We start from the raw sequence: 71,062 nt of genomic DNA on the forward strand, positions 1-71,062 counted from the left end.
AATGAATTCCTGCACTCCAGTTCCAGTCCAATTGGCTAACTCCATCTGGAAGCAAACAACAGAAAGGTAGTTGTATAATGCAATCAGGAATAATCTTTCAGTGAGTGTTTTATTAAGAGTTTTATAAATGAAAAAAAGACTGACTAGAAAAATACAATATCCTAAAAACTAGCCAAGTAGAATTGGTTAGCAGTCAAACAACAGTAACAAACTGAACTAACAAAATAGAAAATATACATTAAAAGGTGTGGGGGGGACCCATATATAAACTAAAAGGAGGCTTCTGATTTTCTCCACAACAAATATTAGTATTTTCATAATTCCTCTTAATCTATGTTAAAAATAAAAGCTCTTTTTCTTCTCAGGTCCTGATTCTGTAATTCAAAAATCCACACGTCATCAACTCATTATTATCTATTTCACATACAAAGTCAATAAGAGGTTTCCATTCGGCAACAAACAAACTTATTGTCTTCTCTCTCATCACCAATGTATGTTTTGCCATCTTTGCTCGTTCCAACACCTTTATCAACCATTTCTCCATTATTGGCAATGTTGGACACTTGCAATATTGTGCATATAGTAGTTTTGCTGCCGTGATCATATATGAAAACAAAGTTCTGTGGCTTCTTTCCAACTAACTATTCCCAACAGAAAGCTCTCTGGTTTCAAATGTATTTTTAATCTTTAAAACCTTCTGAATGAATAATTGTAGTTGTGTCCAAAAGGTCTTTGTTTTCTTTCAAGTCGACCACATATAATAAAATGATCCTTTATGTAGAGCACATTTCCAGCATAGATTTGAAGAGCCCAAATTCTCAGGAGTCATATACTAACAGTGCATCATATAAAAATTATCCTTAAGACTGGAGTTTAATGTATATTTTAACCCTTTTAACCATGTTTTCCCATTGTTCCATTCATGTATCCGTTTTTTTGCCCATTTAGTCATACATCCTATCACTTGTTCTTCCTCTGTCTCAGATTTCAACAAGACTTTCTACATTTTGTCAATAGAAAGGTAGTCATATAATGCAATCATTAATCATTTGAGCGTCTATGTATCCCCTTCCATTGAAAGACAAAGGTTGCAAAGACATACCGTTTATGGTTGGCAGAAAGACAGGCAGCCTTCTTCCACTCTGTGGCTCAGGTCATCTGGGATTATTCTTTGTAAATCATTGTTCTTGTTTTTTTTAGCATTTAATATTTCATTTTTAAATAATGAGTGAAACATTTTTTTAAAATGTTTAAAACATTAAACATTAAACATAAAATGTTTAAAACATTAGATACAAGCCAAAAAATATCAGAATAATGAAATTACATGTGTTCCTCTCTACCCCTGTACATACTTAAGATATTTTACGTTTTATATTTTATGTTCGACATTATATTCAATCTAATTATGTTTAGTATGTTAGCATGCAACTTAATTATTTAACTTAGTGAATGACCTATTTTATTATTATTTATATTTAATTCTCCTTAGTTTACAGTCACATATTAAAAAAAACCTTTCCATTTCCCCTGAAATTCTTGGTTATGCATATAAGAAGTTAATTTTGCCATTGACGGATATTCATGTCATTGGTCTTCTGTTATAAATGGCTAAGTATGCAAAACATCTAGAACATATTCTCTGTGAGGAAATTTACTCTTGAACGTATGAAAGACTAGATCACTTATGCTGGCTTCCCATAATTTGAGAATGTGTTATTAAGGTTGCCATGTAGAACAGCAAATGTTGCTCATGCATTTTGGGCTCAATACAAATTTACCCCCCATTCTTCTTTGCCTTGGAAATGGTTCTTATTTCTTTACCGTAGTAGTATTCTAAATGTTGCCCCATCTAGCAAAAGGTTCACCATGCATGCCGTGTCAGGATTTTGTGTACATGAAACCTGTGTCTAATAGTAGTATCCAGCATTGTCATTAGAGGACTATGGGAAGGAAAGACTGGATATGTGTGCCAGTCTCAGCTTGAATGTAACTGTTTATATTTAGTGGCCCTTGAGATTGTGTCCCAAAAGAACAACATAATTACCAAAGAAAACAGCATCTCTCTGGAGATACATTGACTCCCTCAGCCCCAATTACACATAAACAATGTCCATAGGTAATATTTATTTCCGTGAATTCTGTGTATTGTTACACATGGACCATTTAGAGCAATGCAATGTATGTGTTGCCAGGATTGGTTATGGATGATAATCTTCTTTGGATGGGAACTAGGGGCCAAGCTACAAGTGACGAATGACACTTGAATGGCAAGTGAACAGACTTACGTGTATTCCTCCCTGTTCACTTGCGCTCCACTTGCCCTCCATTTGATCACTACGTGCTCTCCACTTGCACTCCACTTGATCATGCAAGTGAACAGGGAAGAATACACGTGAGTCTGTTCACTTCCTGTTCCAGTGTCATTCATCACTTGTAGCTTGGCTCATAAAGGCAACTCCATTCACAAGATGAGGTTGAGTCTGTCCTATATAAGCTCCTCCCAAGGGAAGGAGCACTGTTACAGTATCATAGGGAGAACTTCTCCCTGCATATAGTAGAGTGGATCCCTGTCCTAGCACTCCACTGAGTTGGTTTCTTTATTTATTAAAATGTTTTTAATCTTGCCTTTCTTTTTGGCTCAAGTTTGCAGCCTTCTTCCAGTCTAAGGAGTTTTCCTCCAACTTAAGTGGCTCTTCCATTGGAGTCACTTAAGCTGGAGCTGCTCAGGCTGGAGGGAGGCTACTAGGAGGATGGTTGGATCCACCCCAGAATGAAAGCTTTCTCTCTTTCATGCTTTGTAGTAGAAGGACTCGTGCAAGATGCCTTTGTTCTCCACTGTGCCTGGGGAAGACTCTGAACCCCAAACAGATAGAGAAGCAAGCCCCACTTTCCATGTTAGGTGCTCTTTGAAGCTGCTGAAGTGTCTTGAAACTCAAACCAAAAGAGGCTATCAAAGATGCTCACTCACCCAAACTTGCCAAAAAACACAAATGAGCACTGATGCAGTGAACTAAATTCTTCACACAATGTTCACAAAAATAATTTCCTTTCTTCCTTCCCCCATTCCCCCCTTCCCCCCTTCCCCTCTCCCCCCTTCCCCTTTTCCCCCTCCTCTCCCTCTTTCCCTCCTCCTCCTCCTCCCTCTCCCCGCTTTCCCTTTTTTTCTCTCTCTCTCATAGTGAGCTGTGGTATGAGTTTCATGTGCATATTGCTTTAAGTGTACCAGTCATTTCAGAATATAATTGGGGTTGGTGTAGCAAGATTGAGGCGGTCCCTGGAAGTGCGCAGAGTTTCAGCACGTGAAAGAGTTTGTGGAGAGTCGGGTGAGTGTTTGGGAATTGGAGAGGTGGTTTGGTAAGGATTATGATGGCAGATGCTGCAATTTGCCTTTGTTTATTGTATAGAGAAATACCATCGTGGTAGGAGAAACCACGCCCCGTGAAGAAGTGCTCATGAAACAAGCTTGAGATACCCGGAGGCTTGTCGGGCGGGGAGGTCCCCCTCGGGGGCTCCCGGTTGCTGTTCTCCACCTGCACATTCCATTCTCCTCCCAGTCTTCCAGCTCCTTTCCACTTTGTCCGGAGGGACTTTTCATCTGCCCCCGCGGTTTCAGCGGGAATCCTCAGTGTACTGACTGAAGACAGCTCATAAGAGAACTCTTGGGATTCTTCCCTTTTCTGAGGATACACATGCTACTCGGTGTTGTAACACCTTGCTGTGTGTAATTGATTGTGATGATATTATAGTGATTATGATGTTTTAGAATTTCACATGTTGTATTCACTCTTGTATATTACTCTCAAATTCACTAAATTATTTTTGTGAACATTGTGTGAAGAATTTAATTCACTGCATCAGTGCTCATTTGTGTTTTTGGGAAGTGTCTTGAAAGGCAAGTCTTCACAAAGTGCAATCTAGATGTGGTAAGAACAGAGTACCGAGATATGATCTAAATATACAAAGTCTTTATCCAATGTAACAGAAGACACACAACATGGAAATTAGGTGACAATGACACAACACAGTCTACAGTCCTCCAATCAATTCAAGTTCATAAGGAAAATGTTGCTTTATCAAGAGTGTTGATAACCGGCAATAAAGTCAGAATTAGTTCACAAGACAAAAAGCTCTCATCCAAATTTCTCCTCTCTGCTCCAGTGTGGGTAACCCAGAGTATGAGAGCTTTTTGTCTTGTGAACTAATTCTGACTTTATTGCCGGTTATCAACACTCTTGATAAAGCAACATCGAAACAGGAGTCCAGCTTGCGACCTGTTGAGTTGTTGTTGTTTTTTTTTAATAAAATTTTTTATTGGATTAGATTATAATATCATTCAACACATACATTACCCCCTTGTAAGTCTATTTCTAACCCCCTCCCTTTCCTCCCCCCTTTTTAGTTGACTTCCAACAGTTTTCCAACCCTAACAGCGCAATCCTATGGCCGGCCCCAACGCCGACGCGGCTGCACTGGTGGTGTGGCGGCGCCGCCGGGCCGGATCCTGTGCCAGCAAAGTGTGGCCGCAGCGGCGCCTGCAGCGGCGCAGAGATGCAATTTTGGAGAACCAGAAAGTGTTGTGGGCGGGTCTGATCTACGGCCGCCGCCAGGCGCAGCCAAAGGGCGCTGTTCCTGACAAGCGTCAGGGGGAGGGGCCAGGAAAGGCGCAGCCTATGGGCAGCACGCGATCCCGGCCAGGCCCCAGAGCAGCAGGCAAACCGCGCCCATGCTGGCAGACTGCCTCGGCTCGTGTGTCGGGCGGGGCTCGCAGTCGGGAAGGAGAGGGGTGGGCGTAGTCTGAGAAGCCTTTCCCCCGTTTGCCCAATGTAGCACCAAGTCCCTGGCGGCCGCGTCCAGAGAGGTTGGCATGGGACTGGCAGGCGCCCTGCCATGAGGAATCCAGGGCAGCAGCCAGTCTCTGGCAGCAGGGGACAGCCCCCCAGTGGCGCCGAAGGGGAGGGCTGGCCTGAGGCCGCCACCAAGAGGCAGACACAGCGGGCCTGCCCCCTCGTCCCCATCCCAAGGCAAAGAACACAGACACCCATTGCACAGAAATCAGCCTTTATTATTATATCATCCCACCTCCCCCAGCAGACGTGAGGAAGGGGAGGCGTGTAGGAGAGCCGTCTGTGCAGCAAAACACCCCACCCCACCCCCAAGGCGGCAGCGGCGGTCACCGGCGAGGCCGGCGGCCGGACCCCCTTGGCCGTCCACGGGCCCGGCCTCTCGCACGCAACTGGGCCCGAGGGAGGGGTGCCTCTGGGGCGGGTGGAGCTGCTGCAGCGGGTGGGGCCGGAGGGTCGAGGATGGCGACGAGCCGCCCGAGCAGGGCTTCGGCACGGACTTGAGAGGCACGGACCCCTTCCCCCACTTCCAGTACCGCAGCCATGAACTCCCGGCCGCGGTTGTTCGCCTCCTCCCATGCAGCGTGCACCTCTAGCCGCTCCCTCTCGATCGCCGCCCACATTGCGGCTAGTGTCGGGGGAAGCCGCTGGGCAGGGCGGGGGCCGCGAGCCCGTGCGCCTGGAAGGATCCCCTCCATGGGCCCCTCCCCCTCAGAGGCGGAGCCAGGTCCTTCCCGCACACGGCCCATGGCACCCGGGGGCGGGGGGGCTGGAGGGGATGGTGCTGCAGGCTGGGACAGCTCCTCGAGCGGCTCTGTCGATGAGGTGTCCTGAACCGGCGGAGTCCCAGGGCCACCTTCACCCTCCACCGACACAGGGAAGCCGAGCGACTGCAGGAGAGCCGCTCCGGCAGCAGAGGTCCTCCGGGAGGGTGGCAGCTCACGCAGCTGGGCAATCACCTCCCCGCCTATCTCCAGGCGCATGGTCCCTGCTGGAGCGAGACATGGGTGGGAAGAGGCCCCAGGGAGGGAAGAGCAGCGGCCCAACATGGGCTGCCACAGGCCACCGAGCCAGGCCAAGCACACCCATTCCAACTGCGGCCGCAACCCCTCGTCTTGAGACCGGTCGGCGCCATGAGTGGCCTTGGATGTGTGGCCGAGGCCGGCGGCCGAGCCGGTCCCTGGCCCCACCAGCAGCAGGGCCACAGATACATACCGTGCTCCGGATCCATGCCCCCCGACGGGCCCGGTTGAGGCTCCTCGTCGCTGGCAGCAGGGGCTTGCTGTGGCGGTGGAAGGGCTGTCTGTTCCTGGGCCCCGCTCTCTGCCAGGGGGGGCACAGACTCCGCTGCCTCTGCCTCCGCCTGGCTTGGGTCTGGACCCTCAGGGGCCGTGCCTACTCACGGGAGAGGCCCTGTCACACATGTGCCACGATCCATACGTCCCCCCCCTCGCCTCCCTGAATCCACAAATACTAACCGGGCAGGACCTCAACGCCCAGGCCGCCCACCACCGCCTCCGGGATGACCGCTCGCATGACCGCCTCTGGGCCTGGGAGCCCCTCGTCAAGGGCCCGCTCATAAGGAACCCCCTGAGACATGAGGAGGCGCACTCGTTTGCGCGCGGGCCCGAAAGAATCATTCCAGCGCTTCATTGCCGAGTGAGCAGTGCGGGGCGCGTTGCCCACAGCCGAGACCCTGTCAGCTGCCATCTGCCAGAATGCCCGTCGTCGAGACCGGGACGAGGCGCCCCTGTGCGTGCTCAGGGCGACCTCCGCATTCTCCACCACGAGCCCAAAAAGCAGCACTCTCTCGGCCTCTGTCCAGTTTGCCTGGCGCTGGCTTCCGCCGCCACTAGTGCTCTCAGCAGACATGGGGGTAGTGCCCGCTGGAATGTCCGGTCCCCGAGATAAGTGGTGGGAACCAGCCACCTAGTCATGTGCTCACCCATCCCCTCGGCAAGATGGAGGAGGGCACAGGGGGTGCAGGACCGGGAAGGGTGGCTGGGACGGCCCATGCAGCGGACAGAGGACCTGCTCCTGAGCACCACTTGCAACGGGCCGCTGAGACCGGTAGGCCTGCTGCTGTGCGTGGGGGGGGGGGGGTTCAGGGTGCTGAAACTCAACCTGCGTTCCTTCCAGGCAGGACCTTGATCATCCCCGCCTGGTGCCCGCCACTGCCGCCGCGGCTCCCAGCCATCCGGACCAGCCACCTCCTGCCAGCCGTGTTTGTCCGAGCGGCCCTCAGGCGGCGCCGCCTCAGACGCCGCCGCCGGTTCCAGGCCAGGGTGCCATCCCTGCTCCTGGGCGACATGACTTGCCTGGACCGCTTCCGCCTGGACAGGGCAGCCATACAGGCTCTGTGCGAGGAGCTCGCGCCCGCCCTTCAGGGGCAAGCTGCGGCTCCCCGGGGCATCCCCGTCCTCCAGAGGGTCCTGCTGTCCCTCCGCTACCTTGCGACCGGCTCCTTCCAGGGAGTCATGGCTGAGGCCTTGGAGGTCTCCCAGTCATCCGCCAGCCGCTGCCTGCATGCCTTCCTGGACGCCCTAGTTGGTCGGATCCGCGAGCACATCCACTTTCCCACCTCGGAGGCAGAGTTGGCACCCATCCGGGCTGGCTTCTCCTCCTTTGCAGGCTTCCCCAATGTGATTGGAGCAGTCGACTGCACGCATGTGGCCATATGCGCTCCCAGAGAGGAGCCGCAGGTCTACAGGAATCGGCACCGGTTCTACAGTATCAATGTCCAGGCAGCCTGTGACCACCAGGGGATCTTCACGGACCTCGTTGCCAAGTTCCCGGGAAGCGTCCACGACGCACAGATCTTCACCACCTCCGGCCTGAACAGGCTCCTGTCATCATGGCCTGAGGGGAGAGGCTGGCTCCTAGGTCAGGAGTTGGTGGGGGAGCTGTGAGGGGACGGGGATGGGAAGGGAGATCCTAACTCCGCCTCCCCTTGCAGGTGACCGTGGCTATCCATTGCTGCCTTACCTCCTGACGCCATACCCTGCGGATGAGCCCGCCGACAGAGCCAACTACAACCAGGCCCACCGGCGCACGAGGATGGTGATCGAACGTGCTTTCGGTCAGCTGAAAATGCGCTTCAGATGCCTCCATCACACGGGCGGCCGCCTGGCCATGCAGCCGTTCACCGTCGCCAAGCTCGTGGCTGCCTGTGTCATGCTGCACAATATTGCCGTGCGCCAGCAGCTCCCCTTGCCAGCCACAGAGGGCCCAGGCGAGGACCCCTGGCTGCCGCCCGCCGGTCGCCTTTCTCCTGACGCCCCGGCAGAGCCCCAGGAGCATGACCGAGCTGTGCGAGACAGGGTCGCGGAGCACCTGTGGCATGCTGCGCGCTGAGGGCCATGCCTGGCCATGGGGGGCTCGGCCGGCCAAACACTCGCCCTTTACGCCCCTATGGTGTCCCAGGCGGCCCCTCCGAGTCCCCGCTCCCTCAACCCCTGCATGTAGAGAGCATGGGAAAGCCGCCCCGGCCAGCAGCCACCGCCCCCCATGGACGGGCTGCACGGGAAAAGCGGTTAATGAACTTGGCTTTATTCCCAATCGATTCCAGGGCCGCATCAGGCGCCCAGAGAGCAGCTTGCCAACCCAGAACCCCGGCCTCAGCAGCCAGGAGGGTGAGGGCTAGGTAGCGCGTCGGAGCAGGGGGAGGCCAGCGACCCCGCCACGGCATCCCCGTTACAGAGCAGGGGCCCGGCTGGGGTCCAAGATGCCTGTGCCTGGGATGGCATATCGGCAGCTGCCCGGCCGTCTGCGGGGACGGGCTCCAGCTTCGGCCGCTTCCTGCCAGGCCCCTCCACTGGGTCACCCTCTGGGTCTTCAGCGGGTGGCGGGTAGCGGGGTGGAGACCAGGCGGTGAAGCCCCTCCCAAGTTCCTCCTCATCTGGCGAGGGGCTCCGGGCGGGCGCCGCTGTGGGGGCAAGAGGTGGGGGATGGGAGCGTCAGGGCCCCTGTGGGCTCTGGGGTTGTTGTCGCGGCCGCAGGCCGCCCCACCCCACATGCCCGTGCCCCTCCTGTTGGCGAGACTCACATGGTGCCGCTGCCCGCGCCTGCTGGAATGCCCCGTGAACCCGGTCCATGGCAGCCATCCACCTGTCATTGATGGTCCCTGCAGAGGGGGGAGAGAGGGAGGGGGGGCACCCGTTGGTGGCAGCCCGGCATCTGCTGCAAGCACCTGCAACCTGCGCCTCGACGGAAGTGGCTGGGACGCCTCCGGGCCCTTATGGCCTGCCCTCTGTGGCAGCGGAGGAGGCTCCCTGGATGGCGCCGAGGACCCTGACTTACTGCGCGCGGGGCCCGCAGCCACCTCCTCTTCCAGGAGGTCATGCTCCACCTCGCACAGCGCCGTGTCTAGCCACGCTCGTATGAGGTGGGCCTCCTCCGCACGGCCAGGGAAGAGCTCCTCCAGGTAAACTGGCCGTGCAGTCATTGCACCCTCATCTGCCAGGAGGTCATTCCCGGCAGCCTTGGCAATGAGCTGGGCCCCGAGCCTGGCCGCCCACTGCTCCCGCCACCCGTCGCCCTCCATGCAGCCGGGACCGCTGTGGGTATAGTGTTTCTGTGCTGCCCACCGAACTACACCGCCCGCCGGCATGACCTTGGAGGGTCTGAGATGTAACAATTCCCTATCTTCTGTCTGGCAGCTGCATAGTTCATGGATAGGTTCAGCACAGGCCCCCCCCCCCCGTCTCAGACCTGTGGGTTGGAGGGGAGGGGGCCGTGGTGGTTGGCTTCCTATGGCCCCAGGGCCCTCTTCCCTTGCGGGGATGCTGTGCTGCTCAAGTGCATCCTTGCGGGACGTGAACCCTTGGGCCTGGCTGTACGTTGCGCCGTGGGACTGGGAATAAAGCTCATCTACACATGGACCCGTGTCTGCCTGCGATAGTTTGGTGAACTGCCAGCCATATCCTGCCCTGGCACCATGAGTGCATGACCAGGCCCGCGGTGACAGCGCATCCCTTCCAAGGGGGGGGGGCTTAGGATGCACAAGGACTGGCCAGGGGCCGCTCTGGCATGTCTTCCATATTGCCCTAACGCACCTGCCCTGCCTGGCATGCCGCCCTGAGCTGGGGCAGTCACGCAACCTGCCATCAGGGGGCCCTCCCGGGCCTGGGGTGGCCACCCAGCCTGCATGGCCCGGCCGGGGAAGGGGCACGCTGTGGCAGCCAGCCGGGAGGCCTCGGGCTCCCGCATTTTAGCCACTTTGCGCAGCTGATGCGCTCTTCCACTGCCCCTGTGGGCGGGGCCAGCGGCCTTCCCTGCAGGATTGGCGGGGCTGGCAGCCTCGGAGTGGTTCCCCCCCCCGGCAGGGCAACGCGAGTGGCCACAATTGCTGAACGCAGGAGACGGCGCCGAGCCAGGGCGGAGCCACGCGCAGCCTCGGACACACCCCACCCCTCCCAACAACCATGGCCTGTTGGCGTGGGAGGCTGGCAACTGCTCCACGGGATTGGATGCGAGGCAGGACGCCCTGGGGTGGAATGACCAATGGGGCTGCTGCAGACGCCCGAGGGGCTGGACCCACTCTGGGAGGCGGCCGCTCATGGGACTGTGTTGCTGGGGCTGCGGCTGCGATGGGGGCGACCCTCCCCAGGCGCGCGAGACCTCCTGCCCGGGATATGGCATCCGCCTGCCACCACCCTGGATTCTCCATTGGTGGGGGCTAGGATTCCCGCGAGTGGACCGTTTCCCCTGCCATCTCCCGCTCCCTTGCAGCGGCAGCTCGCACCACCCTCTCCCTTGCTTATCGGGTGCCAGCTATTCTCCCCACCGGGGATTGATCCCCCTCCCCGCTCACATGCCCCGCCCCAACCCTCTACCTGGCCATAGATGCAGGGGAGTTAGCCGTGTTAGCCTGTGGTAGCGAATTCAAAAAGGGTCCCATAGCACCTTTAAAACTATCCAATTTTATTGTGGCATAGGCTTCTGAGAATCAAGTTCTCTTCAGCAGATGGGTGGTACAGACACTGGTCAAATACAGAGGAGGAGGGGGGGAGGAGGAGGGAGGGGGCGGGGAGGCAAGACGGGGTGTGTCGGATACATTTGTGGCAATGTGCAGGTGGGGAGATGTGACGGGAGTGTTGGGGGAGGGGCGGAGGACGAAGTCAGACTCGCAGACACAGAAAACAGTTGTTGTACATCTCGTTTTATTGCACTGGAAAGAGCGGGCTTGCGTTTAGGCTGGCGAGGGAGCCGGAGCATTCCACACAGCCCTCCTTCCCGCTCGGAGGGGCGGGGCTGGGATGCAGGCCGCGGCGCGACGGTGCTTCCTGGGCTGCAGCCAACCGTCCGTCAGAGATGTTTGGGGAGGGCGGGGCGCGGGGGAGCAGCCATGCCCTGGACGTGCCTGTGGGGGAAAAAGACACGTGTGGGCTTTGCCTCGTTCCACTGGCAAGGCAAGCCCCACACTCCGCCATCCGGGGGGGGGTTGCACATGGTCGAGGGCAGCAGCTGATGCATGACGGTCTGGTGAGGATGCACTCGGCCTTGGCAAGCCTTTACCTTTAAGGGAGAGAATGAGCTGGTCACAACAAACACCTGGCCACATGTGGTTTTCGAGGCGCCTGCCTCTGAGGCAGCCAGGGGCGGGCATGGTTGCCCCCCACCCCTGCTGGGCCTCACCCAAAGCGGCAAGTGAGCGGGTGGGTTCAGGTGAATGGGCGGTTTGCACTAATCTGCGGAATGCCCCCCCACCTCCTCCTTACCTGTCAGCGCTCTGTCGGTCATCACCAGGTGGGAGCGCAAGAGTCAGGGCACCTGCAAGGAAACGGGAGAGCATGCGGTTAATTTGCAAAGTGTCATTCCCTTCTGCCACGGAAGGGTTAGTTTGTTTGTGCTTAGTTAGAAGCAACTAGCATGCATCAGTTAGCTGTGGAGTCATTCTTTCTATCACGGTAGAAAGAGAGTTAGGCAGTTAGGCACCTCTTCCCCTTTATGCGAAGTTCCCCCAGTTTTTCGCAAAGTCCCCTGAGTGCATTCTGCGCCTGCCAATGTGAATGCCCTCAGCCCGTTTCGGTTTTCAAAGGGGCAATGCCACTCAGCAGACGGGCAGAGCCTCCGGCCGAGTGCTCACTTACCTGGGGGTTTGGGCGGTGCTGGCCGGATGTTTTGTAGGACGCGGTCGCAGGTGATTGGGTGCAGAGAGGGGGGCTCGTCCATGCCGGGCGCGCACGCTGATTGGTCCCCGGGATAGTTCTCATCCTATGCTCCTTCGGGCCATAGGGGCGGGGCGAGGCGCTCAGAGAGGGGGCTGATTTTTCGCCGTTCCATGGACGCCTATGGGCTACGCCTTCTTTTTCCGTGGCGTAGCTTTTTTGCGCCGCTGTGGGCGTTCCCGCTTCTGGAGGAGCTTAGGGAGCGGACTAACTCCGACCCCGCCTTGCTCCCCGCCCCCCCCTGCGTCGGCGTAGGGCTCTACGCCACTTCTGCGCCGCCGCCCGGGCGCCTGTGGCTTGCACCGGTGCTGGCCCGCCGGCGGGCCAGCGCCGCGTCCCAGCGCGGGCGGAAGGCCACTTACGCGGGCGTACGGGCTAGATGCGCCCTCGCAAGCCTTAGTTCGGTTCCTGTTCACTTTCCGTGCCCTTCTTAGGATTGGGCTGCCCGTCTATCTTATTACTTAATTACTTAGTATCTCATATATTCTATTAAACACACTTAATACTCTTTTCTCTAAGCTTGTTAAATCTCTACTCTCTATAATAGAAGTTTCCCTTTAAATACCTCCTTTAAACCATAAATTCTACATAAGATAATGCTAGCATAATAATATATATTAGCAATCAAGATATTAAAAATATAACATTATATCCGTTTACTTTCCGTTTACTTTAACTCTTTACTTTCCACAATCATCCTGATTCTGATATTAGCTTAGACTCTAATATTCTATTACACACCCATCTTTTACTATTTCTTATTCTAAGCATACTTTAAGTCTATAAGGTAACTGTTATACTCAAATATCCATTATATACTCTTTATTTAAGCTATATATTGTAAATAATATCTAACTAGCTTAATCTTATATATCCCCAGTAAAACATCTATTATTTCATACTCTATAATTTTTAATTTTATCATAACCCCAATGGTAGCTTAGATTTTAATAATTAAATTCCCCCTTTCCCGGTAAAGTCACTTCTCTCTTCTTCTCTTACATTTCAGTAATTCTCGAACTGCCACAGTTCCCCTTTCACGTCCCATTTTTTTTCTAGATATTGTTTCAGTTTCTCCCAATCTGCATTAAATTGTCCTGGATCAAGATCTTTAAGCAACCTGTTGAGTTGTTGATAGCAGGGACCGCCTCACAGCACGGCTGGTGCCTCCACCACTGGATACATCGTCAGGGAGCCGACTCTTTGCTTGCCTGCACATGGGAATCCAGCTGGAGATTTATGGAAGATTTTCCTTATGAACTTGAATTGATTGGAGGACTGTAGACTGTGTTGTGTCATTGTCACCTAATTTCCATGTTGTGTGTCTTCTGTTATATTGTATAAAGATTTTTTGTATTTAGATCATATCTCGGTACTGTGTCTTTAAATTTACCACTGTAGGTTGCTGTTCTTCAGTTTTGATTAACTACGTGGTGCCCTTTCTTTGTGCTTACGTGGTAAGAAAATGGACAACAGTGGGGCATATCAGCCCTTTTAAGGAGGGGTGCAGCTGGTGCACCAATCAAAGCTGGCTAAAGGTTTTAGGCAGAGGCATCCTCGGGTGTGTGTGTGTGTGACCTGGGACAAATCAATTTGTGTACTTCCTCACACTTATAGAAGCACCTTATTAGAGACTAAAAGAAGAGTGAGATGAAGGAGGAGAAGAAGGCAGGTAGATGGCTGAACTACAGCCTCCTCAGCCACCATACAAAGTCCCCTCCCACATCTTGTGATGGTTGGAGGGGGTGGCAAAGTCATGCTTGTGGTGGCTTTGCTGACTGGGAATACAATGACTTCCCCTTCCACCCGTCCCTCTAGAAGAGCCCTCCAAGATGTGAAGTCTGTGGCAGTCACTCCGATTTACCCTTTCCGAGGGACATCAGAAGTGGTGCATGCCTCAGGAGAGATCTCGACCACTCTTTGTAGACATTGTTGCCAAAGACTGATGGGCTTCCATTTTGTTGGCATCACTCTCTGCCATTTTGACCAGTTAACTAGCCCTACTGCCTTTGCTGCATGCAGAACAATCACCAGATTTTCCAGAAATCTCTAGGCAAAAATGGAGGTGGGCTGGTGAAAGCTGCTCTACATGCCTGAATCCAAGTTCCTCAAGACAATGGCTGGCCCATCAAGGAAGGAGCTTTAGAAGAGTTCTGGAAAAGCAGCCTGAGCCAAATGCGACCAGGCCCCATGGCTATTATATTGTATATTTTGACCCAATCAAGTACTCAGAAGTCTAGTCTAGGCAAAGCCTGCCTCCATCCTCTTCATTCAGAAGAATATTTCACAGCCACTTTTCATTGAAATGGACCAGTCAATCCTCCCTCTTTTTCTCTAATTGGAAGAGTGGCGGGTCTTTAATCTGCCTTGATCTCACTCTTGGGAAAATCCAAAGAGCTCTTTCTGACTTCTCCAGATTGCTTTTTGACTCCTGTCAAGCCTGCAAAAACTAGCTTTTGTTTCCTGTTGTGCTCTGTTCCCACGCCCCGTACCAAATTGGATGTGTCACTACAGGCACATGCTGCTCCAAACATGCTCACTCAGCTGCTCTCTGTGCGTTCTGGGTTCTGACATGCTGATGGGACCCAGCCTCTCCCCACCTCCCTCAAATATTGCTCCTTGGATGTATTGCTTAGAATTGCTGCTGGATCCCTTGCTTGGTCCATCTGCCATACATCCTTGCTCAGACTCCTGAGCCGTAGTTTGTATGCAAGTCTGAGGCTGAAACTAAAGTGTCCCGGACAATCCCCCAACTCAGAAAAGGTTAAATATTTCCACTCTTCTTCCGCTGTCCCTCCCTTTCATCATTTGCTTATTTCTTGCTCCTCTGAGGTATGTGGTGCTCTGAGGGGATAACTACTGAAAGAGTGCAGTATTGATGGACAGTGTGGTGTTTTTGTGTGGAAATGTACTGAATTATTGCTCTGGCTCAATAGATGTGACTACTTAAATTGATTTCAGCCTCTGTTTTCCCTTTCAGACCTGTGCTGGAGCTCTGACACTGCATGAACACAGAATTGATGGACATAGATTTTTGTGCTCGGGAGCTCTGTTATTTTCATTTGACCTTAAACCTCTAGTTGTACAGCACTCATTCCCTGCCATTTGTGCTGGAACTTGAATTGTGCTGGAATTTGAAAGATAAAACAGTTTGCAGACCCTAGTTCTGGACTCTTAGAGGAGCTGAGCCATCTCTTATGATGCATAAGTGCTAGACCTTATATAAAAAGAAACATGTGTGTGTGTGTATATTTTGCATCTAATTCATTTATTGGATTTCAGTGGCCCTGCAAAATATTACACATTTGAGGCTGCCCACAAAAAGAGCAGATAACCTCCATTACTGTATTTATTATATAATATATGTTTCATTATATAATAATGCCCTGACCCGGATAGCCCAGGTGAGCCAGAACTCATCAGATTGCAGAAGCTAAGCAGGGTCAGCCTTGATTAGTAATTGAATGGGAGACCTCCAATGAAGACCAGGGTTGCAGAGGCAGGCAATGGCAAACCACCTATGTTAGGGCCAAGCTACAAGTGACGAATGACACTTGAATGGCAAGTGGATTGAGTGGAGAGCAAGTGGAGGGCAAGCGAACAGGGAGGAATACACTTGCCATTCAAGTGTCATTCATCACTTGTAGTTTGGCCCTTAGTCTCTTGCTATGAAAACCCCACCAGGCACTCTCCACCACCACCACCACCACCATATAATATACCCCCCCAACTCTTTTGGGCTGGAGGGTCAAATTAGATATGAGAACAGTACATCTGTGAAGGGATCTCAAACTGCCTAAGGGCCAAACTACAAGTGATGAATGACACTTGAACAGCAAGTGTATTCCTCCCTATTCACTTGCCCTCCACTTGTTCTCCACTCGATACACTTGCCGTTCAAGTGTTATTCGTCACTTGTAGCTTGGCCCTGAGTAGATCCAGGGCTCTGTGCATGTGTGGTTAACCCTTTCCCCTTTTCACAGTCTTATCACTGCCTTGGGACAGCTATTTGCCCTGAGGGAAAAATATAAAAGCACTGTTTGGGCACCTGCATCTTCTACCCATAAGGCAAGCAGCCTAGGTCAGGGAATTAAGATTTGGGAAACTGCACAGCACAAAGGGCAAACCAGTGTCTCCCCCCGCCCCCCACTGCTGCTATTTGCAGTTTGAAAAACAGATTTCAACACAGACCCCCAAACAATAAATCTAGCAAAGTTCAACTCCAACTCCCAGTCATGCCCGCACAGCACTCTAGTCCTTCAGAACAGGACACAATTTGCAACTTGATCTCTTAAAAACTTGGCTTTACGGCTTTGCTGAAATATCAGTATCCCTTTATTCGAGGAGACTGTTTTGTACCATTATTGCCACCACCAAAAAAGCTCACATTAGAGCTATGGCTGATCACATCATGGTAAAGGGAGGGTCTGAGAGCTGAAGCCAGCCAGAAGACCAAAGCTGACACATAGATTCATACAAGGAAAGGGGTTTCTTCTACTAGCTGGATTTTTCAGTTGTCCTTCCTTCCTTCCTTCCTTCCTTCCTTCCTTCCTTCCTTCCTTCCTTCCTTCCTTCCTTCCTTCCTTCCTTCCTTCCTTCCTTCCTTCCTTCCTTCCTTCCTTTACATTGACACTGTGCTCCTCAGCAGCCTCTCCTTTTTCTTCAGCAACTTGCCCAGTGCCTCCTTCACCTGATCATTCCTCAGACAATAAATCAGGGGGTTGAGAAAGGGTGTCACAGCAGTGTAGAAGAGGGTTACTGCTTTGGTGACCTCTGATTGACTTTCTCCACCTGGAGTTAAGTACATCTCAGCCACAGACCCATAGAAAAGTGTCACCACCACTATATGTAAAGATATGGTGGAGAAGGCCTTCTTATGATTGCCTTGGTTTGAGGTTTTCATCAGGGTGAAAGTCACCACGCTATAAGACAGCACAACAAAAGAGACATTTCCTATAACAACAGCATTCATAAAAATCTTGTACACGTTGGAGGCAATTCCTAGAGGAGGACAGGCCAGAGATAAGATTGGCACTGGATCACACAAAAAGTGGTTGATGATGTTGGGGCCACAGAAGGACAATCTGGAGATCAAAACCACCGGGAGAATGTGCCACAGGGAACCAACAACCCAACAAGTTGCCACCAGGACGTAGCAGAAGTCTTGGGACATGATTTGTGTGTAGCGCAGAGGGTGGCAGATGGCCAAGTAGCGATCCAAGGCCATGGCTGAGAGGAATAAGCATTCAGTGTTGCCAAGAGAAAAGAAGAGATAGAACTGGAAAAAGCAGGAATTGAAGGAGATGATCCCATATGGGGATGCCAGGTCGAAGAGCATCCGGGGCACAGTGGTTGTCACATAACACATCTCCAGCCAGGAGAAGTTGCTCAGCAAGATGTACATGGGAAGCCGGGACAAGTGGGTGTCTAGAACCACCAGTGTGATGATGGTGAGATTCTCAGCCAATGTTAAAACATAGAGAATACTGAAAAAAGTGAGGAGAAGGAACCGTTCCCGTTGCCCAACTCCAAATCCCAGCAAAATGAACTCCTGTACTCCAGTCCCATTGGCTAACTCCATCTGGAATAAGAAACATCATCACTCACACCAGAAGCAAGAATCATGCAAGCATGCTATATTTTTTCCATTTTTTAATTGTAAACTATAATGGATTTCTGAGAAAATCCAGCCATTCAAAAATATGCACCTGGGACTTCTTAGTTCAAGGTTTGGTATCCCATGACAAAAGGCAAGGAAGCCAGGATTCTGCTCTCACATGGAACCTTCTTTTGCTTCACGTCATGCAGGCTATACCAGAAGGACGAGCAGGGATGTAAAGCAGAAAACAAAAACCAAACAGAAGAGGTTCCCCATACCTTATTGGCCCTTATCAGACTTTCTTTCTTTATTCCAAAGGAAGAGGGTGGGAGGGATTGCCTGGATTATGGACTTCTTCCTTTTTCTACTCCTCATATCTGACGGAGCGCTGACTTTTGAAAGCTCATATCCTGGAAATCTAGTTGGTCTTTACAATATTATTGGACCTGAATCTTGCTCTTCAACTACATACCCGCATGGCTACCCACCTGAAATTAATTTGCAGGATCATAGAATCATAGAATTATAGGGTTGGAAGGGGCATCTAGGGTCATCTAGTCCAACCCCATGCACAATGCAGGAAATTCACAACTACCCACCCCCTGACTGCCCCAGTGGCCCCTGCTCCATGCCCAGAAGATGACAAAGCACCTCCAGGATCCCTAGCCAAAGGTGGTGATCGGCATTATCCTGGGGATGTAAGATGGCCCACGAGAACTAAGCAGTGATGTAACCCTTCCTGCCCTCCCCGTCATGATCTGCCCAGGTTCACAGAATCAGCATTGCTGTCAGATGGCCATCTAGCCTTTGCTTAAAAACCTCCAAAGAAGGAGAGCCCCCACCTCCTGAGGAGGCCTGTTCCACTGAGGGCCTGCTCTAACTGTCAGGAAGTCCTTCCTAATGTTAGTCAAAAACTCCTTTGATTTAATTTCAAGCCATTGGTTCTGGTTTGACCTTCTGGGGTAGCGGAAAACAACTTGGTGCCATCTTCTATATGACAGCCCTTTAAGTACTTGAAGATGATTATCATATCACCTCTCAGTCATCTCCTCTCTAGGCTAAGTATACAAGCTCCTTCAACCTTTCCTCATAGAATTTGGTCTCCAGACCCCTCACCATCTTCGTTGTCCTCCTCTGGACATGTTCCAACTTATCTATATCCTTCTGAAATTGTGGTGCCCCACACTGAACACAATACTCTAGGTGATGTCTAACCAGAGCAGAGTAGAGCGAGACCATCACTTCTTGTGAGTGGAGGAAAAGATGTGAGTGGAGGAAAAAGAAACTCATCAAAATCTTTGCTTTCAGGTTTTACAATGTTAACACCAAGAATATAGCTGAGAATTGAATCTTCTGATGCTATCTTCCTACTCATCTTTCTTTCTCTGGCCATAATTTGACAACAATTTGTCAACATTCCCTTGAAGAAGCCTCTGTTTTGTGATACAAAATTGTTCCCTGAGACTGGAATGTCTTAAAAGTTCCACCTCAGTCTCCTTTGCTTTGAAAATGACTCCCCTTTCAGTACCTCAGTGGCTTTCAAAATGCTGCTCCATCCACCAGAAGGCTCCCCTCCCCACAGGGCGGATGTCAGGATTTGGTGTGTGTGTGATGCAGTTTCTCATGTCTCTCAGTGGTGCCCGATTGTGGCATAGATGCTGTCTATGTTGTCTGCTGGATGGAAAGGAAGAGTGAGTATTTATACCAAACTGAATGTAGTTGTTAAATACATGGTGGCTGCTATGTCCCTGAAGAGTAAATATAATTACCCACTAAGGCCATGTTGAAACATGGTTTATTTCCACAGGTAAATACTGTTTTCCCAAGTTATGCATTTGCTAAACAGGGAACATTATGAGATGAGCTGTGGTAGTATGCCAGTCCAGAAGACAAGCACCTCAGGTCAGGGGAGGGGACCCTGGGAGGGAATTGCCCCAAAGGAGGCAGCAAGTTGGCTCTTTAGAGGAGGGGAAGGCAAGGTTGGGCCACAAGGGTAGCTAAGAGGCAGACAGGTATTAGCCTCCTCATGAGTAATGCCTTTCTCTTGAGCTGCCTTCAAATTATAGCCCTACTCACAAGTAGGCCAAGTGAGCCAGGAAGTGTGTGTCACAGAAAGGAGGTGGTTAAAAAGTAGGGTGTCCCTCAGTATAATTTCCACTTAAAACAGTATCTCTCTAGAGACCAGTTGGCTCCCTCTGTGATAATGGCTGAAACACAGGTAATTGTTTTCCTGAGCTGTATGTTTGCCACACACAGAACCCATTATGAGAAATCAAATGTACTAGTAACAAATTAGTTATAGACGTGGGGGGAATATTAAGGCAAAGAGTCACCTTAACCTGCTGATACTACTTTCAAGGGAAGAGGAATGGCCACAGGATCTCAACAACAACACACACACACTAAATTAATATGTTAGGTAGAAAGCTTGGCTAGATCCTTCTTTTTGCAATGACCTGCTTTGTAATGAAAGGACTCGTGCAGGGAATCTTTGCCCTTCAAGGAAACTTGTGAGCACCAAGTTGAAAGATAATTCCTGAGGGGGTAGGTGTGTTAGTCCATTGTGGACTTCCAAGTAAAGAGAGATGCCCACCACCATGTAGAGCACATTCCAAGAATCTAACTTGAAGATGGTTGTGCCTGGGATCACTATCCAAAGTTTGTTGATACATGCCATGGCTGAGACTGTAGCCTCCATTTTGAGACATTGATCTAATGGAGCATTGCAAGCTGAGAACCTGCCCTTTTAGGAGAAGCACACCACTTCCAAAAGAGCTGCCTGTCTGATCTTCTGCTGCTCATAATGCTCAGCAGCATTTTGACACCAACATCGCTTCCCCTTAAAAGATCTTCTCTGGTTCAGATTGAATTGGTGTACTTCTGTGTTGCCTTGAATATCACAATGTAGTATACCTGTCACCAGGGATCTGGGGCATGTAGTTTCTCCAGGACACCTGGGCCCTTAATATTGATTGCAAGGAAGAAAAAAAGGGGCGGGGTGGGGTGGAAAACCCCACAAACTCAACCCAAACAAGCAGGGGAACAAAAGGGGTTAAGTAACAACCTAAAAGTATATATATATATATATTAAATATTAAAAAGTATTTATTATAGATGTGCACCAATGTGAATAAAAACTAGTTTAAAACATATGGCCTGAATGGCAGGCTACATATACATACTAAAACTTGCTAAAACATCTCAAGATACAGATGATGGTACAGTGCAATGACCAACACAAATAGACTAAGGTACAGTACAAAACCGACCAGATGCGTTTCGGCCCTTAGGTCTTCCTCAGTGGTTAATTGTAAACAATTCATGATCAAACACACCCACACACATGGAAACCAATCATGCAACGCTCCCGGTGTTTTATCTAGAGCTGTAACAAAAGAAGAAGGGGGGAGGAAAATATTTTAATATAATATAGTCCATTCTAAAGTGGTAAAATACTGGATCAAAATTTACCTCTAGTCTTGTGTGATAAACTGTAAATATTGCAGTAATTAATGGGCAAAAGAAAAAACAACAACATGGAACAGAGACAGGTGCCCAACTTGTCCAACAGTAAATACACTAGTTTTTTTCTCTGCTGTTTAGGGATTGGTTGCTTGGATTTTTTCCCCTTTGCTTTCTTCTACACCATTGACATTATCACTTCTCAAGAATAACTTTTTCCTTCTCAACCTGCCCAATGCCTCCTTCACTTGATCGTTCCTCAGGCAGTAAATCATGGGGTTGAGAAAGGGTGTAACAGAAGTATAGAATAGTGTTACAGCCTTGGTGACTTCTGATTGGTTTTCAGGACCTGGAGCTAAGTATATGGCTGCCACAGAGCCGTAGAAAAGGGTCACCACTGCTAGGTGGAAGGATATGGTGGAGAAGGCCTTCCTACGATTGCCCTGGTTTGTTTTCATCAGGGTGAAAATCACATCACCATAGGATAGCACAATGAATACGATGTTGCCAAAAAACAAAGCATTCATGAAAATCTGGCAGACAAAGGGAGCAATTCCTAGTGGAGGACAGGCCAGGGACAAAATTGGCCCTGGATCACACAAAAAGTGTTCAATGATGTTAGGGCCACAGAAGGACATCTTGGAGATCAAAATCACTGGGAAAATGTACCACAGGAAGCCAACGACCCAACAAGCAGTCACGAGAGCATAGCAGAAGTCTTTGGACATGATTTGTGGATAACGTAGTGGGTGGCAGATGGCCAAGTACCGATCCAAGGCCATGACTGAGAGAAAGAAGCATTCAGTATTTCCGAGTGAAAAGAAGATGTAGAACTGAAGAAAGCAGGAATGGAAGGAGATGATTCCTTGAGCGGATGCCAAGTCAAACAGCATCCGGGGCGCAGTGGTGGTTACATAGCACATCTCCAACCAAGAAAAGTGGCTCAGCAAGATGTACATAGGAAGCTGAGCTAGGTGGGTGTCTAGAAACACCAGTGTGATGATGGTGAGATTCTCAGCCAAAGTGAACACGTAGAGAATGGTGAAAAAGATAAGGAGAAGTAATCGTTCCCGTTGCCCAACGCCAAATCCCGCCAAAATGAACTCCTGTACTTCAGTTCCATTGGCCAACTCCATCTGCAATCACACAGAAGAAGCATGTCAAACTTGTGTTTTTGCATAATTGTTTCCATTGGAAGAGAAAAGCTGAAGAGGTATATCACTGACAGAGGTTACAGAGGCAGTTGCCCCACATTTCAGTTTATTCCTTGGAAGCAATTCTTCTTCGGTTCTACTTCTGTGAGATTATTTTTCAGTATTTGTTTTGATTTATTTGAGGGGGGGGGGAGTAGATTGGCCGGTGCTTAGGAAAGAGAGAAGGAAGCTAGGGAAAGGGCCATGGGTGCTTTCAGGGGAAGGAAAGAGGAAGCAGTCAGGGAGGGAGAAAAGAGATGCCCTCTGCAATTCCTTGTTGGTCCCCCAATTTTTGCTATTATAATTTATGTGCAGGTTTTCCGCAATATTCAAACATTCTTTGCATAACACTGTCTGAACAATCCTTACAATGACCCTTTAACATAGGTTTGTTTTTGCCAACTTCCCTCCCGTAGCTTTGGGGGAGGGAGGGACTGCGTGAGAGAGAACAGCTTGCCCAAATGATCGCTAAGAACCAAGCTACAAGTGACGCCTGACACAGGTTGGACACTTGTCAGCTTCCCTCAAGTTTTGATGGGAAATGTAGGCATCCTGGTCTTGCAGCTTGGCTCTCCATTTAATTGAAGTTTACAGAGCGGCAGTCTATGGGAGGGAGAACATGCGGTTGGGAGGGGAGAGCAGGCGTTGGGCTCTTGCCCTTCCCATCCGCTGGGTGTGTGTGTGTGGGGGGGGGGGGGTTCTGTAAACTTCAATTAAATGGAGAGCCAAGCTGTAAGACCAGGATGCCTACATTTCCCATCGAAACTTAAGGTAAGCTGACAAGTGTCCAACCTGTGTCAGGCGTCACTTGTAGCTTGGCTCTAAGCTGCAATTTGGACAGGGCACCTCCACGGCACAGCTCAAGCTGTCCTGCCCCAGGATGAAATGTAAGGAGACTCGTATCTGGCTATCAGGTGGAATATTCCTAATCTTATCATTAGCATAGGCTTCAGAAGACGGTGGAAGGGAGGCATAAGCAGCAAAACAGAAGAGATTCAGTAGTGAACCCAACATGCCGATCTCTCTAGGTCGTTTGAAATGTACGGTGACTATTGAGGCAATGTTATGCCTTTTGGCATTACGAGAGGAGAACCTTTTCAATCTCTGCCTGAGCTAGACGTTTTCATCAAGGTGGAAAATATCATGGTAGTAGCCCTTATAGTCCAGTCCTGTATTGACAGATCTTGGAAGCTAAGTAGGTTGACTGATGGGAGGCTGCTGAGGGCCAAGCTACAAGTGACGAAAGACACTTGAACGGCAAGTGTATTCCTCCCTGTTCACTTGCCCTCCACTCAATCCACTTGCCATTCAAGTGTTATTCATCACTTGTAGCTTGGCCCTGAGGAAGACTGGGGCTGCTCTGTTGAGGAAGGCAATGGCATACCACCTCTACTAATCTCTTGCCTTGAGTACCCCATGGGGTGAAACTTTATAGGGTTGTTATGAGTCAGTTGCAACTCAGCAGAACAGTTTACCTTAGAAAATACCATGAGGGCTGTGTCTACAAACTCTTAAATCTCTTAAATAACGCTCTTATTTTCTTTTCCTCCATGCCCTCCATGCAGCTTCATTCATGAACTTTCTACGTAGCACCCTTTCCCCATTTGATCTGGACTCTCATGATTACGTCTCTTTTTTATATTTACATCCAAGCCTTGCTTTGGGAAAAGCTCAGGGTGTCTAACACGATTCTCAAGAACCATCTAAGCTCCAAGCAGAAAGCCCAGTTTATCTTTCACAATGTAATAATATCAGGTTGAATCCAACCAGGTTGTTTGTTAGGAGAAAGAGAAGAGGCTGTCATCCACTTTGAAAACCTAAAAGGTTATGCTGGAAGTTTATGGGTCCATCATGGACAAAGGCCATGTGGGAGGGGGATTGTAATAAGGAGGGGAATTGGATGAAATGTAACAGAAAAACTGGTAGGAGCCATCCCACTTATTGTTGGTCTGCTCTGTGTCTTCGGCCATATGCTACTCAGTGATTGGAGGTTGCTGAATTTCCAACACACCAGATCTGTACATTGTCAGATGCGCCTATTCTTTACTTTGTTTTCTTCTGCAGCCAAGTGTGTAATCTGGATGGCTTGGGAAAAGATAGAATTGAGCTTTCTCTTTTCAGAACCACTAAAGGAGACACAGAAAATCTCAAGAGTCCTGGAATGAAGTACCACTAAACACCTATGAATGAAATTCCTGTTAAGAAAGAACTTGCAAAGAGCTTATTGCTTTATATGTAAGATGTGGAATATCATTGACAGAATGTGGCAGGTCAAAATCCTTGGCTTGTTTTAACATCAAGAACACTGGTTAGCACTACCTTCCTCTTCCTCTTATTCTGACTCTGACCATAATTTGCTAACCATCTATCTACATTTTCTTGAAGAAAGTTACATTTTTTTAAGGGGACCAGTCATGCAGTCTGCCAACCCCACTCTCCTTTGCTTTCATGGTAATTCAAATTTCAGTACCTCAGTTCAAAGTGCTGCTCCAGCCATTAGAAAACTCACCACAGGATATGTCCCAGGATGTGGGAGGTATCTGAAACTGATCCCTGTGTCTCAGACTGGCATGTGGCTGTGGCATTTGTGGGCTGTGCCCTGGGCTAGATAAGAATGAAGAATGGGCATTTTTGCTAACCAGAGTTTGAAGTTAAGTCTTTTGTGGCTCTCCTGCTTCCCTTACGAATGATATTATTAATAATCAAAACAACATCTCTCTGGGGACGGGTTGACTCCTTCCACCTGGATAAAACACAAGTAATTTCCACAGGCAATTGTTTTTCCCAAGTTGATACACATGGACCATTATCAACATTCAAAAACCAAGTAGCCCTGACTGGTTGTGGAGGATGTTTTGTGGCGGGTGGGAGATATGAAAGAAGAGTCCTCTGAAAAAACATGGTCATCTTGTCCTGCAGATAATACTGTTTTCACAGATCCGTGAAACAACCCTTCTATGCAAATAGAAAACTGAGATGCCAAGTATAACCTTGAGTTAATCATTTTCTTCCTGATATGTTTCCTGACAGAGGGACTCATGCAAAGAATCTTCCCAGTTCAGGTCTGAAGAAGGCTTTGAACCCAAAATAGATATATACCCTAGGATGACCTCTATTCTTTCCTTTCCCAAGCCCACCTGTGCTCTCCCAGCTGTGCAGCAGTGCCATCCCATGGGAACAGCTTGCTCTGTCCTGCAGTATTTCAGTCAGTTGAGTTGTCCTGAAAGGCAGCATTGTGTAGAACAGATTGCAATAATTTAATGTGATGAAAGCGTGAACTGTGTCTACATCATACCTATCCTGCAAGGTCCACAGCTGCTATGCTGACCATTATAGAAACAGAAAATTATGTTAACACAATTAATAACAATTTTGAATAAAGTAATCTAACAAACATAATGCCAAGGCTGCTTGTCTTCAATGCATTTTGACTGAGCGATATTGAATGTTATTGAATGGTATTGGAGATGTAAATTTACTAAAGAGTTTTGTGGATATGGCAAATACACCTGGGGAAGACCTGGCGGAAACAGTTTTCCCACCTGGTCACCTGTCGTGTTACAGCCATCAGGAGTGGAAATGCCACTACCCATAGACTAAATTTACAGGCCAGACATCGTCTGCACAAGACAGCCATTATTGTGCATTGCTTTATTCATGCAGCCTTAAATGTTTGTTTTGCTACTGTACCTTTTGAGAATCTCACACTTTCCATGAATGTTTGATAAAATACATGTAAATATAGTTCATGTATATTTTTCAAGTATTTATATAAAGAATACACAGACATAGTTAAATGTGTTAGATTACTTTATTCATAATTGGTGTGTGTTAGGTTATCACAGGGTTCTCTGTTTCTATAATAGCTCTTGCTCTTTTTTCTTTGGCATGGCAACCATAGCTGTCTGAAGGTGAAAGAGGAGACCTTGCACTTCCCTCTGTAAGCACAGGTCTCACAGCAGGGTACAAAGCTCTCCTTTTAGGTGGAATGCAGTTCAGCCTGATATTTACCCCCCAAACGTTTATCTGGATCAGATTGTAGTCTTGGGGCCAAGCTACAAGTGATGAAGGACACTTGAACGGCAAGTGTATTTCTCCCTGTTCACTTGCTCTCCACTCAATCCACTTGCCGTTCAAGTGTCATTCGTCACTTGTAGCTTGGCCCTCAGAGCCAAGTTACAAGTGACGAATGACACTTGCCTGGCAAGTGAAGAGACTCACGCGTATTCCTCCCTGTTCACTTGCACTCCACTTGCACCCCACTTGATCACATAGTGCCCTAAGAGCCAAGCTACAAATGACGAATTACACTTGAATGGCAAGTGAACAGACTCAGGGCCAAGCTACAAGTGACGAAGGACACTTGAACGGCAAGTGGATTGAGTGGAACAGGGAGTGGAACAGGGAGAAATACACTTGCCATTCAAGTGTTGTTCGTCACTTGTAGCTTGGCCCTCATATGTATTCCTCCCTGTTCACTTGCCATTCACTTACACTCCACTTGACTGCTATGTGGTCAAGTGGAGGGCAAGTGAACAGGGAGGAATACATGTGAGGGCCAAGCTACAAGTGACGAATGACACTTGAAGGGCAAGTGGATCAAGTGGAGTGCAAGTGAAGGGCAAGTGAACAGGGAGAAATACACTTGCTGTTCAAGTGTCATTCGTCACTTGTAGCTTGGCCCTGAGTCTGTTCACTTGCCATTCAAGTGTCATTCATCACTTGCAGCTTGACTCTAAGTTGGTGCATCCTCCTTCTTCCCTGATGTCTTCAACCTGCAACGGCACTATGTGAGATACCAGAGATCTCAGGTACGGCAGTTTTTTCCAGATTGCATAAGTCCTTAGTATGAATGTCAGGCTCCTCACGTCCCAGTGATCTGTGTGCCTGCAGGAGAGGCCTGGCAGAATCACATGCAGTGAGATCTCTCTATTGCTGCCCTTAATTACGCAGGAAAGGAAGGAAGGGAGAGGGCAGAGATCAAGGATTTGTAGTAAGGGGCCTGGGGATCTGCGGGTATTACAGTTGATCTTCAGACCATAAAGATCAGTTCCCCTAGAGAAAACGGCTGCTCTGGAGAGTGGACTCTATGGAATTTTACTCCACTAAGATTCCTCTCCTCCCCAAATCCTTCCCCCATGCCCCACTCCCAAACATCCAGGAATTTCTCAACCTGGAATTGGCAACCCTAGTGTGTGTGGAGGCAATCAGACCAGATCAGGTTCCAACGAGGTCATTGGCAACCCGGCAGGATCCAAATGTTAGAAATGTGCTGAGAAAGTGAATCATTTTCTGATTTTTTGGTAAGACAAAAGAGTTTCATCCAGCCCCAATATGCTCACTTGAGCAGATAAGGTATAAAAAACAAACCGCGTTGGGGTTTGCCTGGATTTGTTTTTGTTGAATGCCAAGGAACATGTAAAAAGATTCCACAGTTGAAGCTGCCATATAAAAACAAGACAATAAACATTATTTATTTATTACATAAAATAAAACGGAGAATGACAAAGAATCACAGTGGGGGAATGGGTCAGTCCCACCCCACCCACAAGAAACTTCTCTTCAGGATTCCCCAGCTCTCTATAAGTTCTCAGGGGCTTGAGCTGACTGAGGGCCAAGCTACACGTGACGAATGACACTTGAATGGCAAGTGGATTGAGTGGAGGGCAAGTGAACAGGGAGAAATACACTTGCTGTTCAAGTGTCATTCGTCATGTGTAGCTTGGACCTCATTCCCCCCTTTACTCCTTTAACCAGCTCTCAATATTCTGTTCCTCCAGGATCATGCTCAGTCCATATCAGGTTAGATTGGGGGAAAGAATGATTTTTCTATGTCTTCTGCCTCTCCCGCCTCTCCTTTCCCCCCACACCTGGGGGTTCTTCTGCATATGCGGACACATTTACTTGTGGGTTGCCTGGTATGATGGCATCTCATCTAGTCCACTCGGCTCCCTCTCGCCACTGACAGCTCCCCTTGCTCCCCTAAAAACACTCTGCAGCCAGAGGGAACCGAGTGCGCTGGCAGTGGTGAGAGGGACAAAGAACTGATCGCCAATGCCAGCTCCCTCTGACCGCTGCCGGCACAATCAGAGGAAGCTGGCAGCAGTCAGCTGTTTTGGCTCTGAGAAAGTAGTGTGCCTGAGGGCCAAGCTACAAGTGACGAATGACACTTGAACAGCAAGTGTATTTCTCCCTGTTCACTTGCCCTCCACTCAATCCACTTGCCGTTCAAGTGTCATTCGTCACTTGTAGCTTGGCCCTCAGTACATAGATCTTTTTGTTCCACTCTGAGAAGGAGATAGATTTTTGGCTTTTTTTAGCCTAGCCCAGAAACTTGTTAGAGGAGAAGCAGGAGTCCTCTCTCGTACATGTATGAAATGGTACTAGAGACTGAATAACTCTCAAAAGAAACAGAAACTTTTTTGAACCAGCAGGGATGTAGTATAGGCAGTTAGAGAATGAAAAGGCTGAGGTAAAACTTGCTGGTAGAACAGTCAAAGGCAAATCAGTTGGTTTGCAGCTCAGTTTCAATGTTCTTAGTTCTTGTTAGTGAGAGGTGTTTTGGGTTACAGTAAGTTTCTCCCCAGAGTTCTCCTTTTAAACTTAGATTTCCAGATGTTAGTTCAATACAGTTTTCCCTTTACACCAGTTCTGGGGACCTCCACAGAGTCAAACGCCCTTTTCTAGACACTGAGCAGGAGTTATTCTTCCTTTCCTAAGAAGAATTAACCCTTTCCTTTGGCTGAAACGGGAGTCTCCACTTACTACCCAATCCCTCTGTGCCAAAAACACACACCCAGTTCTATTGTGGCTGTGTAAATAGGTTTCAGCGTGTGCTGGCTTTTATACTGGGAATTCTTCTTCCTCAAAACAGTATTACAGTTAGGACCAATAATACCCTTTCTCTCACTTCAGAGGGGTACCTGTCTGACCTTCTCATCAGACACTTATATCCACTCTCCTCAAATCCTAACTCCTAACTAATTAAAAAATCCTGTCAGCACCAACTGACATTCTGAAGCTGATTCTGACGAACACAGTAGAGGGAAGGGGAAAGCTGGCCAATCAAGTTCTTATTCCAGACCACTGTCAACTCTTCCCACTCCAGCCCTCTGAATGCCGCATTGTGCAATCCTCTCTTTAAATTGTATTCCATCACAACTGTCTTGGGTTTTTGGGTGATCAGTGCGAGATACCCACTTTGCTAGGCAATATGGTAACATACCCATGTGATTTGAGACCATTCCTGCTTAACTCTTCAGTGATTGAGAATCAAAGCAGACATGACAATGGAAGATCTGTGAATGGATCTTTGACTGGTTTTTAAACCATAATTAGCAGCAGCCAAAGTGGCGGTTTAAATCAAGGCACCAGTGTGGATCAAGGCATGTGTGTGTGCCCATCCTTCCCCTCCATGCTCTTTTTACAATCTATATTGGCTTTACCAGGCCTACAAGAAGGCATCAGCACGGGAAGCAACATGGCAAGCAAAGGTGAACCCCGCTGCTCCAGGGCCACCACCCTTTTTGGAACTGTATCTTCTCTAGGGCTGCCAACTTCAAGTTGGGAAATTCCTGGAGATTTTGCAAGTGGATCCTGGGGAGGATGGGTTTGAGGAGGGAGCACAGCATGGCATACTGCCATAGATTCTACCCTCCAAAGCAACCATTTCCTCCAGGGGAACTGACCACTATTGTCTGAAGATCAGTTGAAATTCCGGGTTGTGTCCAGGGCCCACTTGCAGCTTGGCAGCCCCAAATCTTCTCCCCTATGGCTGTTATTTGCAGTCTAAATAAGGTAGGAGAGCAGGTTAGAAAGTTCCAGCCGTTGTATCCCGATTCTCAAACTGAGATGGCAGCCATTCAGTTCCTCACTACAAGGCATCTTAAGGAACACTGAATTAGGAGAGATGCCCTCTTGTCCTAAGAGAGGCATTTTTTTTAAGAATACCTTATTCTTATTGTTTCCACAGTGATTTTTAGTATGCTGTTTGTTCTTCTTCTCCCACCCTTTTACACTCACACTGTTCTCCTCAGCAGACCCACCTTTCTCCTCTGCAACCTACCAAATGCCTCCTTCACTTGATCATTTCTCAGAGTGTAGATCAGGGGGTTGAGAAAGGGTATAATTGAGGTATAGAAAATGGTTACTGCCTTAGTGACTTCTGACTGATTTTCTCCATCTGGAGATAAGTACATGGCTGTAACAGATCCGTAGAACAAAGTCACTACTGCAAGGTGGAAGGATATGGTGGAGAAGGCCTTCCTACGGCTGCCTTGGTTTGACATTTTCATGAGGGTAAAAATCACAATGCTATATGATAGCACAACAAAGGAGACATTGCCTAAAACCACAGCATTCATAAAGATCTGACAGATAAGTGGAGCAACTCCGAACGGAGGGCAAGCCAGAGATAGGACTGGGCCAGCATCACACAAGAAGTGGTCAATGATGTTGGGCCCACAGAATGACATTCTGGAGATCAAAACGACTGGGAAAATATACCACAGGAATCCAACAGTCCAACAGGTCGCTACCAGGGCATAAGAGGCATTTTTAGACATAATCTGTGGGTAGCGCAGCGGGTGGCAGATGGCCAAATACCTATCCAAAGCCATGGCTGAGAGGAACAAACATTCGGTGTTGCCTAGAGAGAATAAAATGTAGAACTGAAGGAAGCAGTCACGGAAGGAAATGATCCCGTAAGGGGATGCCAGGTCGAAGAGCATACGGGGCACAGTTGTGGTCACGTAACAGATTTCCAGGCAGGAGAAGCTGCTCAGGAGGATATACATGGGCAGTTGAGCCAAGTGGGTATCCAAACGCACCAGTGCGATGATGGAGATGTTCTCGGCTAAAGTGAACACGTACAGAATGGCGAAGAAGAGGAGCAGGAGGAACCGCTTCTGCTGCCCACCTCCAAATCCCACCAAAATGAATTCCTGCACTCCTGTGCTGTTGAGCAACTCCATCTGGAATTATACAACAGAAAGTCACACATAGCATGAGCAAGTATCCTCTATCTCTCCATTGTTTCCACTGGAAGGGAAATCTTAGCAGCTATGCAGTATGTGGAAGTTGGTAAGAGAGACAGGGACCCCAACACATTCTTTGTATAGTTTCTGTGAGATTATTTCTCAGAAGCAATTATTCTTCTGATAAACATTGAGGCAAACAAACAAAAAAACACCGTGAGAAATACACTTTGAGGACCTCTAATATTGAATTTATCCAATTAAAAGGGCCTTTGAACTAGCTGCGAATGTTGTCCTACTGTGTGCTGCTTGCTTCCAAATCTCAAACTGTTGTCTCCACTTGAAGCTCCTTTCTTTGAGCACAGCCTCTTTTCACCCAGTGATGGAATGTCCTGGAAGATTAACATGTTTTCCCACTAGTTTTTTGAGTGTTGTGATTTCTAATGTCAGATTTATGTCCATTTATTCTTTTATGTACGGACTGACTTGTTTGTCCAATGTAGAGACAGCATTGCTGACACTTGATGTAGAAACTTAAGAAGCACTTTGTACTGGAAACCTAACAATTGACAAACACGTCTCCATGCCTCCAGTCACCCTCCTAAACATACCAAACCATCCATGGTCTACACCCCATCTCTATGTTACAGCTGCATCTGTTCCAGCCCCTCTGACTGAGATTCTCACCTGCAAGAGCTATAACAGACATATTTGGAATTACAATACCCACCTGATGTAGTAGAGAAACAGGTCAACAAAGCCAGAATTATACCAAGGGATAACCTGCTACAAGACAGGCCCAAGTGAAACAACAGTAGAACACCACTGTTAGTCCCATTCATCTCTCAGCTCTGACCAGTTCAACACATTAGCTATGACTTGCAACCTATGCTGGACAATGATACTCTCGTCTCACAAGCATTGGGAGGCAAACCTTTTCTCGTCCATATACAGCCCCTTAACCTTAAACAACTTCTCATTCATAATAATGTACTTCCCAAGACTGACATGGACTTTGGGACCAGAGCTTGCAATAAACCAAGATGCCAACTCTGTCCCCATATTTACTCTGACAGCTCTATCACTGGACCTAACAATACCAGGTTTACCATCTCAGATCCATTCACTTGTTCATCTTCCAATGTTATATATGCTATCAAGGGTCAGCAATGTTCTTCTGTTCGCTACACTAGACCAACAGGTCACTCCCTAAGCAAAAGAATAAATGGACATAAATCTGATGTTATAAATCACAATACTAAAAAAAACAGGAGAGAACATTTTAATCTTCCAGGACATTCCATCACTGATCTGTTCTCAAATAGAGAAAAATCAAGGGGAGACTACAATATGAGATTGCCGAAATGGAGTTCATTCACATATTTGGAACAATGGAACCACCAGGGCTGAACAGAGATTTAGGATTCTAGTCTCACTACTGATGCTAATTTCTGCTTTAATCCAGTTGCATTGTACCTTTACATCCCTATGGCTTCCTTTGCTACACCCCTTTCATGGGTCAAGCTGCACCTTTACCTTTACATTCTGTTTCCTGCCTTTTAACACCTCACCTACCTTTGGCTGGGATAGAAAGGATCAGGGATCTCCATTCCTACTCGTGTCTGAAGAAGGGAGCCGTGATTCTCCAAAGCTGAAACTCTGAAAATCTTGTTGGTTTCTAAGGTGCCACCGGACTCAAATCCTGCATACCTTGAAAATGTTCCCCATTTCGTACCTCATTTAAAGTGTGGCTCCATCCATCAGAAGGTGTGCCGCTATTGACGTGTGGCTTCCTGTGTCTTACAGAGGTGTTGTGCTGGGCTGCATGGTAGGAAGAGTGGGCCTCTGCGCTTGAATATTGCAGATATGCTTTTGGTGGCCTTTGGGAAAGGGTCCCTCAAGAATATTCTCATGAACCACTGCCACATCACCTCACTGGAGGCAGATTACTTCCCTCTGCTGTTGTGCAATCGTTCCACGGGAAAATGATTTTCCTGAGTACTGAGGTTGCTGCTCTTGGACTGTTCTGAGTGGCCCAAAGGATACAGGCTGCCATGGATGGGATTCTGTACTAGTTTGGAGATGTGACAGAGGAACCTTCTGTTCAAAACTCTATGATTCCCTTGCATGGTGATCTTTCTAAGGAAGTAAGATGAGAGCACAGGATCATTTCAAACGACTTCCTGCATGTCGACACTTGGGCTGCTTCCACACACGTTGGATAATCCACTTTCAATACTCTTTAGTGAACATTTGAAACTGATTTTCCATGTGTGGAACAAAAAATCCACTTCCAAAGGATTGCGAAAGTGCATTGAAAGTGCATTATTCAACGTGTGTGGAAATGGCCTAGGTGTATAAGGCACCTGTTAGGTGCTGCCTTCTGTTCCCAGGGGCAATGCCTTGCCCCTGATTCTTACAGTTCTGCTAACTCTCATCTTGTAACGGGAATGCCATTTGCAGTGGGTGCATGTGAGAGTGGGTTGAGAGAGGCCTGCAGTGGGGTTAGGGTTGCCATCCAAGTGCTGGTAATCAGCCAGAGTATTTTGGGGTTGGGACTTGGGAAGCAATGTTGCATGACGTCGCTATATCATTTCTGGTTAAGAACTCAGAAGTGATTTCACAATGTTGTAGGAATTCCTTGATCCTAGAGTGTTGTGACATCATTTCCAGGTACAACTGGAAGTAATGTTGCTCAAATGACACACACCATTGCTTCCTGTCCCCCAATATTTGCTCCTATTAGAGCAAAGCCTCAGTAGGGGTTGGAGCCTGGGTTTGGAAGATTGCTTGCTTTCCCGAGGCAAATGGCATCCCTTAGAGGGATCCCTTAGAGGGCTATAGTGGATATAGCCATAGACTAGGATATGAGAAACCTGGGTTCAAGCTCTGATTCTTCCCCAAAGCTATTCACAGTTCTTTAGAGCTCTCTCAGCCCCACCCACCTCACAGGGTGTTTTGTTGTGGGGATAATAATGACATATGTTGTAAACTGCTCTGAGTGGGCATTAAGTTGTACTGAAGGGCAGTATATAAATCCAATGTTGTCGTTGTTGTTTTTGCTTAGCGATCTCAGGCCCGTAACACATGTGCAACCAAACCTATCTCAGGAAAGCTGTGAAGATAATGTGGAGAATCATATCTGCAGTCTTGAGCTCCAAAAAGGCAGGGGGAGATAAAAATGTACTAGAGAGATGCAGTCTGAGGAAAGTTCTTTGCTTCCCAACCAACAGGAGATGAGTGTTTAGTGGTGGAGGCAGGCAGAGCACTTTCTTCAAAGAAAAAAAAAGATAAATAAGAATTGGTTTTGAAATGGTGAGCCCTGGTGTGGAAACAAAGCAAGCCTGGTGTTAACCTTATTCTTTATTAAAGAGTTGCTCAAAGTAGACAAACAAAAAAAGCATTTATCCTGTCAATAAAATACACAAAGATACACATTTTTATATACATGCATACAGTACCATTGCTTACAATGAGAGAAGATATTGCAAAAGCAAACATTTCTGTCTTAATGATTTTTATTCCATGGTATGGAAACCAAAATAGCTAGTGAATGGATGCTACCATATTAAAAATGAAGTCCTGCCCTCAAGTCATAGCTGACTTATGGTGACCCCTGGTGGGGTTTTCTTGGCAAGAGGCTAAAAGAGGTGATTTTCCATTGTCTGCCTCTGCAACCCTGGTCTTTGTTGGAGGTCTCCCATCCACTTACTAACCAAGGCTGACCCTGCTTAGCTTCTGAGGAATGATAGGATGAGATGCTCCTGAGCTATCCAGGTCAGGGCACCATATTAAAGATCCCCTGAAAAATATCTAGTACATAATATCTAAGGTGACCTCTCCTGGATATCTCAGGCACGTCCAGTCTGGTCAGATCTCAGAAGCTAAGCAGGATTAGCCTTGGTTAGTAATTGGATGGAAGACCTCCAAAGAAGACCAGGGTTCCTAAGCAGAGAGAGGCAATGACAAACCCCCACTGTTTGTCGTGTGCCTTGAAAACACCAGCTTCGTGGTGGAAATTGACATCAAGTCATAAACAGATAACATTCTACCTCAACTGTTTTGTGCTTTATATTCTGGATCTCTAAGATATGTGGGAACCTTCTTGTTGAGGCCTCTAGTGGCCTCAACAAAGCCCACCACAACCTTTGCTCTACCTTGGTTTTTAGGTTTTGGAAATCAGGAATGCAAAGCAAGATGGAGGAAGAATAGGTTTTCCTGGCTGACTGTGAAGACCTTCATTTTATTTTAGAGGGCCAGTCTCAAGGGTTGGATGGCTGAACACTGACTTAGGGCTCAGTTCTGATCAGAAATGCTTGGCCTAACTGGTCCTAGCTGCCATGGGAAATCACCATAGAGGTAGATTTGCCAGCCTCCAAGTGAAGTGTAGAGATCCCCTAGACTTGCAACTGATCTCCAGGTTAGAGAATTCAGTTCACCAGGATAAACTGGATGCTTTGGGGTGGTGGTGGTGGACTTTATGGCATTATATCCTGCTGAGGTGCCTCCCCAGGATGTCTGGGGAGGCAGGGATATTCAGGGTCACAGAGAGGCAACTCAGGGGCTGAAGCAACATGGACTTAAAGCCTTTCTCCCATACCCTCCCTCCAAATGCTGTCAGAAAACAAACATAGTGTAGTTAAAGTAGATGGAACATCAACATAATAAACATAGTTTAGCATGTAGAATTTACTGATAATAAAGTAATTAATAACCATAAATGCCAATTCACTAGATAGACAATAAACATCCTATTTGATTCTGAAAGCCACTGCTCTTTAGGTCAATGGTGAAAGGCTGGACGGTTGCATCCTTGTTTGTTGACTATTCTTGGGCAACTTGAACCAATATGTTAGGGGTCCTCCACCTTTTTGGGTCCCTTGGGGCAACTTGACACCCATCCCTGCACCTCTTGCAATATGAAGCTCTGCCCCTTTTCCCAGGTGCCAGCATGAGATGGAGAGAATAAAACCCATCTCTTCTGCATGGTTTTAAACCATTGGTCACAAGGAGTGTGACACTGCTGTGCTCTGCTACTGCCCTGGTCCTTTTCCCCCAGGAAGGAGAAAATTGACCCACGGTCTCCCAACATTCCAGCTGCCACTGGGGTACTCTTCCATTTCTTGCCTAGAAAGCACCTCAGAGAGAGAGAAACATGAGCTTGTACATATGTTGACTTACCATGTATGTGTGTGGGGGGAAGAGTAGGTGTGAGCTGCTGGCCCCACCCCTGCCTCCACACAATTGCTGATCTCAGAGAAGTTGTATGGATGCATCCATTTCATCCATGCAGTCACACTCTGCAGACAAATAGGCAATTGCACAGAGGCAGAGGGAGGGGTTAGCGCACTCATGTCTGCTCTCTCTTGTGAGTCAATGTGTGCATGTGTGTGTGTATATATGTGTGAGCGGTCACCTGTACTGGACTATGCTCTTTCTTGCCCACTGTATCTTTGGCAGCCTAAAGGAGACTGACAAAGTTGCACTGTATCCTTTCTACCAGAAGGGTGTGTTCGCACACATGGACATGGTGTGGAGAACGAGTGGACACCACCCTGTTGGTCTCCTCTACTGGTTGGTGATTCAGTTTTGATTTGGGTTTTCTTTCTTCTTTCCTTCCTCCCTCTTTTTTTTTTACATAGTCATCTTTCTCCTCATGAAGCCCACCCTTCTCCTTAACAGTCTACCCAGAGCTTCTCTCACCTGATCATTCCTCAAGCAATAGATCAGGGGGTTGAGTAAGGGCGTAACATTAGTGTAGAAGACTGTTACGACCTTAGTGATCTTTGACTCACTTTCTCCTCCCGGTACTACATACATCCCTAAAACTGAGCCATAGAAAAGCGTCACCACTAGCAGGTGGAAGGCGATGGTGGAGAAGGCCTTCTTCCGACTGTCTTGGTTTGAAGTTTTCAGCAAGGTAAGAATGACAGCGCCATAAGACAGGACAGCAAACAAGAAGTTGCCTATGATGACAAGACCATTCATGAGTGTCTGAATGATAATAGGAGCATTTGGTACTGGAGGGCAAGCTAAGGACAGAATTGGCCCGGGATCACACATAAAATGGTCAATGATGTTAGGGCCGCAGAAGGACAACTTGGAGATCAAAGTCACTGGAACCACGTGCCACAGGAAGCCCAGCATCCAAGAAGTAGCCACCAGGGCATAACACAAATCTTGGGACATAATTTGGGGATAGCGCAGTGGATGGCAGATGGCCAAGTAGCGATCCAAGGCCATGGATGAGAGGAAGAAGCACTCAGTGCTGCCCAGTGAGAAAACAATATAGTATTGCAGGAAGCAGGAACTGAAGGGGATGATCCTTTCGGAGGAGGCCAAGTCGAAGAGCATCCTGGGCACTGTGGTCGTCACGTAACACATCTCCAGCCAGGAGAAGTTGCTCAGCAGGATGTACATGGGAAGTTTAGCCAAGTGGTTGTCTAGGAACACCAAGGCGATAATGGTGATGTTCTCAGCCAAAGTGAGCATGTAGAGCACGGCGAAAACGATGAAGAGCAGGATTCGTTCCTGCTGCCCAGACTCAAAACCCAGCAAAATGAATTCCTGCACTCTGGTCCCATTGGCTGGATCCATCTAGAATCACATAGTAGAATCAGCACCACATAGTGTAAGCAAGAGTCATTTGCATGTCTCCACATTTTATTTCCATTGCCAGACAAAGACCAAGCTAGCGTGCTATTCAGGGACATGAGATTTTTCCTCACAAACAATTATTTTTCTAATTAGTTATAAATGACAGTATAGATAGAAAAGAGCAAGAGTTGCTAGTGGACCAAAATCTTGTTCTTCTACTACAGAACAACATGGCCACCAACCTGAAACTATAGATATAAAAGTAGCCATGAGAAATGCAGCTGGGGGCAATTTTATCTTGAATATATACAGGACCAATTTTTCACTGTGACAGTTGTCTTCTTTTCTAGTGGAAGCTTTTCTCCACTCCCTTCTAACAAACTCTGTAATAATACCAGACCAATTCATTCCAGTCCAACGTGTTATTCATAGAAATGTCAAATACCACACATGCAAGCACATGGGACCCTCCAGAGAATTGCCATACCTCAGAACACTAAATCCAAGCAGCCAACTTGGCACATTATACAGATAGTTTGCTATTATGTAAATCAAGTACACATGTTGTACATATTCTGAACACATTGGTTAAACTCTAGTAATACACTTTTTTGGGTGAGACTACACTTGAAAACTCTCAGGGAGCTTCAAGGGGTTTGGAAGGCAGCAGTGATGGTGCTGACTGGAATACATATCTCCAGGAACACATTCATTCATTCATTCATTCATTCATTCATTCATTCATTCATTCATTCATTCATTCATTCATTCATTCATTCATTCATTCGCCTCCTTTCTCCTCAATGGTGGCCCAAAGGGGCTTACATTGTTCTCATCACCCCCTTTTATCCTCGCAACAACCATGCTGTGATGTTGGTTACACTGAGAATGTGTGACTGGCCCAAGGTCACCCAGCAAGCTTCCGTGGCAGAGTGGAGACTTGAACCCATGTCTCCAGGATCCTAGTCTAAAATGGTGAGCCAAACTAGAAGTGACGAATTACACTTGAATGGCAAGTGAACAGACTCACATGTATTCCTCCGTGTTCACTTGCGCTCCACTCGATCACATAGCTCTCCATCCCGTGTCTGTGCTTGAACTGGTTCTATGGGATCGAGTGGAGAGCAAGTGAACATGGAGGAATACATGTGAGTCTGTTCAAGTGCCATTCAAGTGTAATTCGCCACTTCTAGCTTGGTTCTGTAATCACTACATCACACTGGCTTTTTGAGCATAGTTCAAAGTATTGATTCTTAATCTTTAAACCTATAAAACCTGTTGGAGGAGAAGATCAGAAGAAGGGTGAACTTCCATATTAACCTATTGGGAGGTTCAGATTGTCAGCCAAGATCCTGCTCTGGTTGCCCTTGCCTTGGGAAGCTGGGTGTGTGGCTACCAGTGGCCAAGCCTTTCCCACTGTGGCACCCCCTCTGTGGAACACCGTCTGTGCATTTGCTCACCTGGATTCTAATGCCTCCTCAGCCATGGAACTCACTAGGGGACTTTGGGCCCGTCACCCTCTCTCAGCATAGCCCACCTCACAGGATTGTTGTGAGGGTAAATGGAGGAGAATCATCTATGCTGCCGGAGCTCCTTACGGGAAGAGTGGGATAACAAGAGAAACGCAGGTAGTGCTGTAATGGCTATGTTTACAATTTGTTAATCCTTGTAACAATCTTTTCCCTCCCGCTCCAACCCCCAGCAACTTGTGTTATTTTTGCAGGTGAATCCTGATTCCAAGGCACGTTTCCTCTCTTTTCTCATGACTCTGAGACTTGCATCCTTCTGAACACATGAAGCTGCCTTGTACTGAACCTGGCCATTGGTCTATCAACACCGGTGCTGTCTACTCGAAATGGTAGCAGCTCTGTGGGGTCTCAGGCACAGGTCTTTCATATCACCCACTGCCTGGTCCTTTATAACTGAAGGTGCCAGGGATTGAACCTGGGACCTTCTGCATACAACACAGGTGCTCTGCCACTGAGCAATGGCCTTTCCTCTCCCTCCTCTTCCTTCTAGAAGCTCAGAGTTGCTTACAAGACCTCTTTTCCCCTTTTCATTCTCTTATCCAAACTGAGACTTGCTTCGTTCAACACTATGGAGCCAAGAAGACTATGTCCTCCCCTGATCATCTTGGGAGCCACTGTTGGTCTCCTGTATATGTTTTGGTTATCTTCTTAGACTTTGATGTTGTTTTCCCAAAAGATTTGCACCTGGCTTTATACCCCCTCCCCAAAACTTACTTTGTTGGGGTGAGCAGAATCATGCAAATCAGGTACATCTTTTAACATTCCTGGGTAAGCAGGGTTGCCAACAACATAAAAAAAGTCCTGCAGCTTTAACAGAGACTGAATGGGATGTTATTGGTGAGATGAATTACCTCCACTCTTTGAAAAGCTTCAGCTACCCTTTTTTCACACATTAAGCCTCTGTTAAAGGGGCAGGGTATTTTTTTCCTCCAGGCCGTGGGCACCCCTATGGGTAAGGGATTCTAAAATGAGTGAGGGGGAATTCAGCCTGTCTCTTTCCACTTGGACCCATCCTGGATAGCCCAGATGAGCCTGATCTCATCCGATCTTGGAAGCAGGGTCGGCTTCGGTTAGTAATTGGATGGGAGACCTCCAGCGAAGACTAAGGTCACTATGCAGAGGCAGACAATGGCAAGCCACTTCTGTTAGTCTCTTGCCTGGAAAATGCCAGCAGGGTCACAACAAGTTGGCTAAGATTTGACAGCACTTCTACTACCACCACCCACTTAAGATGCACAATGGATAGAGATCTACAGTCCACTTAGTTGGGCTCTGAATTTAATAGTCTTATGGGGAGAGGGGGGCTGTCTTAGTTGAAAATGCATATTTCCCATGCAAAGAACAGAATGAGCATTCAGTAAAGCTTCATAGAATCATAGAATCATACAGTTGGAAGGGGCCATACAGACCATCTAGTCCAACCCCCTGCCCAGTGCAGGATCAGCCTAAAGCATCTCTGACAAGTATATAGTGTGTGTGTGTGTGTGTGTGTGTGTATATATATATATATATATATATATATATATATATATATATATATATATATATATATATATATATATATATATATATATATATATATATATATATATATATATATATATATATATATATATCGTCCTATCCCACCAACTCCACAAACACATGTGGTATAATCTGACTCTTTCTGTGTGTATTTACTCAGAATTGTCCTACTATATTCCATAGGATCTACTAGCTACAGCTTGCATTCATACCCCTGCTGAGCCAAAGTGCTAGATTTCCAGACCAAAATCCAGCCCTTATAGCAACACATTTGCTCTCTGCCTTAGTCAGAAATAACTCTACCATAATTGGTCAGCTGTCAAGGCTAGAGAAGCTGGGATCAACAACGGCTTGTACCCTGAGCTGTATCTGAATTCCAAGAAGAAATACACAACCACAGCCAGTTTCTTTCTGGGTCATCCTCTAAAGATGCCATCTGTCCAAGGACAAGTTCTCTCTTTGACAGGATTCTGCAAAGGTAGTGTCTTGTTTTCTGTTGTATTAAGCAAACACCCAGCTAGAGGTCTGCCCTTAGATATGGAATAAGCAGGGACCAGCTAACATCAACAGAAGGATTTGAGTCCAGTGGTATCTTAGAGACTGACAAGATTTTCAGGGAATAAATTTTCAAGGGTCAAAGCTCCCTTATTCAGAAGAAGGCATGAAGAAGGGAGCTTTCTGAAGACTCTTGAAAACTTATACTCTGAAAATCTTTTTTTTTCAGAATAAAGAGGGGTACAAAAAGAAGAGGGCGGGATAACAGGGTCAAAGAAACAGTAAGATTTTGCACTACAAGAGTTATTATAATACAGAGTATACTCTGAAAATCTTGTTGGTCTCTAAAGTGCCACTGGACTCAAATCCTGGTGTTCTACTGCAAAGCAACACAGCTGAAACTAACAGCAATAGACTAACAACCAAGCCAGAACAGCAAGGAGCTAGTATAATGGAACTGGGGAGGGAGAATCATGTTCATATTTTATTTTTTTAAAATTGTAAGCTTTTTGGACAACCTTATGGTAAAAATGCTGCACATAAATCAAATTGATTCATAAACAAGTGGCATTCAGTTTTCTACTCAGAAACTCGATGATGCCATGCAGAGCTTTGTAGAGCATTATGCACAATGAAACATGCCTTTGGAAGAGTTTGGAGCTTAGGTTCTGAGAGGCAGCTGTGTTAAAACCAAGAATGCAGATGAGAACTGAGGACATTTTCCACGAAATCTTCCCTTTTTCTGTCCATAATTTGTAAATGGTCAATCAAATCTTCCTTGAAGAAGCCCATTCCATCCCCCCCTGAAGTTGGCGTCTATTAAATTTGCCCCTGAGTTCCATCTCAGTCTCCTTTGCTTTAGCAATAGTTCCTATTTCCTTACCTCAGCAGCGTTGAGGTTGCTGTTCCATCCAGTAGAAGGCTCGCTGGAAGAGTTGTCTCAAAATTTCAAATGCTCTTTCCTGTTCCTTGCAATAGTATTCAGCTGTGGTGTTGGTGAGCCATGTGGGCAACTTGGTGGGAAGAGAGAGAGAGAGTGGACATGGACTTAGATCGATTCTTCAGCACCTCTCATAAGTGTGTGGTGTCCCTCATGAACATGTCCCTCAAGAGCAATGTCATTCTCCAACAGCACACTGCATAATCTCTTTGGAGATAGGTTGCTTCTCTTTACCATAGTGAGACACAGGTGATTTCGACTGACAACTGTTATTTTCCAAATTTCTGTGGGTTCTCAGCATAGACCAGTTGGAGCAACCCAAAGGATCAATGTAGGAGGTCCTGTGACGGCTTAGAGATGTGACTCAAAGATATTCCATTCAAAACACCATAGTCACCCATCAAATCCTGAAAAAGCTCCTTTGGGAGATGAAGGAAAGATCCATGCAATGCACACAGCCTTCCATTTCAAACAAAGAGAGGCATACTAGCAGCCAATCTTTCAACAGATAGATGCCTAAGTAATATTAAGATCATTAGCAAAACCAATTGACAAGGAATAATGAAGAAGGAGCATATAAGAGCACAAATGAATCCAAGCACAAACCATTTTTGGTTACTTGACATTATGTATTACTAGGTGCATTCCACTTGCCCCACACTGTATCATGCTACAGGATCAGGCAATGCATACTTCTCACCCCCCTCGCCAATAATGCCTGACCTTAAATTTTCAATGTGCCACCATCCAAAGACATAGTTCATATATCAAGTTCATTATTGTGTCCTTTTCTGACAGAACTATAAGATAAGAGCTTTAATGACGGGGCCCATGCTGAGAGGACACTTGCCACACATGGAGTTTTTTGTACAAGCAATAGAAAGTCAGAGCTAAGGGCCAATTTCCATGTTATTGAGTGCATATCTTGAGTCCAGGATCCTAACCCTGTGTACTGTGTGACAGTCACACATGTGTTTCTCAGTTCCTGTCTGTTTGTTTCTTAGATTGGACTGTGAATGGAGAAGAGCTGAAATTGGTCCCAGGGCAGTATCTGGCCCATTCATATTGTGAAAACCTTTGGATACAACAACATATCAGACAAAATAACAGCAAGCAGAATGGAAGGGCACTATGTCAGTATTACTTTGTATGCATGCTCTTGCCAATCCCAAATGAGTGTCCAGCACAGAACCCACTACTGAAGCGGCATTAATAATTCATTACTATCCTCATGTCTCTCTTATCTCTCAACAGGCAACCAAGCAGCCACATGCAAAGGTTCAAAAGCAAGGCCTGCTGCAGTAGCAAAAACGGCCAGTAGGAAGCCACATCAACATATGTGGGATTGTCACCATGATCTCCATCTGCCTTTCAACAGTACAAGAGAATAGAGAAATGTAACAGCTGCAGCAAGTACCTAATATGGTGATACAGTAATGGGGAAATCTGCACTAATTACTCTTGTCTGCCTTGTGGTGGAGGTAGGATATGGGATGAGGTCAGAGGAGGGAGCCTCTGCAGGAATCTCACATACACATGCATACCCGCATGTCTTGTGTAAATGGAAGTGCCTTCTTCTACCAAAATGGAAGGTTTGGAAGGTTTGAACCTGCCTTACTCTAGATAGCCTAGGCAAGCCCAATCTTGTCAGATCTTAGAAGGCTAAGTAGGGTTGACTTTGGTTAGTAATTGAATGGGAGACCTCCAGAAATGACCAAGGATTCAAAGGCAGGCAATGGCAAACCACCTCAGTCTCTTGCCTTGAAAACCCCGGTAGGGGTTGACATAAGTCAGTTATGACTTGAAAGCACTTTCCATCACCATGGAATCTCCTATCAGTCTCCTACCTCCAAGAAATTGTGTACAAAATATTATGTAGATAGGATTAAATGTCAATAAGATGTTGAGTAATTTCATGAGCATAAAAATGGGCATGTTTTTCATAGACATAAAACAGACCTTTTAATATATGATTTAATAGTTTGTTCTGAAGTACTGGGACAGTATTGTATCAGCTGTTCAGAACACTGTTGGCTGTAAGATTCTATTAAGTCCTGTGTATTGTTTTATTGAGGTATTTAAAAGATACTGTAGCACAGGAACTAGTTCATTGGTTCGACTACCAAATTTGGGAGTCTGAAAGAATAAACTGAAGAATAATGAACAAAAAAACCTTTCAAAAAACAAGTAGGAAGAAAAATAAGAAATTGGATCAGGAAAGGATGACTTTGGACCAGTCTATCTCCCTCAGCCTAACCTACTTCACAGGGTCTTTGTGAGAATAAAGCAGTGTATGCTGCCTGCATTCCATGGAGGAAAGGTGGGATAAAAATGCCAAATATATAGAAAGATGTACTGTATCCATCATCTTCCCTATCACTTACATTCATTAATATATTCCTTCCCTGTTTGGATACTGTGAAGGTGTACAGTTATATGGCTGGGCAGGCTGGGAAGCTACAGAAGAGGTGGTTGGTGTTCCTAAGTTTGTTGTTTTATTTTCTTTTAACATTTCCACTTGGAGCTTACTGGATATAACTGTTATCCTGGCACAGTGCCAGTGCATCTAAAATGTAGTTACCTCCTTCTTCATACAATACAACGTAAATAAAGAAGTACCAACTGACAAAGTTTGGGACGCTTATAAGGCGGTTATAAGGGGCATACTAATGGACTTAAATGGCAGAACAAGAAAAAAGAAAGAGGAGAAAAGACAAGAGATTGAGGAGAAAATAAAAGCCAAAGAAATACAGTTAAAAAAGAGTCCAGGGAAAAAGAAATTTTATCAAGACATTAAAATACTTCAAGAACAGTTAACAGCAATGAATAATAAGGAATTGGAGTGGAATCTTAAAAGATTGAATCAGAAAACGTTTGAAGGTGCAAATAAACCTGGGAAGTATTTGGCATGGCAATTGAAGAAGAGAAGGGAAAAGAAAATAATAAGTAGAATTTGCGAAGATAATAAAACGTATTTGGAACAGACTACCATTAGTAGAGCCTTTTACAAATTCTACGCTAAGTTGTATAATAAGCAGGAGGTAAATAAAGAGTCAATAGCGTTATATTTGGAGAAAATGAAACTTCCAGTAATTTCGGAAGCTTGGAGAAATAAACTGAACAGTGAAGTAACAGATGAGGAACTAAATAAGGCAATACAATCTGCAAATCTAGGAAAGGCGCCAGGGCCAGACGGACTTACAGCGAAATTTTATAAGGTAATGGCCAACGAACTGGCACCATTCCTAAAAGAGGTGATCAATGGAGTCTTAAAGGACCAGCGGATTCCAGATACCTGGAATGAAGCGAAGATATCATTGATCCCCAAAGAGGGCCAAGACTTGACTAATGTGAAAAACTACAGACCTATATCGTTACTTAATAATGACTATAAAATCTTTGCGAAGATACTGGCGGAGAGACTGAAGGGGTGGCTCTCGGAAGTCATTGAGGAGGAACAAGCAGGCTTTTTGCCAGACAGACAAATCAGAGACAATTTAAGGACAGTGATTAATGCTATTGAATATTACGATAAGCGTTGTGACAAAGAGGTTGGTTTCTTCTTTGTTGATGCTGAAAAGGCGTTTGATAATTTAAACTGGGACTTTATGTTTGCCACTATGGAAAAGCTACAAATAGGAGAAAGATTCATTAGAGCAATTAAGGAAATTTATAGAGACCAGACTGCAGCAATTGTGGTGAATGACGAAGCGACTAAGAAATTGATTATAAGTAAAGGAACAAGACAAGGTTGCCCGTAGTCTCCACTGCTGTTCATTTTGGTATTGGAGATCCTGATGATACAAATACGACAAGATGAAGAAATTCAAGGAATTAAAATAAAGGACTATTCATACAAGGTCAGAGCATTTGCGGATGACATAATGTTAATTGTAGAAGACCCATTCGAGAACATGCCAAAAGTGATAGATAAGATTAAGGAGTTTGGAGACTTGGCAGGTTTTTATATTAATAAAAAGAAGTCAAAGATATTATGCAAAAATATGACTAAGCAGAAACAACAATTGTTAACGGAAATAACGGATTGTGAAGTAACAAGCAAGGTGAAATATTTGGGAATCGAACTGACTGCTAAGAATATAGACCTATTTAAAAACAACTATGAAAAACTGTGGACTCAGATAGAGAGAGATTTGATTAAATGGAATAGACTAAATCTGTCATGGTTGGGAAGGATTGCAGCAGTTAAGATGAATGTGTTACCAAGAGTAATGTTTTTGCTCCAGACAATACCAATCATCAGTGACTCTAAGCAATTTGAAAAATGGCAGAGGAAAATATCAGACTTTGTATGGGCAGGCAAGAAGCCTCGAGTGAAAATGAAAGTTTTGCAAGATGCAAAGGAAAGAGGCGGAATGCAACTGCCCAATCTAAGACTTTACCATGACGCAATTTGTTTGGTGTGGTTGAAGGAGTGGATGACGCTAAAGAATAAGAAATTACTAGCCCTAGAGGGATATAAAAAAATATTTGGATGGCACGCATACTTATGGCATGATAAAGTAAAGGCGAACTCGATGTTCCTGCATCACTATATACGGAGAAGTTTATATATAATCTGGAAGAAGTATAAAATCTATTTGGAAGAAGGAACTCCTTTGTGGGTAGTTCCATATGAGGTGATAGACCCGAGAGCTGTCGATAATGAGCAACAATGTTTAACTTACAAAGAAATAACTAGAATTGAAGCATCTAAACTCAGAATAAAGACTCAGGAGGAACTATCACCTCATTACGACTGGTTCCAGTACAGACAGATTAGAGATTTATATAACTCGGACTCTGTAAAGGGAGGTATACGAACAGAGAATTCGGAACTAGAGCAGACCCTTTTTAAAGAGGACAAGAAAAGAATATCTAAGGTATACCAAGCACTGCTGAAATGGTATACTGAAGATGAAGTAGTTAAAGGACAAATGGTGAAATGGGCCATAAATTTCAACAAAGAAATAACAATGGAGGCATGGGAATACTTGTGGAAGACTACAATGAAGACAACGACATGCACTAGTATTAAAGAGAACATTTACAAAATGATTTACCGTTGGTACATGACACCAAAGAAGATTGCGCTAGGGAATTTGAACACTTCTAATAAATGCTGGAAATGTAGGAAGCATGAGGGCTCCCTCTACCATATGTGGTGGACGTGTGAGGTAGCTAGGCAGTACTGGGGGGAAATAATAAGAGAAATGAGTGAGATTTTACAATTTCAAATTAATAAGAACCCAGAACTCCTGCTACTAAACTTGGGAATGGAGGGAATTCCAGCCCATCATAGGACGTTGATATTTTATATGACGGCAGCAGCTAGACTTTTGTATGCGCAAAAATGGAAAATACAAGAAGTGCCAACCATTGAAGATTGGATCCACAAATTGCTGTATATGGCAGAAATGGACAAAATGACAAGAAAATTGAGAAATCTGGACTCAGGACAGTTTAACACAGACTGGGAGAAGCTGAAACAATATTTGGAGAAGAAATGGGAGGTGGGAAGAGAACTGTGGCAGTTTGAGAACTACTGAAGTACAATAAAATGTAGAGGGGGGTGACTTTACCGGGGAGAAGAAGAGGTTAAAGAGAACTTCTAAGCAGTTATGATATTAGATTGATATATATAGAATAACAAATAGAATATTGATAGAAAACAATTAATTATAAGGGTTAACTATAAGGATTGACTAACTAATAATATTTTCTTTTTGATTCTGTACAATGTACCTAACTGAATATGTTTATTTGAAGCTGTATATGAGTCAAATTGATTGATATCATATATAGACTTATGATTGAAGGGGAATAGAAATATTAATGTAAACAAATATAATTAAAATAGAAAGAAGAAGATAGAATGAATAACATATAGATTATAAGTTAAACTGGTTGATTTATATGAATGTATGGTTTACATAGTTTATGATATATAGAAATATCTGAAAGTGGAATAATGAAAAATGGGATAAATTGTTTATCCATTATGGAAAAAGGGACTCATAGACAGGGTACAGAGTATTAAAAATAGTTAAAGAAGTATTGCTTAGAATAAAGGGAGAATATATATGTGTTAGATAGAGGAATATATAAAGAGTAAGGGAAAAGGGATAAAGGGTTGGAAAACTGTTGGAAGTCAACAAAATGGGGGGGAAAGGGAGGGGGTTAGAAATTGGGAAATGGGAAAATTGACTGTAATGTGTAAACATTTGATCCTAACCCAATAAAATTTTTTTCAAAAAAATAAAATAAAATGTAGTTACCTCCTGCATTGTAGGTCTATAGGATTCGCTTGGTTGAGACTAGAGATGGGCACAAACAGCAATATGAACAATCTGCTGTTCACGAACAAGGTTTCCGTGAGGCCCCATTCTAAATGAACAGGTGGTCGTTGCAAGCCTTGTTCATTGCTGTTCATCAAGCCAGACAGTCTGGCTCCTGCAATCAATTCCCTTAGCAACTTAGACAGGGATTGTCTGAACTCTGAACTCCTGCTGTTGCCCTGGAAACCCCAATCTAAGCCCTATTTAGCTTGATAGACATGTCTTCCTTTCAAGTGTGGTGCTCCAAATTTGTTACAACAAGGGAGCAAAGACCAGAGGGGAGGAGGACTTCCAGCTCTGACTTTGTAGACAGTGGAGAGGGAGAGAGACAGTTGCTGTTGGCATTTTGATAGAAAGAGTGCATTGGAGCTTGAATTTTCTTTGTGTGTGGTGGGATAGGGATCTATCCCTTCAAGTTCCAGGGCTGCTGCCAGGCTCTGGGGACAAGCTATTATTTATTATTGGTACCCTTCCTGCTGCCTGCTCAGGTCAGGTTTCTGGGAGTGGTTCAGTAAGGATCTTGACTTGAATGATGGCTGGAGGAGAGCCTGCTGGCCCCCACGAACAGCCAACTACAAACATGTTCATGAACAGGGCCATGTTCATGGTTGTTCAGGAGTCCCTGTTCATGGATGGCAACGAACAATGAATATCATTTTTGGTTTTTTTCTGTTCATGCCCATCTCTAGTTGAGACTAGGGATGCCACAAATTTTGTGCCAAATGTGTACAAATTGAATGTGTGTTGTTTAACCCAATGATCAGATGTGAACCAACCACTTGGTCTACTCAGGGAGTGCCTCAGGGATCGGTCCTGGGACCTGTTCTGTTAACCATTTTTATAAATGATTTGGATGAAGAAATAGAGGGAATGCTTATTAAATTTGTAGATGATACTAAATTGGGAGGGATAGCAAATACGGTAGAAGACAGAGTCAGGATACAGGATGATCTTGACAGGCTGGAAAACTGGGCTAAAACAACATGAATGTCAACTGTGGGCCAAGCTACACATGACGAATGACACTTGAACAGCAAGTGTATTTCTCCCTGTTCACTTGCCCTCCACTCAATCCACTTGCCAGGCAAGTGTCTTTTGTCATGTGTAGCTTGGCCCAGAGATAAATGCAAAATTCTGCATTTAGGTTGGAAAAATCAAATGCATAATTATAGAATGGGAGAGACTTCTCTTGACAGTAGTATGTGCAAAAAGAATCTCGAGGTCTTAGTAGACCATATACTGACCACAAGTCAGCAGAGTGATGTGGTAGCTAAAAAGGCAAATGTGATTTTGGGCTGTATCAACAGAAGCATAGTGTCTAGATCATGCAAAGTGATAGCATAGCTCTACTCTGCTCTGGTTAGACCTCACCTAGAGTATTGTGTTCAGTTTTGTGCATCACAATTTAAGAAGGATATAGACAAGCTGGAATGTGTCCAGAGGAGCATGACAAAGATGGTGAGGGGTATGGAGACCAAGTCCTGGTAGGAAAGGTTGAAGGAGCTCGGTATGTTTAGCCTGGATAGGAGATGATTGAGAGGTGTTATAATAACCATCTTCTAGTCCTTAAAGGGCTGTCATATAGAGGATGGCACAGAGTTGTTTTCCGTTGCCCCAGAAGGTCAGATCAGGAGGCTAAAAAATCAACAGGCTAAAATTAAATCAAAAGTGTTTCCAGCTAAACATTAGGAAGACCGTCCTGACAGTTAGAGTGGTCCCTCAGTGGAACAGGCTTCCTCGGAAGATGGTGGGCTCTCCTTCTTCGGAGGTTTTTAAGCAGAGGCTAGATGACCATCTGACAGTAATGCTGATTCTGTGAACATAAGCATATCATGAGAGGGAGGGTAGGAAGGGTTACATTAGTGCTTAGTTCTCATGCCCCTTTCTTACATGTTCAGGGTAAGGCTGTTCACCACTTTGGGGGCAGGAAGCAATTTCCTCCAGGCCAGTTTGGCTAGGTATCCTGATGGTGTTTTTAGGATTTTTTGAACAAGTGTTTATCACTGATTTATATTATTTGTGATTCATTTAACAGTCTGTGAGACATTCTCAGTGGCCAACTCCTGGCCTTGGCTTGCCCTCCATTGAGAACCCACACAGCAGTTTTCATGCACTTTCCTTGCCTCAGCCCCCCTCTACCCCCATTTCCTTCATCATCACAGGAGGATTATTTCAGACTTCTAAAAAAATCAGCCATTGGAGAGACTCAACAAAAAGGCCTCTTCTTAAGTTCTTATCTTCCTCTCTTAAGGCAGGTTCTGAAAACTGTGAGATACATGACTGAAACATTCAGAACAAAAACACTGATTCCAAAGCAAAAAACCAATGGCTCCAGCTATCTCATTTGAAGGTGTCAGTCCACAAGAAAACAAAGATCTGAGTAATTTCCATATTCCTATAAGGAAAATTGGTCTCCAAGGAGATCTACACTTGATCAAAAATCGAACTAACCTCCACAGACAAGTTCTCATGGGTCTTTGAATTCTGAGATGAAAGCTCTAGCAAACCTTATAGAACAGGATTTAAGATCCAGTGAAATCAGCAAGCCAACTTGCTTGATCACCTTAGCATATAATGCATCTGGAAAAGTTAACAGCTGGAGAGTCTCATGGAGCATTACTGAGATACAGACAGGTGATTTGTTATCAAAGCAGAACAGAGTTGACATGGGAATCTTTTAAGGCAAAGTTTTCTGAGACGCCACCTCTGAAAGATTTTTGTACTTCCTGCTTTCTCAGAACATGAGGACTTCAGATGAATGTATTATTTTGTAAGGCTGCCGTTCAAGCCAAGAATGCTAAGAAGGAAGACCGCAGCATCTCAGTGAATTGCAGATCAGTTTCCAGTGGACCACTTCTTGTCTTCTGTGTGTGGAGATGAATTCCGGACTCTTCCTGAAACACCAGAGCTTCACAGCCAAGATCACTTAATGAAAATTAGGTATGCTACATCTGTTCAGGGGCCTTGAGTATATGTTCTTTCTATGTACATTTAAGGTGACATTGTGAATATGGTAGTAAAAATGAGTTGAGTATGCAAAATTAAAATCAGTTCACACCTGGGCAAATCCACCTTACTTATTGGAAGAGGTAATAACCTCTTTGCCCCTTGCAATCCTGAGTTCCTTCCGCAAATTAGCACATGCTAAACTGTAGTCCTCCTTATCCCAGCACTACCTGCATGCTGCGTATGGAGGATGACATACCATTATCAGCAGCTGATTCACTGGTTCCGATCATCACAAGGAACATCTTGATCAATGGAAGATTAGCCTCCTCACAGATTGTGTGGCCTGCATGGAGCTGGCGAATGGGACCACCGTGCAGGAATTCATCCTTCTGGGCTTTGGAGTTGGACAACAGGGACGCCTGCTCCTTCTCATCCTGTTCACAGCTGTGTACACCCTCACTTTAGCTGAGAACTTTGTCATTATCATGATAGTAGTTCTAGACCCTCATTTGTCCCATCTTCCCATGTACATTCTTCTGAGCAACTTCTCCTGGCTAGAGATGTGTTATGTTACAGCCACCGTGCCACGGATGCTCTTTGACTTGGCATCCCATCATGGGATCATTTCCTTCAATGCCTGCTTCATCCAGTTTTATGTCTTCTTCTCTCTTGGCACTACTGAATGCCTCTTCCTCTCAGCCATGGCCTTGGATCGGTACTTGGCCATCTGCCACCCACTACGCTACCCTCAAATTATGTCCCAAGATTTCTGTTATGCCCTGGTAGGTTCTTGCTGGATCCTTGGCTTCCTGTGGTATGTTGCACCAGTGTTTTTGATCTTCAGCTTGTCCTTCTGTGGTCCCAACACCATTGATCACTTTGTGTGTGACTCTGGCCAACTCCTGGCCTTGGCTTGCCCTCCATTGGGATCCATCCCCCTCTTCTGCTACATCGTCACCTCCTCCGTGGTTCTGGCCACCTTCCTCTTCATCCTCATCTCCTACGCATTTGTAGGTGTCACCCTGGTGAAAGCCTCTAGTCCAAGCAGTAGCATCAAGGGCTTCTCCACTGTATCTTCCCACTTAGCAGTGGTGACGATTTTCTATGGCTCTGTGGCAGCAATGTATATAGGACATGGTGGAGAAAGTAACTCTGAGAATATGAAGGTCATGACTCTCTTTTACTCTGCTGTCACTCCTTTGCTTAATCCTCTGATCTACTGTCTCAGGAATGACCAGGTGAAGGAAGCAGTGGCCAAACTCTTGAGAAGGAAGAGGATAACTGGAGGGAAGAGGGAGGGGAATTCATAGGAATAATTCCAGAGGGGTAGCTCTGTTTGTTTGTCTTGTCCGGAACAAAGAAAGACTCTTGAGGCACCTTAATTCTGTCATATTGATTGTAGCAGAAGATGATGAAAGTAGCAGTTTCCTTTGTGTGTCATGAAGTGGGCAGGAGTCCACGAAACCTTCTGCCACATTAGATCTGTTAGTCTTTCAAGTGGGCAAAGAAAGAAGGGTCAGGGAATAAACCCCACAAACTCAACCTAAACAAACAGTAGATAATACAAAGGTCAAGTTAAAAACCTTTAAAATATATTCAAAATAAGTGTTCATTATACAGTGTATAACAACTTCACATGCTTACTGCACTCACACATTTTGCAACTACAGATTGATAATACACATCCAGAAACACTGGAAACCAAGTACCAGATTATAACACCAAATGAAGAACTCTGTGTGAGCGCTGTCAGCATGTGAAGTTCTCCATGGCCTGCTGCAATAATCTGCATCATACCACACATTATACGAGATAAGAACATCAGAAAAATTTATATATCTATTGTTTCTGGATGTGTGGGTTTGATTGCTTATTACAAAAATTGTATGGCTGACCATTGAGGATGACCCTGGGGCCCACGCATGTACAGTCTGGTTTAGTTTTGGTCATTTGACAGTATTATCAACTGTATTTGGAATATGTTATACCTATTTTAAGAACATGTGTGCAGCCTGCTATTCAGGCTCTATGTTTTTAATTTGGGTACTGTGTACACTGTATAGTGAACACTTACTCTGAATGTATTTTAAAGGTTTTTAACTTGACCTTTGTAGTATCTACAGTCTTTCAAGTGGTTCAGATCCTTACTCAACCATGAACTGGCCGACTGTGGACCTATCTTTCACTCTCATCCTAACCTACCTCAATGGGTTGTCATGAGGACAAAATGTGTGTACGTGTGAGAGAGGGAGAGAGAGAGAAAACCATGTGTGCACCACTCTGAGCAGAGGTCACCTACCCCAATGTTGAGACAGGTTATGAAACCTTTCTTTCAGTGTCGAAGGGAGGTGTTTCGAGACATGGGTTCTATGTAAGTTTTCTTTTAGCCTTATTGTTCAAGACCTAGATCCAAGGACAGGGGAAGAAGATGAAATCTTTCTTTCCAAGTTGTTTGGTTAGTAGCTGTCACTTAGAGATGGTTCGTGGATTGGTACCCCGCCCCTTCCTATATAAGTATGGTTATCTAGCATGCTGTGTATGCTAGATAACTTAGAATTGGGTTTTCAGTTCCTTCATATTTTCCCAGCCTCTCCAATACTGGTGCATGTGCACATAACTTTTAGGGACCTCCTTGTGCTCTCTTCCCTGAGCCTGTAGTATTGAATGTAGAAAGTAATATGGAAAGCGGAGGGAGGAATATCTGAGCTTTTAGATTCAGTAAACAGATAGACACTCATTTCTACATTGTTTTCTTAAGATACAGAATTCAAGGGAAAGAAGATTCAAATGTGTGTTTCAATTAAGACTAGTCTGAAGCTTCATGTTATCTAGCTGCAAGCTTTTGTGTGGTTACCTTCCATTGAAGATGCCACAAGTCAACGAATGCCGCTGAAGATTGCTTGGCCAGCAAAAAGATCTCTGGAAAACTCATCAGTGACATTGGGTTGAATATTTATAAACAAGTTGGGTTTCCTTTAGATTGTACCTAACAACTGAAAGTGCTGACACCTACTTCTAAAGCCCTACATAGTCTGGAATGAATTGACTATCTGTTCCAGCTCATCTGAGATTATGTCTCCAAGTTCTTGCTATGTTCTAGTGCTTGTTTGTTGGATCCTTGGCTTCCTGTGGTGTATTATCCCTGTGATTTTGATCTCCAAGTTGTCCTTCTGTGGCCCCTAAATCATCAATCACTTCCTGTGTGATCCTGGGCCGATTCTGTCTCTTGCCTGCCCTCCACTAGGAATTGCCCCCAGTGTCTGCCAAATGTTCATTAATATATTGATTTTAGGCAATGCCATCTTTGTTTTGATATCTTATGGTGTTGTGATTCCCACCTTGATGAAAACCTCCTTCCAAGGTAGTCGTAAGTAGAGATGGGCACAATCCTAAAAAAATTAACGATCAAGCTAATCATGGATCGGTGCCTGCGACGAGCCCAAATTAATGACCCGCACCGAGCATCTCCCATTTCCGATCCGTGGATCGTGGATCGTGGATCATGGAGGCAAAAGCGGAGGGGTGCCCCGCTGTTCCCAGCGATACAGGAATGGTGGGTGATGCCGGCGGCATCTGTGTTTGTGTTTGGCTGTCTGTGTTTGGCTATCAGAGCTGCCTATCAGGGTTTGCAGGGATGAGATTGGAGTGCCCATGGCTACAGAACACCCCCTTCCCCCTCCCTCCCCTGGGTGTCTTCTCCCAATGTGACTGCTTTGCTGCTCCGTGGTTGGAAGGAAGCCCTGCTGATCAAGGAAAGCTGGGCTTCCATTCTGGTTTCCAGGGCAACAGAAGGAGGGCAAACAGAGCTCAGACATTCCCCTGGCTCTGTTGCCAGAGGAATAGATTGCTGGCGCCTGAGTGTCTGGCTCCCCGATCTGAGCCTGAATGCCCCGATCCAGGCCCCTCCTGATCGCTGGATCATTGGCCGTGCCCAATCACGATCCGCTGGGTCACAATTGTGCGATCGCCATTATCGTGGTTTTTTTTCGATTGTAATGCGGATCGTGCCCATCTCTAGTCGTAAGTAGTCTTTCTCCACTCTATCTTTCCATCTGTTGGTGGTGACCCTTTTCTATGGATCTGTGGCAGGGATGTACTTAGCTCCAGGTGGAGGAAGTCCTTCAGAGGTCACAAAAGTTGTCACCGTCTTCTACACTGCTGTTACACCCTTTCTCAACCCTATGATTTATTGTCTGAGGAACGATCAGGTGAATGAGGCCCTGGGAAGGTTGTGGAAAAGAAGGGAGAAATTACCGAGGAGCAAAATGTCACCATGAAAAAGTGAGAAGGGGATGACAGGAAAGCAAACTGCAAACTAATAATCCAAGCAGAGAGAGAAATTCAACGCAGTCATTGTGGGACACAAGAGATACGGCTCTCTGCTCTCTGATTACATTGTCTAGTTATCCAAAATGTAGAAAACAGTTGTAGAATATGTATTGTCGAGGGCTTTCACGGCCGGAGAACGATGGTTGTTGTGGGTTTTTTGGGCTGTATTGCCGTGGTCAAGACCACGGCAATACAGCCCAGAAAACCCACAACAACCATAGTTGTAGAATACATGGATTTTGTTCTTGTTTTCTGGATACCCAGAAACTAACTGGGGAATGCGACCAACTTATGGTGACCCCTCATGGGGATTTCTGCAAGAGACATGCAGAGGTGGTTTGTCAATGCCTGCCTCTGTGTAGAGACCCTGAGCTTCCTTGGTGGTCTCCCATCTAACTATTAACCACAGCTGACCCTGCTAAATCTCCAGGATCTAATGAGATCAGGCTAGCCCAGGTTATTCAGACTACTTATTGTATTCAGTGTTGGGTACTAAATATCCTGTTATTAGCAGTCTGATTTGAGGGGATATTTGTCAGTCCTATGAAATGTGAGCAGACATTTGTGTGTTCCATGAAATGCAATAAAACAATGAGACGCAAACACTTAATTGTCATTTAATTTTCAACATATCATGCTTTCTTACACTAGCCATGTGAGCTTTGCTAGGGCTGCCAACAGCCTGGAGGGAAAAATATTCTCTCCGTTTAAAAGGAGCTTAATGGAATGTTATTTCCTGAGTCATGTTATTTATTTGAATGCTACATAAAGCTTCAGTTTCCCAATATCCATATATTAAGCCACTGTTAGTGTTATGTATTGGTTTGAACTAGGGCTTAACAAGGCCTCTAACGTATTCTGGTCCACCTTCCCTCAGCCTATATATATGGGGCTATGTGGATGTCTGGTTGTTCCAAACTAAGGGGGGAGGAGTGTTGTGTATTGGGCTGAGTTAGGCTGGACAAGGCCTCTACTGTATTTAATGTTATGCACTGTGTGGAGCTTCATAACATGTCAAGGTTCCTGATGCACTTCATTCTCATTGGTTACAATTGCCTGAGCCCACTATCATTGGTTACATTCGTGTGCACATTCATTGGGTACTCCTGGGGGCAGCAGCCAATCGGTCCTCTTCAATAAAGACCAATCAATGGCCTGCCTGCATAATACATTGTATATAGTTCATGCAAATGATGGCATTCTAAAGTACATGTTCCTATTGGTTACCAGCTATTCTTGGGGTGGGGTTTATGTGTATATATTGAGGACTTCTGTTCTTCAGGAATCAGTGTGCTGGGTCATCTAGTGAGTAGTGTCTGCTGTCGTCTGTTCTGGTTGGCAAAAAAGAATCTTGTTTTGGCTGAAATCACTCTGGGCTGCAATCATTTTTGAACACCAAGCTCGGTACACAATAGTTAGAATGACATTTTTCTCCAGGACTGTTGGCAACCCTAATTCCAGCATAAGCTTCTTTGAGCCAAAGTTCACTGTCCCGTATAATCCTGTATAATATCAAATTACTGAGATTATAAATGGTCTCTGGAGTTTTCTTGATTACATTCGGATTTACGTAATTATATCTCTTCCCGTTATTTCCTGCATTTTATGATCCCTGGAACCTGCTTACCTTTTACCCCACAAAATCTCATATGTTCATATGTCAGCCTTGTGAGAATTTACTCTATGCCTCTTCAGCATGGAGCTGTAGTTCAGAAAAGTTTAAGCTAGAACAAACACTACTTGTTTGTCTTCAAGGTGCCACAACGAGGATTACCAGCAAAAAAGTAAGAGAACACTTAAGCAAAGTGTACTAGGGTGATTGGGAAAACACTGGAACAAAAAGCCTCTCAACATAAAGATTTAAGTAACTGTGAGGAGCTTAAGTAGCTCTCATTAGTCTGAAACCTAAAGTCTGTGCATGTGCTGATTTTACCTCAGAGTTATCTATACTGAGTTACCTCAGAAATTTTCAACCTCTGATTTCTCTTGACCTTTCCCCTCTGTTAAATAAAATATTTCATTATTTTTGAATTTTAAAATGCCTCTAGTGCCATTTAAGTAAAAAAAAAAGGGGGGGTCATACATGTCTTGCCCTTAGCTTGTGTCCAGCTCTGCCCTACCTGTGTTCTTGACTTCTGATCCTCTTCCTATTGTTTTAGTCATTTATTCCAGTTCTGAGGTCTGTTCTTACACCTGCAAATACTGATTTTACCTTAGTTATCTATATTGAGTTACCTCAGAAATTTTCAACCCCTAATTTTTCCTGACTTTTCCCCTCTATGGTAAACAAAATATTTAGTTATTTTTAAATTTAAAAATGCCTCCAGTGGCATTTGTTTAAGACACAAAAGGATGGGGGGGGGGGTTGCAGTCACAGTTGTCATTGCATTGATATGACACTGTAGGAACATCGCCCTGATGTGATGGAATCACTTCTGGTTTTGAGCCGCAAGTGACATTGAGTGTAGGTGCGACACCAAATTGAATGTAGGTGTGACTCCAAAATTTTTTTGTCATCCCCGCATTTCTCTACACAAGGGGATAAGTAGCCACACAGGGTAGAGGAATTAATTCCAGAGAAAAGAAACATGCCATAAGAGAAGTGTGTTTTAATATTAGTGATATGTCCTTCAAGGAAAAAATATATGATAAATAAGAAAAAGTTCTTGATAAGATGAGTCATTGATGTGGAGGAAGGGGCTGTCTTCTGTTAATTTCTTCCTATTTTGAAAGGGCTACATGCATAGAAGAGAGCAGGTATTTGCATGCCTTACAAGCAGCTGTCATCCCAACCTGCTCAGATTCACTTCCGAGGGCAAGAGCTGAGATGATAGAATATTTAAAGCACAAGTGACCATGGAAGAGCCTCTTCACTCGTTGTTTTGGTAGAGTGCCAAATTTGGCCTGAATAGCTCTGAGCATTAAGTGACCATCTTTAGCCTGTCTGGTATGAGAGAGGAAGAATTTCAGTGTGAGAAAGCGTAAGTGGTTTCTACCTTTAAAAAGTTTAACCATCCCCTTCTTTCCCATGAGTTCCAAATTACCAAAGATAAGTGAACAAGGTGTTTTTCATCCATCTGCCCAGTTTGTAGCCCACCCTTCTCCAAAGAAGCTTGGATTGGCATACAAGTTTCATTTCTTCATTTTGTTGTCACAACAACCCTGTAAGGAAAATTAGGCCAAGAGAAGGTAACTAGTCCAAGGTCACCCACTGAACAGCAATACAGGGTAGGAACTTGACACTAACAGTGCAATGCTAAGCAGAGTTACTCCAGTCTAAGTTCATTGATTTCCATGGGCTTTGACTGGAGTAACTCTGTTCAGGATTTCATTGTTAGTGTCCTCGTTCTTAGTCCAACACGTTAACCACTACACCACACTACCTATTGATTGGTACCCCTGGTTTAAGAAAAATAAATTTTTCTCCCTCTATCTGGCTGATCACTCTGATGCCTCCTTGAGAAAGTCTCATTTCAAACCATTCTGTCTGCTTATCTCCAGAGTCCAGGGTAGATTCTCAACACTAGCCTGGAACAGTGCATTTGCTCCTGCAATTTAAAATAGGTAGACGACCTTGTTCACTATATTTTACATTGCCCTCATCATGAGTCTATCCCTAAGAAATTCTTGCACCCATTTCTTACTAACTTTTCTGGTACAGAGGAGGATTGTATATACTTCCTATTGGCTGATGCCATGCCAGACGTTACCTTTAAGGTGGCTAGTTTTATCCTTTTATCAATTAATTTAAGGAAGAAATTAGCCTTGGTTGTTTCTAATAAAAATTATAATAATTATTTTATATATTATATGAGGTTTATTTTATGTAATGTATGTATGTATATATATTTAGGTATGTATATATATGTATTGTGTTCTTGTGAGGGTATGTATGATTGTTTTGATGTTACAGCCTAGGGCTACATTAATGAATTTTGTACTAACTCTGTTTAGGATTTCGCTGTTAGTCTCCTCGCTCTTAGTCCAACACTTTAGCCACTACACCACACTACCTATCAATTGGTCAGTTGTATATTTAATTCCTTTGTGGAGATTGCACTTTGGTTCATGTAACTGAGAAAAATTAATTTTTCCATTAACCACAATTGGGGGGGGGGGGATATTTTTCTGGATGATCTCTTTCTTTTTTTGATTTGAGGACCAGATGACATATAAAATTCAAGGTGGTGGGTACGATTATAAAATAATTTACTTTAATATGATATATTTTAAAGAGAATTCAGTGTTTAAAAGGTTATTCCAAGGCAAGCGGATTGTGATTTTAATGTGGCTAAACCATGAGAAAATAGCCCACTAGTAATATGCGGCATTGTGCCCTTAATTTATCTAGTACACCTTTCTGCATCTCAAACTATCGTATCTGGAAACCAAACCAGACACATTTTCTATTTTAAGAGTCTGGTTCCCTGCAACTGCACAGGAGCTGCTGGGAGTGGTTTTCCATGCTGAAACAGTGCTAGGGACAAAGTTATTTCCCTGTTTGTGCTGCTCCATATGCATATGGATTGTGGAACTATTTCTTAAAAAATAAGAATGCATCTAGTTTGGCACTGGGTCAAACACTGACACATGCATGCATGCACACACATGCACTCACACACAAACACAGCCTGTGGCTACAAACATAAAAATCAACAATATTTGATCTTTTCATCAAATTAAGTTTATTGCATTTCAAGGAGCATATGAATAATTGAGGTTGCCATATGAAAGTACAAACAATTATATTTTACCCCTTAAATCATATTGACCTGTTTTTTGGTTTTTTTTACTCTTACTCACTTTTCGAAAGTGAAAAGTTAACTTCCTTGTAGGGGCAGGTAGTTTCTGGCTACAGTTGAACTCCTCCCTGATCTTCTCTTCAGGGATTTCTTGCATCCTGATTGTCCAATACAAAATAAAAGTGATAGAGAAGATGCCTCTCCTGATGACCCGTGAATACATTAACTGTATTTTTTAGACAGGCTGGCTGAATGTTATATTTTCTTCTTTGCTTCTGCTCTTTTATATAGATACCTTTTTTCTCAGCAACCTATGGAGGGCCTCCTTCACCTGATCATTCCTCAGACAATAGATCAAGGGGTTGAGAAAGGGTGTAATGGCTGTGTAGAAAACCGTCACTGCTTTAGTCATCTCCGATTGACTTTTTCCAGCTGGAGTTAAGTACACGGCTGCCACTGAGCCATAGAAAAGCGTTACCACCACAAGATGGAAAGATATGGTGGAGAAGGCCTTTCTACGGCTGCCTTGGAAAGAAGCTTTCAGTAGGGTCAGAATTACAATGCTGTAGGACAGCACGACAAAGAAGGCATTGCCTAAAACCACAGCATTCATAAAAACCTCACAGACTTTGGGGGCAATTCCTAGTGGGGGGCAGGCCAGGGACAGAATTGGCCCAGGATCACACAAGAGATGGTCAATGACATTGGGGCCACAGAAGGACAACTTGGAAATCAGTATGACAGGAAAAACATGCCACAGGAAACCAAGAACCCAACAAGTAAGTACTAGAGCATAGCAGAAGTCTTGGGACATAATTTGTGAGTATTGCAGAGGGTAGCAGATGGCCAAGTACCGATCCAAAGCCATGGCTGAGAGGAAGAAGCATTCGGTGCTGCCTAGTGAGAAAAAAATATAGAATTGGAGGAAGCAGGAATGGAAGGAAATGATTCCATGAGGGAATGTCAGGTCAAAGAGCATCCGGGGCACTGTGGCACTCACATAACACATTTCTAGCCAGGAGAAGTTGCTCAGTAAGATGTACATGGGAAGCCGGGCCAAATGGGTGTCTAAAAGCACCAGGACAATTATGGTGATGTTCTCAGCCAAAGTGAGCACATAGAGAATGGTAAAAAAGACAAGGAGCAAGATCTGCTTTTGCTGTCCACCCCCAAAGCTCATCAGAATGAATTCCTGCACTCCGGTCCCGTTGGCCAACTCCATCTGGAACCAGACAATACAGACATTAATCATCTCTCTATCACATGTTTATCTCACCCGTCCTCTACGCAACTCAGTCAGACTCTCATAATTCTCCTCTCCATTTTATCTTCATGCTGTGAGGTAAGATAGATTAAGACACTGTGAGTGGCTGTATTGGTCAGTACAGAATATCAACATCTGGGTCCAGTAGCATTAGTTTATTTTTTCAGATGTTTCTGGGCCTGAATCTTGCTCTCCCACTTGTAAGTAACCCTTAGGGGCCAGACTCCAGTTTCTTCACCCATGGTCTCCTGTCAGGGAGTTCTCTGCTCTAATGTTATTTAGCTTGTTTAACTCTGTTCCTCTTGGATATCCAGCACAATACCATCATCAGCACATTTCTTCCTGTCATGTCAATTACTTTTATATCCAGTGATCACAATGACCCATTAATTTTCCCCATTCTACCATGTTTCTGACCCAGCCAGTATAACTACATTGTCTCTTAGGCCAAGCACATCAGGTCCCCCATCTTGACTTGGAGACTTCTAGCATTGGCAAGCAGGCACCTGTACCCCCTTCCCTCACTAAAAATCCCCAATTTCCTCGGCCCTCAGGTTTCCTCACATTTCTCTTCATTACTGCCCTATTCTCATTCTCAAGTTCTAGCCCTCTCCCACCGAAATTTTCCAATGAAGTTAACACACACCATCCCTTTGGGATGAGGATCAAGCTGATCCAAGCATTCGGCTGAACTGGTCATCAGGGAAAATCAGAAATGCCACTGGCAATTGGTGATTCTTTGCATGAATCTTCCTCTCCTTTCTTTCCTTCTCTAGCTGTAATTTGATAAGGAATATCAACATTTGGTTGTTGTGGGTTTTCTGGGCTGTATTGCCGTGGTCTTGGCATTGTAGTTCCTGACGTTTCACCAGCAGCTGTGGCTGGCATTTTCAGAGGTGTAGCACCAAAAGACAGAGATCTCTCAGTGTCACAGTGGGTCTATGACCGTAATAAAGATTGACTGACTCAGTGTCACAGTGTCACACTGTGACACTGAGAGATCTCTGTCTTTTGGTGCTACACCTCTGAAAATGCCAGCCACAGCTGCTGGCGAAACGTCAGGAACTACAATGCCAAGACCACGGCAATACAGCCCGGAAAACCCACAACAACCATCGTTCTCTGGCCGTGAAAGCCTTCGACAATACAATATCAACATTTGTTTTGTGTTTCTGGAATGTGGCACTCATTCACATCCATGTCTCTGTTCCCACCTCACCCTCCTTTACCTTGGTAGTAATTCCCATTTCTGTACCTCAAGTAGGAATCAAAGTGTCAAAACCTAACAGAAAAGTTTCCTGTATCCCCTAGTCAGTTTCATCTGGAGCTCAGAAGTTTCCTGTATCCCCTAGTCAGCTTCATCTGGAGCTCAGAACCAAACTACACCGAGCTAGTCTTCCAGCGTTCAATGGTAAAGTAAAGCTGCTCCATCTGATGCTTGGAATGGATAATTCATTTGCTGATATGACATGGCTTAGCCTCCAAGCAGAGCATGAGACTGTCATCAAAGGAACACCATTGTATGTAAAAATAGCTTGTACAGGTGAAGGAAGCCGACTGGAGTGAAACCGTTGTCTATGTGTCTTTACTAAGGCTGCATCCTCACTGTTGGATATTGCATCATTGCTGCTTGAAAGTAGCCATTCATGATTAGATTGTCTTGTCAGCATATGGAAACTGAATGGTAAACAATTGCTATGGCACAATTTCCAATGAGGTGTGTATGGATCCCTTATAGTAAGTGGAATGGCTTCGACCAGATTTTAGCTTTCTATGGTCATCTACAGTTTACTAGAAACTATGTAATTTAAACTAAAAGTAAAATTTTGTCACAATTTAGCAGTGTTAAGCGATCCTGAAAGTGAGCTCGTTTGAAAAATGCTTGCTGCTCGGTCAATATTAGGTCAAAAATATTTGCCAAAATATCAGGGAACAACAAGTGGATCACTGAAAATTGGCCAGCGGGCTTTCCAGGGACCACTGGCTTCCTCTTGTATAGTTATGGTTTATTCTAATCTAATATTAAATAACAACATGATACCTGTATAAGTTTGTTTGAAGCAATCTGTTGTCTCCTGGGAATGCAGACTGATGCAAGACCTGTTCACCTGTTCTTCAGAGATGACACCTTTGGAAACCTCCCTCTAAGTTTCTTCTTTCAACCTCCTTTTCTTTGGAAATTTCCCACATTTCTTTGCTGCTGTGGCACATGATGAAGTGCTCTCTAACCAGCGAAGGATATGATGGAGATTTGATACTGGAATCTTACTCTGTATCTTACTCTGGCCTTAGATGTTGTCCTGGCAGAGGATAGAGAAGAGACAGCATTGAAGGATGCCCTTGGCTTCTAAGCATGTAGATTGCATAGGTTGCTTGAAATCTGGTTTTTAAAAGTTTGCAAGCTATTTTACCCTTCCTAAACAGATTGTTTTTTAAAATACAAGAAATCAATGACCATTGGGAGGGTACCCTCTATGGAGGGTAGTTTTTTTTCTATCAAAACAGGATCTCCTCTGAGACTAATTCCCCCTATTAAAGAACAAGTCATTAACAAGGCCTTTGCTTTCTTGTGTACTGACACCTCCAAGTGGGATAGGTGGAACAGCTGGGATTTTGCTCTGAAATTGGGGATGAATCCAGCCAGCTTTTCTGCTAATGAAAAGAGGAGGAAGGGGTGCCTCTAACCACCCAAAATGGCTACCCTGAATGTCATGAGACCAACATGATGAAACAAAGCTCTATGGGAATGGTGACTGTAATAAGGAAGTGATCCGGAAAAAGAAGATCTGGAAAGGTTGGTGAAATCTTTCCCTTAGTGCACTAGAGTTTCTGTTTACATTTCCACTGGATCTCTCAAACTTTTCTGGCCTAGGCCTTGCTGCATGTCTCTGGTAACAGACCTACTATGGAGGAAAGCAACTGAGCCAACACCCCAAAATTCAAATTCATGTAGTTTTTGAGGTTCTGGAGTTTGGGGCCTATTATTTTCAAACAGGAACCAGTCCGAGGCTCTGGGGCAGCAGTTTTCTTTAAGACAGTGGCACCAAATTTGCATAGGACATAGTCCTCCCTCTAATCTAAAGACACCTGTAGTGTCAATCAGATTGAACAAGGGAGTTTGAAGTAGGTATCTCTTGGCACAGGAACAGTTCTCTCCACTGATTCTTGTTAGGGAACATGGAACTTGGTAATAGTATTATTGTTTTACTCTTACAATGACTGATTGACAATAAAAAAAAAGTTTCCCTTTCCACTGAAAACTCTATGTTTCCCATCCTTCCTTGTGGTCTGTTTGCTTTGTCATCTATATGCTATGTCAGGCTGCGTAGAGGCTAAGAATCACACCAGACACTTGCTTGGGTTAGAAATGGCCACAACTTTATTGATTACAGCTGGAAGGAGCATTGGCCTGGCATCCTGCCGGCACCTTGGCACATGTTGTTCCATCACCGGCCCTGCCTGGCAACCCTTGCTTCCAGATCCGTTAGGGTGAGCAGTCCTGAAGGTCCACTCACCCTATTGGGATCTGGCCCAATGTCTCAAAACCCACCACAGGAGGAAGGGCGCAGGCCTGACTCCCACCAATGCTCCAGCTGCTGCAACTAGGAAAGATAGAGCCACCCCTCACCCCCAGCATCCCCGACTTTGATGCCCAGAGGGATGCAAAAAAACCCCAAGAGGCCTTGGCCAATCTGGGCCCTAGTGGGAAAAATTCCTCCCCAGCCCCTGAAGGCGACCGGCACAAATGGCCCTGGAGATCTCTGCCAGGACCTCCAGGGGGCCCACTTGCATCCCCCTGCCTGAGCTGTTCCAGTTGTCAATCTCATTATGATGTCACCAGCCGTGCCATCTTTCCTTGGGGGATGCCGTGCCTGTAACTAGATCACACAACGCTAGTATGTTCACTCCTGACATAACCCACGTATGCTTTGGGAAGCCCACCTGCCAATGGTTTTAATATGGTTGGCAGACAAACCCACCTCAGCTGCTGTGGTAGCTGCCCCAATGCAGAATGAGTGGGACCTGTATTCCACTGGTGGGAGGCCTGCTGCTCTCAGACTCGATCTGAGAACAGCGGTGAACTGGTACCTGGTGAGAAGTCCACTGTTGGCATACACCAGGAGTTGGCTGGGTGTAGCCAGTCGCCTGTCCAGGTATTCCTTGACTGCCCGTACTGGGCAAGGGTCCCCCCCCCCACAGCACGGAGCCAAACCTCTGCTCTGCACCCCTGCTGGTAAGTCTTGGACCACTGGACCTTAATGAGCAACCCACCACCCCTGAGCGAGATGCCTGCCAGTGTCAACGCCCTGCTGGTCTGGTTCCCAGCTGACACGGCCACCAGTTCGCTCATGCCCGTTGGGTCTGCCTGCACTGTTGCCTTGCAGAAAAATGAGATTGCTGCAACATGCATTCTAATGGTCTTGGCTGTGTATCTCACTTCATCCATCCACGCCAGGTATTCCAATAGGGTCTCCTCTGGCACATCCCCTTCCATCCGGCTGAGCTGCTTGGAGACGAATGCCGTGAATGCGGAGACAGCAGCCCTGTATGCCCACCTGGTCATTGGTGCCAGCGAATTCAATACTCCCTGCAGGATCTGATGTTCCCAAGTTGCCACAGGTCCTCCGGGAAGGGGTCTGAGTGTTGTTCTGCATCTGGTGCCATCTCCCGAAACCTGTCTTCCTGAAAGTGAGAAAGGGCGTCCACTATGTTGTTGTCAACCCTGGGTATGTGGCATGTTCCCAACACAATGTTGTGCTGTAAGCTCAGGAGTACCAGTTTGCATACCAGCCGCACGACATGCTCTGACAGCGAAGTCTGCCTGTTCACCTCTTGCACCACTGCTTGATTGTTGCACCAAAAGAGAACCTTCTTGTTGTGGAACTAGTCCGTCCAGAGTACTATCGCGACTAGGAGGGGAAATATCTCCAAGAACATAAAGGGTAGTCTGCAGGTGCCCTGCACAGAGCCTATTTTTATCCCCAGGAATGATAAGTAGGTGGAGGGACCTTTGGTCTTTCCTTGGGACAATGGGATGCCTAGCTCCCCAGCCAACTCTGGGAACAGGCCTAGGAGCCCCTGGCATTCGCCACTGCCTGCCGACCCCGCCATGACAAAGTCATCCAGGTAGTGAGAGATGAATGGGGAGTGAGCCAGATCTTTCAGTGCTCATTCGAGGAATGTGCTGAAGGTCTCAAAGGCCAAGCAGGCCATGGCACAACCCATAGGCATGGCCTTGACGATATACCACTTGTCCTGAAATTTAAACCCCAAGGGGCACCAGTCCTCTGAGTGGACAGGCAGTAGCCGGAAGGCAGATTGAATGTTATAGTTGGCCATGAATGCACTATGGCCACAGGCCCACACCAAATTAACTGCCTGATCACAAGAAGCATAGTGCACGGTGCAGAGTTCTGCTGGGATCGCTTCATTCACAGAGGTGCCCTTCCGGTAGGACAAGTGGTGTATCAGCTGAAACTTTCCCAGCACCTTCTTTGGTACCATGCCAAGTAGGGAAACCCTCAGGTTGGTAATAATAATATGTTTATTGCTTTTCCGGCCGAAACCATAAGACATACAAACACCAACAAAATATGAACTGTACACTTGAACATACCCAATTCACACAGACATAACTCGTCATTATCACTTTAAACTATCTAAACTCATGAAGATTTTGTTTCTTTATCACTGTGGCTAAAAAGGAAGCCACTATAGCAGAGGTTTGATTGTCAGGAAAGTTATCAGACAATAACACTGAGATTGCCCAAGGAAGGAAGGGAAGCTTTTCTTTTAACATAATAGGAATAATAAATCTCTCTCTTTCCTTACTCCACTTAGGGCAAAAAACTATTATATGATCCAAGGTCTCTAACTTTCCTTGTCCACAGTCACAAACTCGTTCAGAATAAGGGAGTCCAGAGAAACGACCAGAAAGCACTTTAGAGGGGAAGGAGTTAAGTCTAGCCAATGTGAAGGCTCTGCGTTGAGCTGGAATCTTTAAAGAATAGCAATAAGATGGAATAGCCTCTGGGGGTGAAAGTCCCAGGGATAAGCCCGAACATGTACGTCTGGCTCTCTGGAGAGTACTGCTGTAATCAAGATCCTTTAGTTTTAATTTTATAACTCTTAGGGCCTCATTTGTCTGTAAAGATGTTATATCAATATCCAGAATTTTTAGTTTAGGTTGGTAATGGGAGGCGCATTGAATGGGCCAGCCACTTGCCCAGCATGCACCTCCTTTTGGATCTTAGCCACTACCACTCCCGGGCTGTCATGAGCCAACTTAAAGTTGAGAACATCTGTGGTGACCCGTGGGCCCCCATACAGTATGTGAGAGAGAAAACTCCCTGAATTCATATTTGAAGTGGATGTCTGGATGTCTGGCCATAGCTACAGCATCTAGAATGCTGTTTACGCCTTATCACATGATCTCCATGCCCTGCATTTGTCAGTTGTCAAGTAGGGGTGTGCAAGGCCTGCCTGTTTCGGTAAAACTGATTCAGTTTTAACTGTTTCGGTATTCAGGGAATACTGAATCTGCAAGCCATTTCAGTATTCACGTTTCGGCTTCATTCGGCCGTTGTTTTCAAAGAGAAAACCTTCTCCCGGCTTTCCGGGAGTTGGGGAGGGGGCATTTTCTGTCCAAATCACACCAAACCTGGTGGAAACCTTCTCCTAACTCTCCTCTAACTACCCCCCAAGTTTCAGAAAGATTGGACTTTGGGGGGCCATGTTATGCCCCCCAAACAAGGTGCCCCATCCCCTTTCAGTCTCCATGGTTCTCTATGGGGAAAAACAGGTCATCTTTCTAGGTGGCTGGGGGTGGCATTTTGCAAACAAAATGCACCCAATTTTCAGGGGACCTGCTCCCACCTGTCCTCCCACCCTCCACCAAGTTTCAGGCAGATTCCACTTTGGGGGGGCCATTTTATGGCCTCCCAAAGAAGGTGCCCCTATCCACTTCCACTCCACTATTCCCTATGGGGGAAATAACAGGGGCTTGTGGGGATAGGGGTGGCATTTTGCATGCAAAATGCCTTCAACCTTCAGGGGCCCATCTCCCACCTGTCCTCCCACCCTCCACCAAGGCCCAACCTGATCCCACTTTGGGAGGGCATTTTATGGCCTCCCAAAGATGCTGCTCTTAGCACCCCTTTCTCCATTATTTCTTATGGGGGAAATAAGAGAGGCTTGTGTGGCTAGGGGTGGCATTTTGCATGCAAAATGTCCCCAAACTTCAGGGGCCCATCTCCTACCTGTCCTCCCACCCTCCACCAAAGCTCAACCAGCTCCCACTTTGGGGGGCCATTTTATGCCCCCAAAGGTGATTCTCCTGCCACAACTCTTTGTCTTTCAACTTTCTACTTTATTCACACACTGAAGAAAGTTTTAAAACAATTATTTTCTCACTTTCAAAGTACAAGTAGGCAAAGCATTGTGACACATTACACCAGCAGTCCCCCACACAGAAAAATAACACTACTCACTTAACATCAGAGAATCACACAAACACAATTCCTGTCAAAAACACTTCATTTCTTTAACAGCTGTAGGTTACACAGCAGGGGGGCACACTAAAGGGCATTCCAGCATCCCCCTACACAAAAATAACACAACTCACTTCACATTAAAGAATCACAAAAACACAATTCCTGTCGAAAACACTATTTCTTGAACAGCTTTAGGTTACCCAGCAGGGGGGCACACCAAAGGGCATGCCAGCAGTAGCTTACAAAAAAAAAAGACAACTCACTTCACATTAAAGAATCGCCCAAAACACAATTGCTGTCAAAAACGGTGAAGTGAGTTGTGTTATTTTAAATGTTTTTGACCACAGGAGCAAAAACACGATAAAGGATGTTATTAGGACACAAAAAGAAAATCACAGCACATGATATGTTGTCTGTATTAATTTCATATTTCTAATCTTACAGTGACTGACTGACAACGTTTCCCTTTCTACCAAGAACTCTGTTTGAAAACATTTCTTCTCATGGTCTGTGTTTCCTTCCACAAGCAAGAAGGAACAAGCTAGGACAGCAGTTGTCTTAACATAGTCCACGGAGGACTTTTCTTCATGGCTGACTGGACTGGCTCCTTTTAAATCAAATGGCACCAATATTGAAGGCATGCTGGTGCTGCCTGTCTGCTGTAGAACTTCCCAAGATCAAGTGACCTGGACCAAGAGGTCCCCTTTTATGGGCCCCTGAACAAGGCCCTCCCATCCATTTTAGTGACAGATAAAAACCAAGCTCTGGTCCAACAAATGAGGGAAGGAAGTAAGAATGAGACAAAACTGAATGTCTTCTGGGCCCTGTGCCTGGGATGGCCAAGGAACCATTTCCCCCATGCCACTGCCTGGGAAATAGAGAAAAAGAAAGAAAAACAAGATAGCTGCTCATTCTGATCACAAAACAGAAAAAAAAATGACACAGATTAGCTGTTGGGAAGAGGGGTTCAGAATGCCTGAGAATCTTGGAATTGTGTGAACATTCCAAAACATCATTATATTGATCCAGAATAAAGTATTTTTTCATGTATGTTTCCATCTCCGGAATTCCACAAAGCAAAAGACGAGTTTCCATTTACGGTTTACTGCTACCACAGAAAAATGTCCCCACATGAAAAGAGATGAAAAGCTTAAGTAAAACTGGTTTTTTTCCTAACCAGTTGCTCCCTGGTGTTCAGCTGAGGCCTCATTAACATAATGTAGCATTTGGGGAAGAAGATGCAGCCCAACAAGCCAGCACTGGAGGCCAAGATGGAGAAGACCTCCACGGCCACCATGGATTTCCCTTTGGTGCTCAGATAGGATGGGACAAAAGAAACCCAAACACTACAGAAGAGCAGCATGCTGAAGGAGATCAGCTTGGCTTCATTGAAACTGTCAGGCAACTTCCGGGCAAAGAAAGCCACAGTGAAGCTGATGATGGCCAGAAAGCCCATGTAGCCCAAGACAAGGTAGAACATGACCTCTGAGCCTTCGTTGCACTGCACTGTGATCTGGCTGATCTGGGAGTGCATGTCAAGCTCTGGGAATGGGGGAGAGGTTGCTATCCAGATGGTGCAGATGCCAGTTTGAATGAGAGAAGGCAGAATTATAACAGATG

The 71,062-nt window shown here is 45.6% G+C and overlaps 7 protein-coding genes and 1 long non-coding RNA gene across 8 annotated transcripts in view; 1 reads left to right on the forward strand and 7 right to left on the reverse strand.

Moving 5' to 3' along the window:
- LOC129339589 (olfactory receptor 11H6-like) overlaps positions 1-45 on the reverse strand; it is a 969-nt gene extending 924 nt beyond the window's left edge. The window contains exon 1 of the mRNA XM_054994170.1: positions 1-45. This exon is cut by the window's left edge and continues 924 nt beyond it. Within this exon, the coding sequence (XP_054850145.1) occupies positions 1-45 (45 nt within the window).
- Positions 46-11,008: 10,963 nt separating this feature from the next.
- LOC129340713 (uncharacterized) lies at positions 11,009-12,196 on the reverse strand. The gene is made up of 3 exons (XR_008598047.1): positions 11,936-12,196; positions 11,564-11,615; positions 11,009-11,205 (listed from the first exon to the last, which is right to left on the reverse strand). It is a non-coding gene; the product is annotated as an uncharacterized LOC129340713 (long non-coding RNA).
- Positions 12,197-16,634: 4,438 nt separating this feature from the next.
- LOC129339590 (olfactory receptor 11G2-like) lies at positions 16,635-17,594 on the reverse strand. Its single transcript, XM_054994171.1, has one exon. The coding sequence runs from the start codon at positions 17,592-17,594 to the stop codon at positions 16,635-16,637; it is 960 nt and encodes a 319-aa protein (XP_054850146.1).
- A 3,617-nt stretch (positions 17,595-21,211) lies between these two features.
- LOC129339591 (olfactory receptor 11G2-like) lies at positions 21,212-22,210 on the reverse strand. The gene has a single exon (XM_054994172.1). The coding sequence runs from the start codon at positions 22,208-22,210 to the stop codon at positions 21,212-21,214; it is 999 nt and encodes a 332-aa protein (XP_054850147.1).
- Positions 22,211-30,285: 8,075 nt separating this feature from the next.
- LOC129340629 (olfactory receptor 11G2-like) lies at positions 30,286-31,239 on the reverse strand. The gene has a single exon (XM_054995528.1). It carries the CDS (start codon positions 31,237-31,239, stop codon positions 30,286-30,288), a length of 954 nt encoding a protein of 317 aa, XP_054851503.1.
- Positions 31,240-36,876: 5,637 nt separating this feature from the next.
- LOC129339592 (olfactory receptor 11G2-like) lies at positions 36,877-37,839 on the reverse strand. The gene has a single exon (XM_054994173.1). It carries the CDS (start codon positions 37,837-37,839, stop codon positions 36,877-36,879), a length of 963 nt encoding a protein of 320 aa, XP_054850148.1.
- A 14,122-nt stretch (positions 37,840-51,961) lies between these two features.
- On the forward strand, positions 51,962-52,924 carry LOC129339593 (olfactory receptor 11G2-like). The gene has a single exon (XM_054994175.1). It carries the CDS (start codon positions 51,962-51,964, stop codon positions 52,922-52,924), a length of 963 nt encoding a protein of 320 aa, XP_054850150.1.
- An 8,044-nt stretch (positions 52,925-60,968) lies between these two features.
- On the reverse strand, positions 60,969-61,907 carry LOC129340648 (olfactory receptor 11H6-like). Its single transcript, XM_054995557.1, has one exon. It carries the CDS (start codon positions 61,905-61,907, stop codon positions 60,969-60,971), a length of 939 nt encoding a protein of 312 aa, XP_054851532.1.
- Between the last annotated feature and the right edge of the window lie 9,155 nt (positions 61,908-71,062).

This window comes from Eublepharis macularius, chromosome 12, assembly GCF_028583425.1.
Source record: "Eublepharis macularius isolate TG4126 chromosome 12, MPM_Emac_v1.0, whole genome shotgun sequence".
In the NCBI taxonomy this organism is placed as follows: Eukaryota; Metazoa; Chordata; class Lepidosauria; order Squamata; family Eublepharidae; genus Eublepharis; species Eublepharis macularius.

What these genes read in the sequence shown, in the direction of transcription:
- LOC129339593 (XM_054994175.1), top strand. Translation starts at nt 51,962, where the DNA reads ATGGAGCTGGCGAATGGGACCACCGTGCAGGAATTCATCCTTCTGGGC.
- LOC129339591 (XM_054994172.1), bottom strand. Translation starts at nt 22,210, where the DNA reads ATGGAGTTGGCCAATGGAACTGAAGTACAGGAGTTCATTTTGGCGGGA.
- LOC129339592 (XM_054994173.1), bottom strand. Translation starts at nt 37,839, where the DNA reads ATGGATCCAGCCAATGGGACCAGAGTGCAGGAATTCATTTTGCTGGGT.
- LOC129340629 (XM_054995528.1), bottom strand. Translation starts at nt 31,239, where the DNA reads ATGGAGTTGCTCAACAGCACAGGAGTGCAGGAATTCATTTTGGTGGGA.
- LOC129339590 (XM_054994171.1), bottom strand. Translation starts at nt 17,594, where the DNA reads ATGGAGTTAGCCAATGGGACTGGAGTACAGGAGTTCATTTTGCTGGGA.
- LOC129340648 (XM_054995557.1), bottom strand. Translation starts at nt 61,907, where the DNA reads ATGGAGTTGGCCAACGGGACCGGAGTGCAGGAATTCATTCTGATGAGC.